General features: G+C 50.5%; 1 protein-coding gene across 1 annotated transcript; it reads left to right on the forward strand.

The window, feature by feature from the left end:
* Window positions 1–2154: 2154 nt before the first annotated feature.
* On the forward strand, window positions 2155–28797 carry FGD2 (FYVE, RhoGEF and PH domain containing 2). The gene is made up of 16 exons (XM_024248628.3): window positions 2155–2385; window positions 5322–5553; window positions 7466–7543; window positions 8199–8347; window positions 10088–10244; window positions 10441–10579; window positions 11125–11183; window positions 11371–11517; window positions 12247–12339; window positions 17185–17264; window positions 17353–17383; window positions 18158–18250; window positions 18885–19016; window positions 23732–23878; window positions 25378–25524; window positions 25866–28797. The coding sequence occupies exons 1-16, from the start codon at window positions 2318–2320 to the stop codon at window positions 26079–26081; spliced, it is 1968 nt and encodes a 655-aa protein (XP_024104396.3). The 5' UTR covers window positions 2155–2317; the 3' UTR covers window positions 26082–28797.
* The last annotated feature ends 42186 nt before the right edge of the window (window positions 28798–70983 follow it).

A 70983-nucleotide genomic window follows, 5' to 3' on the forward strand; every position in this document is an offset into this window, starting at 1 on the left:
TGAAGTATTTGCATAAAAAATCAAATGGTGATGTTTTGTAATCTCTATTATATTCCCTATTAAGGTTTCATATATTACTTTCCCATTATTCCTGAATTGGTTATTCTGTATATAAACAGAAACATGGATGAGTACAAAAATAAATAAATAAATAAATAAATAAAATAAAAATAAAAATACAAAAATTAGCTGGGTGTGGTGGCACACACCTGTAGTCCCAGCTACTCAGGAGGCTGAGGCAGGAGAATTGCTTGAACACAGGGGGGGCGAAGGTTGCAGTGATCCGAGATCGCACCACTGCACTCCAGCCTGGGCGACAGAGCAAGACTCAGTCTCACAAAAAAAAAAAAAAAAAAAAAAAAGAGAGAGAGAGTTCTTATCTTTTAGATACACACTAAAATATATTTATGGGTAATGTCATCTGACATCTGGGATTTTCTTCAAAATGACATGAGAAGGCAGAGTCGATGTGGCTGCAGCAGGGACAGGGGACTGGCTGTGAGTTGAGGTTTGTTATGGTCTGGATTAGGGGTTCATGGGATGCATTACATGATTCTGTCTAGTTTTGCATATGTTCTAAATTCTCCATAATAAAAAGTAAAAAACAAAAATGGAGGTTTGTGAGACTTAGGGTTTGGGGCAGGGGGCCCGGCATATGGTGGGAGAAACCACTCAGACGAGGCTCGGGGTGAGGGCGGTTGTTGGGCATGTTCACAGTTCACAGTTGCTGGAGCGTGAAGCTGTGCCAGGCGCCTCGCGTACCAAGAGCACCGAGGCTCAGGCCCTGCACTCCAGGACAAAGACCAGGTTCAATGGAGAGCGGGACCAGAGCCCAGTAGGAGGGCCCTGAATGGCCTGTAGGGCTTGAAGGAAGCGAACAGAGGCAGCGTCCATTTGTTCTGTAAGGGCCGGGAAACCAGGTGGTAAAGGAGGCCTCAGGCAAAGAAACCCAGTGTCCTAGGAGCAGGGAGGCCTGGGGAGGGAGCAGCAAGAACATGGTCATCCAGGCTCCCAACGAACCCTTGCTGGAACCGTATGACACCCACCTTTGCTTTGGAAATCCAACTTCTCTTGTGTTCTTCCTGGGTGACCTTGGGCAAGTTACTTAACCTCTCTGATTCTGTTTCTTCCTATGTAAAGTGGGGATAGGAATAGTACCTACCTCGTGAGGTTGTTATAGGATTAATAAGAAAATACTCATAAGCACGAAAAAGAGTGCATGTTAGCTATTATTATCCTCTGAGTTTCAGGGAGGAAACTGCCCTCTCTTGGGGCAATGAGGTGATGACAGCAACAACTAAAATGAGAGAACCCCAGTGGGGAGGTGGGAACATCACAGTACTCCCTGCCACCCTTACCAGGTTTGTGATTATTTTAAATAAAAGAAGCTGTTTCCTGGCCAGGCACAGTGGCTTACATCTGTAATCCCAGAATTTTGGGAGGCGAGGCAGGAGGATCACCTGAGGCCAGGAGTTCAAGACCAGCCTGACCAACATGGTGAAACCCCATCTCTACTAAAAATACAAATAATTAGCGGGGCGTGGTGGCAGGCCCTGTAATCCCAGCTACTCAGGAGGCTGAGGCAGGAGAATCTCTTGAACACCCAAGAGGCAGAGGGTGCAGTGAGCCGAGATCCCACCACTGCACTCTGTCTCTAAAGAATAAAAAAGACATTATTTCCTTACAGCTGTGAGCAGGGGCAGATGCAGAAAAGAAGATGCTGAGAAAGAGACCAAGTAAAAGCCACTGGACCTTCTGAAGGAGAAAGTGTTGTTGGCTAGAACCACTAGGCCAAGAAACCAGCCAAGGGTCTGGCTCCAGGTGGCCTTTTTTTTTTTTTTTTTTTTAAGAGACGGTGTCTCACTATGTTGCCCAGTTGGTCTTGAACTCCTGGGCTCAAGCAATCCTCCTGCTTCGGCCTTCCAAAGCACTGGAATTACAGATGCAAACCACTGCACCAGCCCAGACTGGGCTCCAGAAGCTACCTCTGGGCCCTGTTGCCACCTCTTAGGTGGCTTCTGGAATGGGGGTCTACAGGTGTGAAAGGTCAGCCCCCCTGAGGGAGAGGTGGGGCCTGAGCAGGCTCCTCCCACTGCAGGAGCACTGGCCTTTCCCCTGCAGGGCTGTGGCTCTGGGACCACTTCCTCTTTCTTCACTCTGAAGCCAAGAGCAGACCTGCTGAGCCCTCAAGAAAGATCAGAACAGATTCATGGGTGATTTAGCCTATCTGTCCCAGGCCAGGGTGGCTGAGTGTGCTGACTGGAGGCCTCTCTCTCTGCTTCGAGTGTAGCTGAGATCCACCCCGGAAACCGGCACGATGAAGGGCGCAAGTGAGGAGAAGCTGGCATCTGTGTCCAACCTGGTCACTGTGTTTGAGAATAGCAGGTATGGGCAGCTGGGGTGGGAGGGTCACCATGGTGGACTGGCAGCCACCCTCCAGCCTTTCTGGCAGCTCTCTCCCTGGGCCCTGCCCCGGACCCTCCTCCTGCAGGGGCAGCCCCGTGTTCCTCGGTCACAGATTCCTTGGAGCATGGGAGAGTGTCGGTGGGACACCAGGAGCCAGGCAGGGGTGAGAGTGCCAGTATGTGTTGGGAGAGTCTAGACAGGTGTGGTTACGAGCAAGCATGGGCAGATCAAAGCCTGTGTGTGGGCACAGGACCCCACCCAGTGCCCGCCAGCACCTTGCAGAAAAAGTAGCTGATACTCACCAAGCATTCACTCCCTATGATTAGGATAATCATATAATTTATCACTCAGCACACAGTTGAAACTGAAAGTAAATGCCAAATAAAATGTGGTGGTTGGTGGGGAGGCATTACAGGTAAAGCTGAGACCATATGAGGCAAACCAGGATGTATGGTCAGCCTCCTGATGGGGCACTCCCTGCTCTAAGTTCATGTCCTTACTTATTTAATTTAATCATCGAACAGCCTAACAGGGGTAGATTCTGTTTCTGTTCCCATCTTATAGATGAGGAAACGGAGACACAGAGAGGTGAGGATGCCAAGTGCTTTAAGTTAAGTATCTGGGGCAATGCTGGGGCGTCTGTCTGGAGGGAAAAGGCTGGGCCAGATGCGTGGAGTCATTGCTAGCCCTGGGAGCGTGTGTGTGTGTGTGTGTGTGTGTGTTGTGTGTTATGTGTGGCATCAATCCATTCTGCAGGCATTTCTTAAGCTCAGGACTCTGTTAGGGGCTGTCCCAGGTAGGGTTTTCTGGAAATAGACTCAGACGGAGGTTTGCCTCAGGTGGTTTATCAGGGAGAGCTTTTGGGAACAACAGCTGTGGGCGTGAGAGAAGCAGGGCCGGGCAGGGGGAGATGCTGAACTGCAGTGCGCCTGCCACAGAGGCCTCAGTCTGTCCCAGGGAACTCTGGAGCTAGGATGCCTCTCGGTTGTTCCAGCTGAGGAAGAGGGCTGGGTATTTGTATCTCCATGTGGACTGGACAAAAGACTCTGGGTGAGGCCGCTCTCTCTTCCAGAGAGTGATTCCCAGAGAGGGACTCAGCCAATAAATTACTCGTCAGCCCCCAGTACTACCAGCAGCTGGTGGGGATGGTGTGGGGAGGCCTCATTCCTGAAGGAGGGACATGGGTGGCACAGCACAGCATCCTACAGGAACTGTAGAGGATGAAGAAGGGTTTCTGTATTTGGATGCTGAGCTCATCCGATAACCAGGATGCAAGGTCATAGACAGCAGATGTCCTAGGAATGGCCCAGATGCTGTATTGAGGGCACTCATGGCAGGCAACGTTTCCTGTAGGCTTTAGGGTGGAGACGGCATAGATGTAGACCTAGAAGTCTTCAACTTCCTGAGCTGGGTGATTCTCTCCTGCCTCTCCCGGAGTCTTTGCCAAGCTCGTCCTGTTCAGCACCAAAGACAGCTCTTAGGTGCCGCCTTCCTGGCCCACCACCCCCTTGGGTGTGGGTGGATGGCACCACCTCACTCAACATGCTTGACGTGGACTAGGCACACCTGGGTGGAGCCCCTCAGCATGCTGTGCTCTGCCCAGGCAATACCCCTGGCAGGAGCGGGCAGCCCTTAGACAGGAGTTAGGTCCCAGCAGGCATCAAGAGGGTGAGAGCCACTCCTTACTGAGTGAGGGGACCCATGACAACTGCCTTGGCCTGGGCCTCCTTATGAGGTCTCCAGCACTTTAGCTGATCTGAAACTGAGGGGCAAAGAGGAAACAGAAGCTGGCCAGGAGCACTAGAACAGAAATGCAGAACCTGAAACCAAATGTAGAACAGAAAGCCTGAGAACCAGCTAAGCCCATGAGCTGCAGACCCATGGGCTGAGAAACCAGGGACTGGGGTGCCAGGGAGGGGTACGAGAGCCTGGGAGTAGCCACACAGCACTAGGTCCCAATGCTTTCGCTGCCACAAACCCAATTGTGTCACTTGGGGCAAGTCACTTTGACTTTGCGGACCTGTTTCTCCTTTACTCAAATGGGGAGGGGCAGGTTAGGGTGAAGGCTCAGGAAGCAGTCGCCTGATTTGAATCCCACCTCTGCCACTTCCGAGCCGCATGTTACTTATCCTGTCACCTCAGTTTCCTTGACTGTAAAATATGGGTAATGAAAGCCTTTGTCACGGAGTTTTGGAGATTTCGTATTTGTTTGGCCTTCCATTTCCTGGCCTGTCTTTCTCATAAGGATGCCTGCCCTGTGCTGTCATCACGAGCCCTTCCACACCGAGGGCAACGCTGGGTACCTTCAGCAAGGGTGGGCCCTGTTATCTAAGGAATTTCACTGGCTCGCAGGACCCAGTACACAGGGTAATAAAGGTGCCCTACGAAGGCCCATCCCTGGGAGAACAGAGAATCTGCTGCTGGGCTGGCTCTCCCTGCTTCTGGACGTGTGGAGGGTGTCGATCCCATTGAGAAGCCCCAGCTTTTGCAGGCCTGCTCTCACTTTATATTGTTCTGCGGCTCCTACCTTCCCTTGATGTATAGGTTACTGATGTGGAAACTGAAAACAGAGGTGAGGTCCAAAGGTGAGGATAATCCAGGGGGTACCACTTAAAAACCCCTATATACAGAAAGGATTCCTCGACACTGTGGCTTCATTTTAAACAAGGAAGTATGTAGTTCCCCAGAAAATAAAATATAGTCCACCCTGATTCATTTTGAACACTGAGTTCCCTTCAAGAATGTGTTAGGAGAGAAGTGAAAGTCTTACTTAGCATGTTCCCAAAGAAAGCCAGGCACCCAGAGGCCCCTGCACTGGGGATTTGTACCAGGCAACCCAAATCCACACCAGGGACTTGCTGCTGTTTTCCCTGTTCTCCAGGGAGGAAGCCCTCAGGTCTGTCTCTTCTCCTCAGGACCCCAGAAGCAGCACCCAGAGGCCACAGGCTAGAGGACGCGCATCACCGCCCTGAGCACAGGCCTCCCGAGTCCCCAGGACCACGGGGGAAGGTGAATGTCGGGGAGGCCGTGGGGTCTGAGCCCAGGACAGTCAGCAGGAGGTACCTGAACTCCCTGAAGAACAAGCTGTCCAGCGGAGCCTGGAGGAAACCTTGCCAGCCTGCGACCCTCTCAGGATCGGGGACGCAGGTGCCTGAGGGCTGGGGTAGAGGTGTGGGGTGCTGGGGTGGGGAGCTCTCCCTGACCTCCCCTCCACACATTCTTCCCTAGCCAGAGCCAGCAGTTCCCCAGGTGGGGGTGTTGTGTGATCAGAGGTCAGCTGGGAGCTAGATTTCCCCATGCTTAATGGCCTTTGATTCACTAACTGCCTGCTACACACCGTGCTGGATTACTTTGTGAGTCCCTCGTGTAGGAGTTTTTTGGACAAGGAAGTTGAAACACAGACAGTTTTAAGGAACTTATTCAAGGCCACACAGCTTGGAACAGTCGCCATCTTGTGAACTTGATACTCTTCTCAGGTGGGACCTCAGTTTACCCACTGGAGGAGACAACAATCTCAACATAGAAATAGAGGTCTGAGTGTGAACTGTCCTGCCCTTAGGCTAAAGCCCGGTCTGATCTCTTCTGTGGCTTGCAGTTTTCTCATCTGCAGAGTTCAAGGGTTGGCATGCAGATACTGTGCACCCAAATTCCCTGGAGTCACATCCCAGCACATCTGCTTACTAACTGTGTGTCCTTGGGCAAGTCACTTGAGTCTCTTTGTGCCAGTTTCCTCATTTGTAAAATGGGAATAGTGATTGTAGTAATGTGTCCTGGTTTTCAATCGCTGCTGAACAAACCTCTCAAAAATGTAGCGGCTGGCAGGGCGCAGTAGCTCACGCCTGTAATCCCAGCACTTTAGGAGTCCGAGGTGGGTGGATCACCTGAGGTCAGGAGTTCAAGACCAGCCTGGCCAACATAGGGAAACACTGTCTCAGCTAAAAATACAAAAATTAGTCAGGCGTGGTGGTGGGTGCCTATAATCCCAGCTACTCAGGAGGCTGAGACAGGAGAATCACTTGAATCCAGGAGGAGGAGGTTGCAGTGAGCTGAGATCACGCCACTCCACTCCAGCCTGGGTGACAGAGCAAGACTCCGTCTCAAAAAAAAAAAAAAAAGATATGTAGGGCTGAATGTAACTGTTTATTGTTTCTCACATTTTGTGAGTTGACTGGGATGCTACCGGGAGGTTTTTCTACTGGCCTCACTTGGGGGTCTGTGTGATTCTGCTTGGGCTGCTGTAACAAAATACCCCAGACTTCAACACCAGACATTTATTTTCTCACAATGCTGGGGGCTGGAAGGTCAAGTTCAAGGTGCCAGCAGCTTTGGTTTCTGGGGAGGTCTCTGTTCTTGGCTTGAAGACAGCCACTTTTTCAGTGTGTCCTTACATGGCCATTTCTTTGTCATCCCTGGTGTGTCTGCCTCTTCTGACATTAATCCTACCAGTTTAGTGCCCTACTCTTATCATCGCATTTAACCTCAATTACCTCCTCCAAGGCCTCATCTCCAAATACACTTACATTGGGGGTTAGGGCTTCAACACAGGAATTTGGTTGGCGGACACAGTTTAGTTCCCAGCAGGATCTCTCAAGTAGCTGCAGTCAGAGGATGGCTGGGGCTGGAATACCCAAGACAGCTCAGCTCACGAGTCTGGCATCTGGGCACGGACAGCCAGAAGACTGGGCTCAGCTGGGATGCTGGCAGGGCTGGGCTCTTTCTCTGTGTATTCTCCAGGCCTCTCCTCTCCACGTGGCCTGTCCATGAGGTCTCCCTGTCAGAGCTGCCAGACCCCTTGATGTAGTGGTTTACAGCTCCCAAGACAGCACAGGTGGAAGCTTCCAGGCCTCTTAAGGCTAAGGCCAAGAACTGGCACAGCCTTACTCAGCTGCATTCTGTGAAAGCCATCCCAGGGTCGGCCCAGATGCACTGCGGGAAGGCATGAATCCCGGGAGGTATGCTTCACTGCAGCAACTTTGGAGACTGAACCAAGGTCCCCATCAGAGGAGACCAAAGCTCTCTTTCTCCTTTTTCTCCTTCTCTCCCCTCCAATCCTCCGCAGGAGCCAGAGAAGAAGATCGTCCAGGAGCTGCTGGAGACAGAGCAGGCCTATGTGGCGCGCCTCCACCTGCTAGACCAGGCCAGTGGCCAGGACACCCCCCTCCAGAGCCCCAGCCCTGGATCTCCTCACCACACCCCTTCTCAGCCTTCCCACTCTGCTCACCAGAGCTGAGTCAGGACCCCTGGCTTTGACTCCAGGAAGCCTTAGCCCTTTAACCTCAACGGCTGGGGTTGGGGTAGAATCAGGAAGTCTTGTTAGCAGCACTCCCCATTCTGCCCGTGGTGCCCAGGCTGGCCCCTGTATAGCAGAGAACACACCAGCTGGCCCTTGCAGGCCTTCATAGTATCCTCATCTGTCATCTCAATGCCCACAACCTCACAACGATCTTACCTTTCATAGTTTTTAAGGAGCCCTAAGGCTAGAGAGTTACTCATCGTCGCAGGGAGCCCTAGTCTGATGAAGTCCAAGACCTCCACAAGTTGGGCCTGTTTATGGCATTCATCAGCTGCCAGCCTTTGGCCAAGTCCCTGCATCTCTAGGCTTTGCCTTGCTCATCTGTAAAGTGGCGAGAACACAACCTCCCCTGCCTTCTCTTCCCGGGGTTGCTGTGAGGATGCCGGGAGATCAGGAAGGTGGAAGCGTGCAGCAGGCTGGGTGGGACCCTAGTTCCCCCGGGCTGATGTGTGGGTGGCTCCCTGTCACTGCAGTGAGTGACCTGTGGTGGCGGCTACAGGTGTTTTTCCAGGAGCTGCTGAGGACGGCCCGCAGCAGCAAGGCCTTCCCGGAGGATGTGGTCAGAGTCATCTTCTCCAACATCTCCTCCATCTATCAGTTCCATTCTCAGTTCTTCCTCCCAGAGCTGCAGCGGCGCCTGGACGACTGGTGAGGTCCACCAGGAGCCCCTAAGGCCTCAGACCACAGCCCTGGCCAGGTGGAGGTGGGGAGCCCACAGGGCGCTAGGTTCAGCCTCCTAGGCCCAGGCCCTTGTTGTGTGGCCATGCCTCCCCGGGGCTCAGTCTGTCTGCACAGTGAAGGGCTTGGGTGAATGAGCTCTGAGAGGCTGTGTGTGTGCAGACTGCTTCCTGGTGAAAGGGGTGGATCAGGCCCTGGCCAAGCCAAGTGACCAAGTGACTTTGGGATAGTGAAAATAGCCAGTGCCAACTGAGGGCTTCCTACACGCCTGGCCTTGGGCTTTCCATCTATTAACTCACTCAATCTTCACATCAGCCTGCTGTGTGATGATGGCATCATGGTTATGCAAGAAACCCTCTTGTTTTCAGAGATGGCCACTAAAGCATTTAGCAGTGAAGTTACTTGCCTTATATAGTTTGCCACGAAGTCTAGGATGTCCTTTAAGATCTTTGGCAAAGAAGAATGTTAGTAATTGTTAAACCTAGTGATGTATTGATTGCTTAAAACATTTATAATAAACTGTTTTTTTTTTTAAAGAAAATAATAGCCAGGTTCGGTGGCTCACGCCTGTAATCTCAGCACTTTGGGAGGCCAAGGCGGGTGGATCACTTGAGCTTAAGAGTTTGAGACCACTCTGGGCAACATGGTAAAACCCCATCTCTACCAAAAATACAAAACTTAGCCGGGCGTGGTAGCAGGCACCTGTAGTCCCAGCTACTCAGGAGGCTGAGGTTGGAGGATTGCTGGAGCCCGGAAAGTAGAGGCTGCAGTGAGCCATGATCGTGCCACTGTACTTAAGCCTGGGTGACACAGAGAGACCCTGACTTTAAAAAAAAAAGAAAAGAAAAGAAAAGAAAAAGAATAACCCTATGAGATCACCTACCATCATTCCAATTTTTTTCAATGAGAAAATTCGGGTACAGAGAAGCTAAGTGACTTGCCTGGGAACACAGCTAGCATGATTTGTGCATGCCGGGAGTCGGGCTCAGGAAGCCTCACTCCCAGGCCATGGCTCCTTGCTGCTCTGCTCTAGCAGGCTCTGCCATGGGATGATCCTGGAAAAGTTCTGTGTGTGTGTGTGTGTGTATATATATATATATATATATATATATATATATATATATTTTTTTTTTTTTCAGCGTAAGGGGCATGGAATGAGGTTTCATCATGCTGCTCAGGCTGGTCTTGAACTCCTGGGCTCAACCTATCTGCCTGCCTCAGGCCTCGCAGAGTACTGCAAGTACAGGTGTAAGCCACTGTGGCTGGCCAATCCTGGAGAAGTTCTTACCCCTCTGAGCCTCCACTTCCTCACCTCTAAGATGGGCTAGTGGCCACCCCCACCTGCAGGGTTGTGAGAATTACGTGGAATGAGACATGCATCATGTCCTGGGTAGTGCTTGGCAGGTGGCCCTCATTATTGTTACATAATGAAGCATTGAGCAGTTACTGAACACCTGCTGTGGGCCCAACACTGTGCTGGGCCTTGCGGATGAGGCCAACCTGGGACCAGAACAGCCTTTGGCCTCAGCAGGCTCACAGTCTAAGGAGTAGAGGGGCACATGTGAGGATGACACCCCCGTGCCCCGCCCACACCCAGAATTGCCATGGAAAGGTTGCTTTGGGGGATTCAGGAGCCTGGCCTCACCTGGCCCTACCTAGAGTCGAGAGGAGGTCTCTAGGCTGAGGGCAATCCCTGTGGCCCTCCTGCAGGACAGCTAACCCCCGCATCGGTGACGTGATCCAGAAGCTGGCCCCCTTCCTGAAGATGTACAGTGAGTATGTCAAGAACTTTGAGCGAGCGGCTGAGCTGCTGGCCACCTGGACCGACAAGTCTCCACTCTTCCAGGAGGTTCTCACTCGCATCCAGGTGAGGCTGGGGGAGGGCTGGAGTCAGCATTGCCACCCGCAGCGTGCAGTGGCTCAGGTTGCCTTGAGTGATTTCTGGCATCTCCCGGGCTCAGCTGCTTCCATAGGCCCCTGCCTACTCGTCTGGCCCTCAGGGTCAGCCTGACCCACCTCCCTTCTCTCACCCTCTCCGTGTTGCTCCCCTATCCCTCCCCAAGAGCAGCGAGGCTTCGGGCAGCCTGACCCTGCAGCACCACATGCTGGAACCAGTGCAGAGAATTCCACGCTATGAGCTGCTGCTCAAGGAGTACGTCCAGAAGCTGCCAGCCCAGGCCCCAGACCGGGCCGATGCCCAGAGTGAGGACACCCCCAGGGGTCCCAGGGGGCTGGGGAGGCCTAAGCCATTCCCATATACTTACTGAGTTCCTGCTAAAATGGTTTTGATGACCATCAGTCATCAACATCAACCACTGGCACTTCATAGACATTATCCATACCATTAGCCATTTTCCGCAGATGAGGACACTAAGGCGCAGAGAGGTTTAGTGACTTGCTCAAGGTCACACAGCCAGAAAGTAGCAGAACTGGGATTTGAACCCATGCCTATATGATGCCAAAGCCCATGCTCCTTCCATTATACCCTCTAGGTCTGGCTTCTTTTGGGGAGCAGTGAGAGTCACCAAAGCCAAACACCTAATGGCTAACGTTCAGTGGCTTCCAGTCTCTCAGCCTTGGGGGGCTCCCACCATTCAGACACCCCATGGCTGGGCTGCACAGGCAGGGCTGCTCCTGGGGGCTGTCATGGCAGGTCCTGAGGGCCCTTTGTTGAACTTCAAGGACCTCCTGCCCCAGCCTCCAGCCCTAGATTCTCAGGGAATAAACTCTGGCCCTGCCCCTTTCAGAAGCCCTGGACATGATCTTCTCAGCTGCCCAGCACTCCAATGCAGCCATCACTGAGATGGTGAGCAGCCCGCCCTCTCCTGGAGCCCTGTCCCCCTCCCTGCAGGTCTCAGCCTGGTCCCACCCATGACACCTATCCCACTGCTGCCATCACTGTCACACCCCAATCCCCGTCCCCACAAGGCAAGCCTTCCAGAAGCAGGTGAGCCCTGCCCAGACTTGGCTGAGGATGCACCCCAACCCCCTAGGAGCGGCTGCAGGACCTGTGGGAGGTGTACCAGCGCCTGGGCCTCGAGGATGACATAGTAGACCCCTCTAACACCCTGCTCCGTGAGGGCCCGGTCCTCAAGATCTCCTTCCGCCGCAACGACCCCATGGAGCGCTACCTTTTCTTGGTAGGAGGGTGCTGGGAGCTCCTCTCCACACTGGGGAGGGAAGTCCATGGGCTACTCTGGCCTGAGTCATACTGCCTGGCCTCTACCTGGCACTGCAGGGGGACAGGGAATAGACTGCTTCTCTGTCTTTTTCTGCTTTGGCAGCCAGATGGCTTTGGACAGGTCACCTGCTGCCTCCAAGCCTCAGAGATTTCCAACCCACAGGTTTCCCAGACACGTCCTAGGAAGCAACAGAGTCAGAGTTTGAACCCAGTCTGGCTCCAAAGCCTGTGGTATTAATCTGTGCTCTAGAGAGTGCATAGCAGGAGGGAGTAAGGTTAGTTACTAGGAAGAACTGCCCTGGGTTTGCACAGAAGAAGCCAGGGAATCTCCTGAGATCTGGAAAGGTGGTCCTGCCTGGAGGTCTGGGGGACAGAGCTATAACCTCTTGTAAACCCCTGCCATCCTGAGCCCCTGTTGAGAAAGGCCTTGTAGGTTTCTGAGGTCTGCTGTGGTCCCTTGTAGAGAGACCCTTCAGTAACCATCCTAGGGGAATTGGGAGCTTGACAGCCCCTTCCTCATCACCTACATCATCACCTGTGATGTCCTGTGAGCGGGCTGGCCAGAGTGTGTTCAAAGGGGAGGGGGTCCAGTGGTGCTCAGCCCATGCTCAGCCCACCTGCGGGGAAGCCCCACCTAGCCGTCCTCCCTGCCCCTGCCACAGGCCACTCACGCCTGTGTCTCCTGCAGTTCAACAACATGCTGCTCTACTGTGTGCCCAGGGTGATCCAGGTGGGCGCCCAGTTCCAGGTGAGGACCCGCATCGATGTGGCCGGGATGAAGGTAAGAGGCCCCCTAAACACCACTGAGCTCCACCTCAAGGGTAGGACTGATTACAGGGAGTAAGAGGAGGGGCCAACCAGGTTCTCAATCAGAGAACCAAACCCTTGCAGGGCCTGGGCAAATGTGGAGATGGAAGAGTGTGGGGCTCTCCCCTCTGGGCTCCTAGCCCTCCTGCCCTGTCCTTCCTAGCTTCCTACAGGTCTGGCCCTCCCTTCGCGGCACTGCATGAGCCAGCTTGGCCTTTCTCTGCTTTCCCTACTGTTTATACCACTGCTTCAAAAACTTTCATGTGTGCTCGAATCCTCTGGGCATCTTGTAAAAATGCAGGTTCTGAATCAGGAGGTCTGGGTGGGGGGTGCCTGAGATCCTGCATTTCTAACCAGCTCCCAGTTAAGATGGGCTGACAACTGACCCCACCTGCAGGATTGTGAGAATTAAATGAAATGAGACATATCCTGGGCAGTGTATGCTGATACTGTAGGAGCACAGACCAAGTTTTGAGTAGGAAAGGTCTCCAGTGTCAGCTCAGCGGCTGGCTTGTGTGTGTCCCCAGCTACCTCATCCAGAGATTATGGCAAATGAGCAGGGCCAGTAGTCCATCATGGAGCCCATTGACTGGGTGTCCCCATGGGGGGACCACCAGATCCTCCTAACAGCCCCATGATGCAGGGGCTGTTAGAATCTTCTGGATTTTTTTTTTCTTTTTTTTGAGACCGAGTCTCACTCTGTTGCCCAGGCTGGAGTGCGACGGCACAATCTCGGCTCACTGCAACCTCCACCTCCTGGGTTCGAGCAATTCTCCTGCCTCAGCCTCCCAAGTAGCTGGGACTACAGGCGCGAGCCCCCATGCCTGGCCAATTTTTGTATTTTTGGTAGGAGAGATGGGGTTTCACCATGTTGCCCAGGCTGGTCTCAAACTCCTGACCTCAAGTGATCCACCTGGCTTGGCCTCCTAAAGTGCTGGGATTACAGGCGTGAGCCACCACACCCAGTCTGTTTTTTATCTTTTAAAAATATTTTAATTTTACTACTTAAAAAATACAGATTATACACATTCTAAAGTCAAACAACATAAAAAATATATACAATGAAAGTCTCCTCCCCACTCTATCCCCTAGTTCCCCTTCCTGAAGGCAACCCTTGATTCTTGTGAGGCCTTCCAGAGGTGGTCTTCACGTAGCGAACAAATAACATATAATAGGATTGTTTCCTCATTTATACCAGAAGCAGTGGTATACTCTACACATTTTTCTGCACTTTGCTTTTTATTTTTTTAACTAACTGCAAATGCTGGAGACTGAGGTGTCCCTGTACTTGAGAGCTTCCTCATCCTTCTGCCCAGCTGCATTGCGTCCCACTGTGCAGATGCACTGGAATTTCTTCAACCAGTCTTCTGCTGAGAGACACTTAGATTGTTTTCAGTTGTCAGCAGCTGCAAATGAGGCTGCAGTGAATAGCCTGGTACAGCCTGCCTGTGTGTGAATGTATCTGCAGTTAATCCCATTTTTAAACATGAGAAAACCAAGGCCCTAGAAAACCTTTCTAACTTAAGTAACTTGCTTGAAGGTTATATCGCAAATGCTAGTTTGAGTGACCAAGCCAGGATTTAGAGGCAGGTGTAACAAAGGCTGGCGCTTCTGCGTCTAACCACCACGCTCTGCTGTCACCTATTAAGGCTTCAATCCAGAGGGTTCAAGCCTATGGTGGAATTTCTGGCATCGTGGAGGACACAGCCAGAGAAGCTTCCTGACCGCCCCTCTCTGCTGGCTCCTGAGTCCTGGTGTGTCCTGAGGGCTGGGACTGGAGGAAGCAGAGGTCTGGTCTGGCCCATCTTGTCACTCTCCTGTTCACCATCACCCCTACCCCCTTCAGCCCCAGAAGGGAGCTGCAGGCAGGAGTTGAACCAGAATGCTCTACCCTCTAGAGCCCCTGGGGCCTCCAGAGACCCCAGCAAAAGAGCCCCGCCCCTGCTCCTGACTGGGGTTGCCTGGCATCTGGAGCAATCCAGGGCCTGGGAGTGGGGTGCAGCCTGGGAATGATGAAGGCTGATGAGGAAACATGGGTTCACAGCTCACCCCTACACCTGAGCTGACTGAAGTCTTTTAGGAGTGCAGCCTCGGCCCTGGCATCTAGCTTTCCATCCTGAAGGGGCCAGAATGTCACATATACCAGGGCGTGTGCAGACTTGTATGTCTGGAGTCCTTGGTAACTGAGGCTGAGAAAGGCAGGTTTATAGAGAGCTACAGACAGAGAAATGGAGACAGGTAGCCCTGCCAAAGGACTGTCAGAGACCCAGGCATAGAGAAATAGAGATCGACAAATAGGAAGGCTAAGAAATATAGAAACCAAAATAGAGTCATAGAGAGAAAACAGAGAGAGCTGAGCCTGAGAGCATCAGATGCTTTGGGTGTGTGTTGAGAGCTCACCAGCCCTGTGTGTGCTGGGTTTCTGGAGTCTGCTAGTCTCGGCTAGCATGTCTGATACTCCAGCAGCCGCGCAGCACCCTCTCCTGGGCAGCATGGGCTTGGCAAGTGCAGAGCTGTCCACTCACCCTACTTCTGTGCAGGAACCATTTTCTGAGTCTGAGATTTGGAGGTAAAACTTGCCTTTGACCATCATGATGGTTCCTATTGGCCTATGACTCCCTGGCCTCTTCCTTCCTAGGTGTCAGGGAGGCCTAGTTCACAGCAGCTGATTCTTTCCAAGGTCTGACTTGGTCTTAGTATTTTGCCATCCCAAACAGGGCCAGCCTGGGAAGAAGGAAGGGGTGTGGACACACGTACCTAGGGGCTGCACGTACAGTTGTGCAGGTTGTACACTGCACAAGGATACCTCCTCTAAGAGGATGTCGTCTGCAGCCAACTGCAGATTAGCAGACTATGATACAATATCATAGATGGTATATTTATAGTGAGAATTGTCCGGCAGATGGCAGTCAAATGTCTTGTTCCAACAATATCTAGGTATTATGCCAGTTTGCCAACAGATGTCAGTAAAGTGTTTTGAGGAAGGCTGTCCTTTTCTAATTACTACAAAGGTACTGTATGGACTAGCAGGGAACTGAATTGACCCAGCCCTGGGGAAAGTGGTTGAGGTTCGGCTCAGCAGAGTTCTGGAAACTCCTCTTGAAACCTGCTGGGGAGCTGGAAGCCTCTGTATGAACGTCCCAGGGGCAGCCTGGACCCTCAGGTCAGGAGCCCCCCGTTCCCTTTTTTCTGTCAAAAGCATGATATTTCTTCCTGCTTCTGGACTGCAAACCTTGGATTTCTCCCTTCTTTTCCCTTTCCCCTGTCCCTGACCCAATTAGAAACCTCTTCTGTCTCTCCAGTGCACCTGGGCAGGCCAGGACCATTTATGATGTTGCTTCCTAACTGGCCTTTGGGCTACAGGTTTGTCCCATTTGGCCCGGATCCAGCCTGTCATCCCTTGCACACAAAGAGGTATTTGGCTCTTTCCCAAATACCTCTTTCCACATGACCGCCTCCCCATTGCCAAGGGCATCAAATCCAAATCACCCCTTCTAAGGCAAAGACTGGGGAGTGGGGCTGCAGACTAGGCCTAACCTGAGGAAAGATGTGCTTGTACCCAGTGCTGTCTGGGTTATGGTGAGCTGCCCTGGAAGTGTGCAAAGGCCTGGTCACCACATGGGAAACAGCAGAGGAGCTCAAGTGTTCGAGGAATTTAATGGCAGCAAAGTTCCCCCACACAGACGCTCTTGTGCTCTCGGCCTGTGTCTTAGGTTCTCTTTGCAAATCTCTCTCCACACTGTCTGAAGGAAGTGTGCTTACAGGACTCTGGGGGTAGGATGGAAATAGATGTTCTTCCATCTTACCCTTGGGGGCTGAAAACCTGGGGTGGAATTCTTCTTTTGCCTCTTAGGTGCTGTGTGACCTCAGGCAGCTCTCTTGCCCTCTCTGAGCATCCATTTCCTCATCTCCTAAATGAGGATGATAGTATCTGCTTCCCAAGATTGCTGAGAAGATTATTTTCTTCTTCTTCTTCTTCTTCTTCTTCTTCTTCTTCTTCTTCTTCTTCTTCTTCTTCTTCCTCTTCCTCTTCCTCTTCCTCTTCCTCTTCCTCTTCCTCTTCCTCTTCCTCTTCCTCTTCCTCTTCCTCTTCCTCTTCCTCTTCTTCTTCTTCTTCTTCTTCTTCTTCTTCTTCTTCTTCTTCTTCTTCTTCACAGGGTCTCCCTCTGTCACCCAGGCTGGAGTGCAGTGGCACAATCTCAGCTCACTGCAACCTCCACCTCCTAGGTTCAAGAGATTATTGTGCTTCAGCCTCTGGAGGAGTTGGGATGACAGGCATGCGCCACCATGTCCAGCTAATTTTTGTATTTTTAGAAGAGATGGGTTTCACCATATTGCGCAGGCTGTTCTCAAACTCCTGGCCTCTAGTGATCCACCCACCTTGACCTCCCAAAATGCTGGGATTACAGGCGTGAGCCACTGCACCCAGCCAAGGTTATTTTCTTTAATGTTTTATTATGAAAATTTTAAAGCCAAGAAAATGGTATAATGAACCTCATATACCCATCCAGTTTTGAAATCTAATTTCCTTTTTTGTTGAATCCAGTGTCAAAAATTGTCATCTCCACGTCACACTGGGTCAACTTAGCTGTTGCTAAAATTCCAGGAGCCATAGGTCCATTTGCTTGGAGCGAGGCCCAGTTGCAGGGGCATTTGCTTGGCTCAACGGGATTAGAGAGGTGGCGAACACGCTCTGCATCCCTGTCTCTCGAATCTGAATTGTCCCTTGGGCACAATCCACCTCCCTCCCTTCCACAGTGCTATGCCTGGGACCCGGGGTATGACGAGTCTGAACTGGTTGCCTCCCTCCTCTTGGCAGGTGCGGGAGCTGATGGATGCTGAGTTCCCCAACTCCTTCCTGGTGTCCGGGAAGCAGCGCACCCTGGAGCTGCAAGCCCGGTAAAGGAGCTGGGGTGGCGGCCCAGGGCCAGGCGGGAAAACTGGGAGGGGCTGATCTCCTCAACACCTGTGTTCACTTTCCGAGCAGGTCCCAGGAGGAAATGATTTCCTGGATGCAGGTATGGGAACGCTCGGAGGCTTCCGGGAGTCTCTTTCCTTTCTTTATTATTTTTTTTTTCTTTCACGATAATGGGCTATCTTGATGAAGCTCCTGGGATTCTCCCTAGCCTATTTGGGCTGAAGGGAAGGGAGTGGTGTGTGTATGCATGTGTGTGTGTGTGTGTGCATGTGTGTATGCATGTGTGTGCATCTGTGTGTGCATGTCTGTGTCTGTGTTTGTGTGTGTGTTTGTGTGTCTGTGTGCATGCATGTGTGTGCATGTGTACGTGTATGTGTGTGTTTGTGTATATATGTGTTTGTGTGCATGCATGTGTGTGCATGTGTTTGTGTGTATGTGTGTGTTTGTGTGTATGCATGTGTATGTACATGCTTGTGTGTATGTGTCTTTGTGTGTGTATATGTTTGTGTGTGCATGCATGTGTGTGTGTGTGCACGCTCCCACACCTGCGTGTGCCCAGCTGCTCCCTGCTCTTCCTAAGGAGCTGTTCTGTGGTAGCTTGGAGACCTGTCTGGGTTCCTATCTTGCTGCTTCTCATTGCCTAGCTGGGCAGTCCAGGGCCAGTCACTTACCCTCTCTGAGCCTCAGTTTTTACATTTGTAACCTGGGGCTGGTAGTTTCTCCTCCGATAAGGCAGCCCGCGTGTGTGCAGAATCCAGCACCTGGTACTCAGTGGGCTTTCAGCCCTTCTGTTGCATGCGCGGAAGGATGGACACAGGAGCAGCCCCTCCCTTCCACACCTCAAGCCCCGACCCTCTCCCTCCCTGCACCCCAGGCCTTCCAAGCAGCCATTGACCAAATCGAGAAGCGGAATGAAACCTTCAAGGCTGCGGCCCAGGGGCCTGAGGCAGACACCCAGGAGCAGGAGGTAAATGAAGACTTTTTCATCCCTTGCTGGAGCCACCAACCCAAACAGAGCTTGTTCCCTCTCTGTTCTGCCTATACCAGCTCGGAGGGAGAGGGAGTGTCATCTGCCAGGAGAGACTGAAGGGACCAGGGAAAGCCCTCCCAGCGCATCCCCCAACTCAGCGCCTGAGCATTCCCCTTTAGCAAAGCTTCCTTTGAGAGCCTCTCTGCACAGCTGTCTTGGGGAAGGGTTTCACGTCTCTGCAGCTCCAGCTGCAGGGGGCAGTAGGGTTTTGGGTTTGAAAGTATCTGAGAAACATAAAGTCTCAGGGAAGATGGAAGGCAAGTGGGGTGGGGGCTGGGGAGGATATCTGTGGTTTGAGTTCAGATTTGAGCTGAACTCTGGCTTGCTGGGTGACTGCTGAGTCATTTGACCTCTCTGGGCCTCAGTTTCCTCACTTATACAATAGGAATAATGGTAACTAACCTATCATAAGGTCTCGATCATGTCAGTCAGCTTCCTGTAGAAGCCCCAGGGAAGCCCAACACACAGAATCCCTGCCACAGCAGGTGGGCACAGGGCCCCAGGCCCTGGGAGGATGGGCGGAAGAGGGTCACCAAGGGCCCATTCCTGCCCAACTCCCCTTAACCCACAGCTGCAGTCTGAGGAGCTGGGCCTCCGGGCACCGCAGTGGGTCCGGGACAAGATGGTGACCATGTGCATGCGCTGCCAGGAGCCCTTCAACGCTCTGACGCGCCGTCGCCACCACTGCCGGGCCTGCGGCTATGTGAGTACTCCTGCCAGCACTCCTGCCTCCACCTGCGTCACCCAGGCCTCCACCTTTCCTACCTAGGCCTCCACTTGATCCACCTCGGCCTCCACCTGTGTCACCTCAGCCTCCACCTGTCCCACCTGGGCCTCCACCTGTGTCACCTCGGCCTCTACCTGCCCCACCTCGGCCTCCATCTGTGTCACCTCCACCTGTCCCACCTCAGCCTCCACCTGCCCCACCTCAGCCTCCACCTGTCCCACCTCGGCCTCCACCTTCCCCACCTCAGCCTCCACCTGTCCCACCTCAGCCTCCACCTGCCCCACCTCAGCCTCCACCTGTCCCACCTCAGCCTCCACCTGTCCCACCTCAGCCTCCACCTTCCCCACCTCGGCCTCCACCTGTGTCACCTCAGCCTCCACCTGTGTCACCTCCACCTGTCCCACCTCAGCCTCCACCTGCCCCACCTTAGCTTCCACCTGCCCCACCTCGGCCTCCACCTGTCCCACCTCGGCCTCCACCTGCCCCACCTCGGCCTCCACCTGCCCCACCTCGGCCTCCACCTGCGTCACCTCAGCCTCCACCTGCGTCACCTCAGCCTCCACCTGTCCCACCTCGGCCTCCACCTGTCCCACCTCGGCCTCCACCTGCGTCACCTCAGCCTCCACCCGTCCCACCTCGGCCTCCACCTGTCCCACCTCGGCCTCCACCTGCGTCACCTCGGCCTCCACCTGTCCCACCTCAGCCTCCACCTTCCCCACCTCGGCCTCCACCTGTGTCACCTCAGCCTCCACCTGTGTCACCTCCACCTGTCCCACCTCAGCCTCCACCTGCCCCACCTTAGCTTCCACCTGCCCCACCTCGGCCTCCACCTGTCCCACCTCGGCCTCCACCTGCCCCACCTCGGCCTCCACCTGCCCCACCTCGGCCTCCACCTGCGTCACCTCAGCCTCCACCTGCGTCACCTCAGCCTCCACCTGTCCCACCTCGGCCTCCACCTGTCCCACCTCGGCCTCCACCTGCGTCACCTCAGCCTCCACCCGTCCCACCTCGGCCTCCACCTGTCCCACCTCGGCCTCCACCTGCGTCACCTCGGCCTCCACCTGTCCCACCTCAGCCTCCACCTGTCCCACCTCGGCCTCCACCTGCCCCACCTCAGCCTCCACCTGTCCCACCTCGGCCTCCACCTGTCCCACCTCGGCCTCCACCTGTCCCACCTCAGCCTCCACCTGTGTCACCTCAGCCTCCACCTGTCCCACCTCAGCCTCCACCTGTCCCACCTCAGCCTCCACCTGTCCCACCTCGGCCTCCACCTGTCCCACCTCGGCCTCCACCTGCGTCACCTCGGCCTCCACCTTCCCCACCTCGGCCTCCACCTGCGTCACCTCAGCCTCCACCTGTCCCACCTCGGCCTCCACCTGTCCCACCTCGGCCTCCACCTGTGTCACCTCAGCCTCCACCTTCCCCACCTCGGCCTCCACCTGCGTCACCTCGGCCTCCACCTGTCCCACCTCAGCCTCCACCTTCCCCACCTCGGCCTCCACCTGCGTCACCTCAGCCTCCACCTGTCCCACCTCAGCCTCCACCTTCCCCACCTCAGCCTCCTCCTGTGTCACCTCAGCCTCCACCTGTGTCACCCAGGCCTCTACCTGTCCCACTTAGGCCTCCACCTGCCCTACCTGGGCCTCTACCCTCCCAGCTCAGGTCCTGCTGTCCCCATCCTGGCCACATCTGCTGGCTTCAACCAATGCAGCCCAGTGGTGTTGGGCACTAGCTCTGAGCCAGGTGTGTGTATTACTACCTCATCTGGCCCTCACAGCACACCTCAGGGGGCTGCTATTTCCCATTTTTTAGATGGGAAAATGAGACCCATTGAGGTTAAATTACTTGCTGAAGGCACCCCTGAAGCTGATCCTATGAATTTACCTGCGTTCTTATCATCATTTTCCACGACCCTGAGACCCAGAGCTAGGAAATGGTCCCCAGTTCCAGTGGAGGGGCATCTAGCCCCGCACCCCCTCAGGCCTTGCCCCACCACCTCACCAGCCCCATGCCCACTATGCACTCACCCACCCCGTCATCCTCTCTTTACCCTCTTCGGCTAACTGTCCTCTCTTCTCTGCAAGCCCTCAGCACCCTGGCACCTGATGGATTCTGTTGCTACCTCTGCCTACTGGTTCAGGCCTCAGTTTCCTTAACTCCGCCATGGGGATCATGAAACCTACCTCCAGTGTGGCAGTGAGGATTCGACCAAAAAACATTCTTTCCCTTCCCTCTCCTCTTTTTCTTTCCCCCTCCTCCATAGCTCAGGCAGGGCATCCAGTGTGGTTGAGCTACCAGCTTCTTGAGGAGGGAGCTGTGTCCACTCCAGTTCCTCCTCCTATCAACCCAGGCCCAGTTACCAGAGGCAGATCTCGCTTTGCTTTTTAAGCACCTGCTGTACTTGAGCTGTTCTCCGTTGACATCACAACCCCCTGTGTTTACTCTGCAAACAGAGAAGCCCTTTGCAACCTCAGTCTTTGATGACCTCCAGAGGACAGGAGGAGTCTAGCTGGACAGGTTGGGGCCAGTCAGGGAGGTGTCCCCAAAATGTGTTCAACTGCAATCAGGACAGAGTCAGTTTCTAGGACCTGGGAACACACCTGCCTTCAGATGTCGATGATGAGTTACATCCCGAAGCCAGATAGAAAGGATGTGGGGATTGGCTACTGTTCCTGGTGATTCACATCTGTAAATAAGAGTTGAATTGATTCACACTTGTAACTGAAAGTAGTTCTTTAAAAATTACTTAAAATAGTGAAATACAAAGAGGCACAAAGAATAACAACACCCGTGTAGCTGCCTTCTAGCTTAAGATAGAAAATATTCTGACAATTAAATTAAATGTATGATCCTTGCTTGGATTCTTTCTGGGGTAAAATAAAGCTATCAAGGTTGCTCTTGGGACCATTGGGAGAAATTTGATGATGCAACATATCTAGATAATAATATTGTATTGGCTGGGTACAGTGGCTCACACCTGTAATCCCAGCACTTTGGGAGGCCGAGGCGAGCGGATCACCTGAGGCCAGGAGTTCGAGAACAGCCTGGCCAACATGGTGAAACCATGTCTCTACTAAAAATACAAAAATTAGCCGGGTGTGGTGGTGTACACCTGTAATCCCAGCTACTCAGGAGTCTGAGGAGGGAGAATCACTTGAACCCAGGAGGTGGAGGTTGCAGTGAGCCCAGATCGCGCCACTGTACTCCAGCCCGGGCAACAAGAGCAAAACTCCATCTCAAAAAAATAAAAATAATAATATTGTATCAATAAATTTCCTGAGTGTGACTCTGACACTGTGGATAGGTAGGAGGACGCCCTTGTTCTTAGGAGACCACCAGCTACATATTTAAGGGTGAGGTGTCATGATGACTGTAATTTATCCTCAAATGGTTCAGGAAAAAATAAAATACATGCATATAGAGAGAGACAGACAGCAAATGGGGCACAAATGTTAATAATTAGTGAATCTAGTGGGTGGTATCATTGTATTATTTGTTCAATTTGTCGGTTTGAAATTTTTCAAAATTTAACGTCGGTAGAGGAAAAATATTTACTAATTATATTTAAACATTGAAATCTCTCAATAAAAAAAAAAAAAAATGCTCCTAAGGTAGCTGAAGCCCCCGTGTGGGGCTGTGCCCTGACCGTGAGTTTTCTCGTGCCCGTGCAGATCTTCGTGCCTGCTGAGCCAGTGAGTCATCCTTTCGGTGGTTTGGGTGCCAGTTTCTGTCTCCCCTGCCTGCCAGACGGGAATCCTTGTGAGGGTGGGGTAGGGCCAGGCCTTCTTCTCCAGGTCCCTGCCAGGCCACACTCTGTGCTGGGCACACAGAGGAGCTCCCTGAGGGCTGGTGCCGCCTGAAGAACTACACTCCCTCTGCCCCTTTCTCCTGCCCTCCATCTCCACGCCCACATCTGGGCTCCCCTTAACGCCAAGGCTTCCTCACAGCCACGCCTTGTGGCACCGAGTGTTCCTCTCTGAGTCTTCCCAGGCCCCTTTTACCCAGCCTCCCGACATGATCCATGTCAGCCTTTGGGGGATGTCTTCGTGGTGAGCTAAGAGTGGGCCCCGCTCCACAGAGTACCCATGTAAAAACAACCAGCCTATCATTTTTAGATGAAAACACACTTGACTCCATGATGGCGCAGAATACAAAGTCTGCCTGAATCTTAAAGCTAAACTGTGGGACTTGAAAGACACACCCTGTGTGTGGAGGGCCTGTCTGCCAGGTAACAGTGTGGCTCTCAGGGTCAGGAGAGGACAAAAGCTGGGCCCTGCTTGCCCGGTGGGGTCTTTGGGAGAGTCAGGTGAGATGGCAGAGAGAACAGCACTTGGAAAAGTGAATCAGATGCCAGCGGCCTGTCTGGGGCAAGCCCCTTGGGTTCACAGCAGCCCTCACTCGGAGGGAACCTGGAGGGGAGAGAAGTTACGGCCCTCGCGATTGGGAGCTGGGTCTTGAACCCTCAGCCTAAGAGCCCCGAGCCCGAGTTCCCCCATGCATCGCAGCCTCCAGGCAGTTGGGCCTCACCAGCATCGGGGAGTGTCCCCGCTCTCCCTCTATTCCTCCCTTGAAGCTTTCTTTTCCTCCCCCAGTCCCTGGTTGCTCTCATGCCCCCATCTGCCCGCCAAGGCAGGAGCCCAGCCCTCCGGTGCCTGGTCTCAGCCCCATGCCCCGCTATGTGTCCTCCACAGGTGGTGTGTGCCAGGTGCTCCGACTACCGGGCCGAGCTGAAATACGACGACAACAGGCCCAACCGAGTCTGCCTCCACTGCTACGCATTCCTCACCGGAAACGTGCTGCCTGAGGCCAAGGAGGACAAGAGGCGGGGCATCCTGGAGGTGAGGGCCACTGTCCCTGTGCTCACCATCCATCCTCTGTTCAGGGAATGTGTGCCCGGCAACCACGCTGGGCTGACACTGTCCAATGCTGAGGAAGAAGCCAGCCGTGGTCATACCCTCTCCCCTCTCCCTCCTCCTCTCTCTGCCCACAGACCCCAGGCCTCTCCCCACAGCCCAGGCAGTGTGGAGCCTGTCACCAAATGGAGGCACCCTTTGGCTGCAGGCTGTTGTCCACATTCTTCTGCACTTCCTCTATGTCCCCATCCAATAGTATGGCCCCTCTGGACAGCTCCTGTTCACATCCCCATGTCCTGCCCCAACAGTCCCAGGGTGACAAGAGCTGGTGTCACTGATTCCATTTTACAGATGGGAACACTGACGCTCCAGGTCAGACAGATTGGAGACTCCATTCTAACTGGAAGGGACTCCAGGGGCCAGTCGGTCTTATCCCATGGAGACCCAGGACTGGAGGAGTGACTTGCCCAAGATCACACAGCAAGTTAGGAGCCAGCTCTCTGATCTCAGTCACAGATGTTCTTTCCGTTGCCCTGGGGGCCTCACTGAGCCACACTTGCCCCCACAGGTGCTCCCCTGTGGGGGTACAACAGTGCTTAGCTAGGCACCACAAATACAGTGTCAACCAGCCCAGCATTGGTACCACTGTCCACTGCCCCTCCCTCACAAAGGCCAGGTTGACATCCCACTGTCCCTGGGAGGTGGGAGAAGGTCCCAGCCTGTGCCAGCTGAGATTCACTCCCAGGTTCAAGTTGGCCTCTTTTGGCCAGGCGGGATGGCTCATGCCTGTAATCCCAGCACTTTGGGAGGCCGAGGTGGATGGATCACGTGAGGTCAGGAGTTCGAGACCAGCCTGGCCAACATGGTGAAGTCCCATCTCTACTAAAAATACAAAAAAAAAAAAAAAAAATCAGCCAGGCATGGTGGCGCATGCCTGTAATCTCAGCTACTCGAGACGCTCAGGCAGGAGAATCTTTTGAACCCGGGGGGTGGAGGTTGCAATGAGTCGAGATTGCACCATTGCACTCCAGCCTGAGCAACAAGAGAGAAACTCTGTCTGAAAAAAAGAAAAAAAGTTGGCCTTTTTCCACGGGTGTCCACCCCCTTTCCAATCCTCCCCATCCTTCCAGTCCCAGGACCCCCCTGACCACTAGGCAACACAGCCTGCCCCTGAAGATTCTCAGCCCCTTCTCAGGGCCCGATTCTGTCTCCTGGAGCAGCTCCAGGCACCCTCCCGGCACCTGCCCCTTGTGGGCACACACGCGACAGGTTCAGGCAGGCTGGGGTTTGACTGCAGCTCTGCCACTGGCCAGCTAGCTGTGTGACCACAGGCACTTGATGGGACCTCTCTGAGCCTCAAGGACCAAGGACCCCTCCATTCAGTACTGCTGTAAGGATTGGAGATAGTGATGGTCAAGCCCCCAGACCAACATCTGGCACTTGCAGCTGCTCTGCTCCCTGACAGTCCCTCATTCTGGTTTTAGAAAGGGTCCTCGGCCACGCCTGACCAGAGCCTGATGTGCAGCTTCCTGCAGCTCATCGGGGACAAGTGGGGCAAGAGCGGCCCCCGGGGCTGGTGTGTGATCCCTCGGGATGACCCCCTCGTGCTCTATGTCTACGCTGCCCCTCAGGTAAGGCCACCACCTGCCCGCCCCCTATCAGGCCCTGGCCTTCCCACAGCGTGTGTGTGAAGGGGGTCAGGGGTGATGTCAGATAGGGAAACTGAGGCCCAATGAGGATGTGGTATCCTAGAGTCTCAAGGTTGGTAGGTTTCAGAATTGGGCCCTGACTCTAGGTCACCACTGCTTTGCCCTCAGAGGCAGCCAGTTCTTCTCTCCTCTTCCTCGATGTCCTTCACCAGCCCACTCCCAACCCATGGGGGTTTAGGGTGTGAGCTGCGCGTGCATGGCTGTTGTTCTGGGGCAGTAGGACTGAGAGGGGACAGTGGCCCACTGCTCTCTCCTCCCCCCAGGACATGAGGGCTCACACCTCTATCCCCCTGCTGGGCTACCAGGTGACTGTTGGGCCCCAGGGGGACCCTCGGGTCTTCCAGCTACAGCAGTCAGGCCAGCTCTACACCTTCAAGGCCGAGACGGAGGAGCTGAAGGGCTGCTGGGTGAAGGCCATGGAGCGGGCGGCCAGTGGCTGGAGCCCCAGCTGGCCCAACGGCGGGGACCTGTCCGACTGAGCCACTGCCAGCCACTGCCAGCCACTCTCCTGCCTACCTCTCCCCACCCTGAACCCAGCTCCTGCCACAGACTGACCCTGTGGCCTCAGTGTCCCACTGCCCCAAGCGGTGCTTTCAGAGAATTGATTCAGCCATCTGCGCCCAGGCCACGTGTCCCGATCTGGGATTCAGAAAATATGGGTCCATTCCTTTCTAGAAAGGGGACAACCAAGTGTCTCAGTTTGCCTTGCGGGGAGGGGGCTCCTGGGCCATGGGACTTCCAGTGCTAAAACTGGGAAAGCCCCAGGTAACCCCGGACTGGTGGTCACCGTAGTGTGGTTTTTCATTTGTATCTCCTGGGGAGCTTTTAAAGAGTACTGGTGAAAAACACATAGTAAATTAATTTTAAAAATGTAAAAAACAATGCCTATACTGAATACCACCAACAATTTAATTGGTCTGAGATGGGGGAGGCATGGGGTCTTTTTTTTTTTTTTTTTTTTTTTTGAGACAAAGTCTTACTCTGTTGCCCAGGCTGGAGTGCACAAACATGGCTCACTACAGCCTCGATCTCCCGGGCTCCAGTGATCCTCCCACCTCAGCCTCCCAAGTAGCTGGGACTATAGGTGTGTGCCACTGTGCCAAGCTAATTTTTTTATTTTTTGTAGAGATGGGATTTCACCATGTTACTCAGGCTGGTCTCAAACTCCTGGCCTCAAGCGATGCTCCCACCTCCACCTCCCAAAGTGCTGGGATTACAGGCGTGAGCCACCATACCTGGCGCATGCATATTTTTTAAGAGTGCCCACTGGAGTCTAATATATAGCCTGGGTTACCTGGGATGAAGAATAAAGAGAGCAAACTACCGCAACCAATGGTTGAGCCCCTGTCAAATGCCAGTCACGATAGTACTACTAATAATAATAAGCATGTGTTGGGCCAGGCTCTGTGCAAGGTGTTTTATGTGGATTACATCATTTTACCATCCAGAGTTATCCCCATTTCCAGATGAAGACACCGATTCAGAGAGGTTTAGTAATTGGCTCAATTGGTCATGTAACTCGTAGATGCCAGAGCCAGGTTTTAACCCAGTGAACTAAGGTCAAAGCTCTTTCCATCATGGAGCAGAACAATAAAACAAGCAGAGAGGGGAGGAGAGTGAGGAGAAGGAAAAGAGAGGGAAAGAGAGTGAAGAAAGCTGGGAAGACAAGAGAGGAAGGTGAACGGTGGGAGGAAGGGGGATGGGAGGAGCAACCCCTGTCCCCTCATCCCCACCTCGCTGGTGGGTGAGGATGCTTTTTCATAAGAGACCACCAGGGGGTGGCAGTGGTCAGCAGGCCACATGGAGTGGCCCCAGTAGTGGCCGGAACACCCTCAGCTGCTCTCAGCAGGTCCAGCCATTGCTGGGCTCTGCCCTGAAAGGAGGAAGCATGGATGAGTCATAGGTTTTTATCCCATCACAGGCCCAGCAGCTTGCCTGCCTCCAACCTGAGGCCACTTCCCTCCTGTAGGGTGTTTGTTTACTTGAGACAGGGTTTTGCTCTGTCACCCAGGCTGGAGTGCAGTGGTGTGATCAGAGCCCACTGGAACCTTGACCTTCTGGGTTTAAGCTATCCTCCTTCCTCAGCCTCCTGAGTATCTAGAACCACAGGCGCACACCACCACGCCCAGCTAATTTTTAAAATTTTTATAGAGATGGGGTCTCACTATATTGCCCAGACTGACCTCAAACTCCTGAGCTCAAGAAATCCTCCTGCCTTGGCCTCCTATAGTGTTGGGATTATAGGCATGAGCCACCACACCTGGACAGCATCAGCATTTTATTCATTTTTTATTTTTATTTTTGAGGTGGAGTCTGTCACTCTGTCACCCAGGCTGGAGTGCAGTGACGCCATCTTGGCTCACTGCAACCTCTGCCTCCCAGGTTCAAGTGATTCTCCTACCTCAACCTTCCGAGTAGCTGGGATTACAGGTGTGCGCCACCATGCCCGGCTAATTTTTGTATTTTTAGTAGAGATGGGGTTTCACCATATTGGCCAGGCTGGTCTCAAACTCCTGACCTCAGGTGACCCGCCCGTCTCAGCCTCCCAAAGTACTGGGATTACAGGCGTGAGCTGCTGTGCCTGGCCTGCATCAGCATTTTAAAACTCGCCAGTGATGCTGAAGGCAGCTGGCTCGGTGACAGCAGAGTCAATTCTGCAGCACTGGTACCTAAGCTTTTCCAGGGGGTTAGTCTGAGTGGGAGTGTGGAGAGTGGCTTCACTGTGGAGCAAAATGAGGTAGCTGTCAGGAGAGGGAAGCGAGGGCACACAACCTTTGTGCTGTCATTGTTAGGTTAGGTTTACTGAGGTGTAATTTACAGACGGTAAAATCCACCCTTGTTGGTATATTTTCTAAGTTTTGGCAGAAGAGTACAGTCATACAGCCACTACCACAATCCCCCTATAAGTGTCCCCATGCCACCCTTTGTAGTCAACCCACACCCCTACTCCTTGCCTCTGGTAACCATTGATCTGTTTCTGACTGATAATTTTGACTTTTCCAGATGTCATTCAAATGGAACCACAACTTTTTAAGCCTGGCTTCCTTTACTCAGCATTATATATTTGAGATTTATCCATTTTGTCCTCTGTGTCAGTAGTTCATTCCCTTTTCATTGCTGAGTAGTATTCCATTGCATGGGCATACTACAGTTGTTCATCTGTTTACCAGGTTAAGTACACTTGGGTTATTTCCAGTTTGGGGCAATTATGAATAATACTCCTATGAACTATAAACATTCATGTTCAGTGTTTGTGTGAGCACACGTTTTCTTTTCTCTTAGGTAAATACCTAAAATTGGGTCACTGAGTAAGTGTCTAATTTAATCAGAAACTACCAAGCCGTTTTCCATATCGGTTGTACCATTCTGCATTCCTACCAGCAATGTATGACATTCCCCCTGCTCATGCATTTAGTATAGTTAGGTTTGAAGTTTGTTTTTTTAAAAATTAATAATTTTAGACAGTCTGGTGAGTGTATAGGGCTCATGACCTTTTAAATGTTTATGATATAAAGAAATTCATACAGGCTCACATCTGTAATCCCAGCACTTTGGGAGGTCAAGGCAGGAGGATCGCTTGAGCCCAGGAGTTTGAGGCTGTAGTGAGCCATGATTGTGCCACTGCACTCCAGCATGGGTGACAGACTGAGACCCTGTCTCAAAATGAAAAAAAAGTAAGTATTTTGTAAATGATTATTACCTACTATGTGTACCTAATATGTGCCAGGTAGTATACTACTTATACTACTTTTTCTTTTCTTTTTTCTTTGAGACGGAGTTTTGCTCTTGTTGCCCAGACTGGACTGCAGTGGCACGATCTCCGCTCACTGCAACCTCTGCCTCCCAGGTTCAAGCGATTCTCCTGCCTCAGCCTCCCAAGTAGCTGACATTACAGGTGTGCACCACCATGCCCGGCAAATTTTGTATTTTTGGTAGAGACAGGGTTTCACCATGTTGGCCAGGCTGGTCTCAAACTCCTGACCTCAGGTGACCCACCTGCCTTGGCCTCCCAAAGTGCTGGGATTACAGGTGTGAGCCACCGCGCCTGGCAAGGTAATATACTACTACTTTCCAAATCTCAGGGGCAGCTGATATCATGCAAAGGGCACCCCCTTGATAGCCTGAAAAGCTCAAATTCCAGTTCTGTGGAAGGCTTGACATAGGGTCTTGGGGATATCACCCAACCTCTTGAGCCTCCATGTATTCTTTGTAACTTGACGAGCAATGCCTCCTTGCAGGATTTGGTCTGAAAACCAAGTGATATAATTCAGGGAAAGCTCCTAGCCCACAGACGGAGCTCACTGGCTGGGAGTTGTTACTAGCTATGCTCTTCATGGATGTTTCTGCCTTCCTGGGACCATTTGTTCTGGCCACAAGCCTGGTTGCTTCTACCTTCGGGATATACTGCGAACAGAGCCCGTCCTCACACCTCACACCCGTCACATGCTGTCACTTGGCCCGGCCACTGTGATGTCTCTGGGGATGATTGCTAGAGCTTCCCACCTGCCCTCCCTGCTCCCACACTTGTCCTCTGGCGTCTTCACACAGATTCTTTCAAATCTGAGAGCTGAGCTAGTTTTCAGCTCCCAGCCCTCCAGTAGCATGGGGTTAGAGGCCCATCTAAAGCCTCCCTCCTTGTGCTCCACCAGGCCCTTTGGGATGACCCCTGGCTGCCTCTCAGAGTTCCCCCTTCCCTTGCCCCATCTCACCTCCCTCCCTTAGCACACTTCCACCTCAGGACTCTTGCACCTGCTGCTCCTTCAGCCTGGATGCTGTTCCCCCAGAAATCTGTCCAACGCCTTCCTCACTTCTCTCCAGTCTCGGCCTCATTGGCCCTCAGACAGGCTTCCCTGTCCACCTGCCTCACATAGTGCTCCTGGCAACTCTGCCCCTGACTCTGCTTCACTTAATAAAAAATAGTTTTATCTATTTTGTGTTTCTTAGATTAGTGTCCCGTCTCCATTTTTGGAGGGCAGAGAGTTTCGTTCACTGCTGTTTCCCAGTGCCTGGCCCACAGCCAGTCCTCAATAAAAATCTGGGGACTGGCTGGGAGTGGCGGCTCACGACTGTAACCCCAGCACTTTGGGAGGCCAAGGCAGGCAGATCACATGAGATCAGGAGTTTGAGACCATCCTGGGCAACATGGTGAAACCCTGTCGCTACCAAAAAATACAAAAATTAACTGGGCGTGGTGGCGTGCGCCTGTAGTACCGGCTACTTGGGAGGCTGAGGCAGGAGAATCACTTGAACCTGGGAGGAGGCGGAGGTTGCAGTGAGCCGAGATGGCACCACTGCACTCCAGCCTCGGTGACAGAGTGAGACTCTGTCTCAAACAAAACAAAACAAAACATCTGGGGACTGACAGAATGAATTGTGTGACTCAGACACGACAAGGCCATCACCTCCTACTTACTAATCATCACCACCACTACGTCGATGAGGTCATGGGACTTTCACATCTGCCCACTTCCCCAGCACGATGCTCTGTTATTTGTCTCTGTATCCCAGGGCTTAGCACATAGCAAGTGCTTGAAAAATACCCTCTGGCCTGGATTCACACCAGCTCTGCCCACCCTCCAACACGGTATGTTTTCATTTTCTTCCTTGAGGTGACTGGAGGTCAAAGAGGTAAACTGATGTGTCCAAGGTACATAGCATTCCTGTGCACTCTCTCAGGGACCAGGACGCAGGTCTCCAACCTCTGACCGTGACCCCACACCTTTGTCCTCACCTTACTGCCTGTCCTGCCCTCACGGCTTGATGCCAGGACCTGCTTCTTTTTGAAGATGGCCACAATAAGAGTATTTACACCATGGAAACTGGCAAACATGAAAATTGGCATATCAGCCCCTCTGACCTGTCATCCCCCAGCAAAGAGCTAGTTGTTCCATTTTTACCAGCACCTCACTGGACAGGGAGCCTGGCATTCTGGGGAGACTGAGGGAAGCCATCTTAGCTCACATAGCCCTGTCTCAATCTTACAACCAGACCACGAACCCCTTGAGGGTGGCCAAGATGCCTTATCCATCTCTTTTCCCCACTCCTGTCTTCACTGTCTGTCCTGGGCTGGCTGCCAGCTAGATTTGGGCCTAGGGAAACACTGAGCTTCTTCAGGTTGAAGGCCAAGGTGGGGGTGAGGGCATCTTCCTACTGGTACTGCTGGCCTGCCCTGGCCTCTGCCTGGTCACCCTATTCCTGTTCTTACTGCCTGGGGGAGCTGAGCACTGACGTGCTAGAGCCATTTCCACCTCTGAACTGTTCTTCTCACCCCCTTCTCTCTATGATTCTCAGATTTCTCATCTTTGCCATTATCATGTCTCACTTTCTTTTTTTCTAGGAATAAAAACAAAAGCTAATTTTTGATGAGCACTTACCATGTGCTTTCTTTTTATTGGCTCATGTAATCCTTATACCAGCTCCATTGTACAGAATGAGAACAGAGAGGCAAGAGAGGTTCAGCAACTTGCCCAAAATCACACAACTGGTAAACAGGGAAGCCAGAGCTCAGTCTAGATGATCTGAGACCTCTCTGGAAAGCAGCAATGAGCACATCAGACTTAGAATTGTAAAATATGGGTTTGAATACAGGCTCTGTCACCTCCTGTGACTTTGCTCTCTAGGTCTCAGCTTCCTTCCTCATTCACAAGGTGGGACGATGAACATGCACCCCATCCATTCATAGAGTGATTTCAAAGTCAAATGATGTAACAGGCGTAAAAGGATATTGAAAATGGGAAAGTGGGCTGGACGCGGTGGCTCACGCCTGTAATCTCAGCACTTTGGAAGGCTGAGGCAGGCAGATCACTTGAGGCCAGAAATTTGAGACCAGCCTGGCCAACATGGTGAAACTCCGTCTTTACTAAAAATACAAAACTTAGCTGGATGTGGTGTCCTGTGCCTGTAATCCCAGCTATTCAGGAGTCTGAGGCAGGAGAATCGCTTGAACTGGGGAGGCAGAGGTTGCAGTGAGCCCAGATCATGCCACTGCACTCCAGCCTGGGCGACAGAGCAAGACTCCATCTCAAAAATTAAAAAAAAAAAAAAAAAAAAAAGAAAAAAAGAAAAGAAAGAAAGAAAAGAAAATGGTAAAGTGCTCAGCAAATGAGTGGATTATTAGTATATGGTTCTGTTTTCCAATTTTGATTTCCTCTCTTGCCTCTCAGAAGAATTCTTTGTCTGCTTCTGTTGTACCAGCATGCACAGTGCCCAGCAAGCTCCCAGATGCAGAGGCGATCAGGCAGTGTTGACATCTCTTCCTGTGTTCTCTGCTGGGCTCTAATTTCTCTGATTTTTTTTTTTTTTTTTTTTGAGATGGAGTCTCGCTCTGTTGCCCAGGCTGGAGTGCAATGGCACAATCTCGGCTCACTGCAACCTCTGCCTCCCAGGTTCAAGTGATTCTTCCACCTCAGCCTCCCAAGTAGCTGGGATTAGAGGTGCATGCCACCATGCCCAGCTAATTTTTGTATTTTTGTAGAGACGGGGGTCTCACCATGTTGGCCAGGCTGGTCTCGAACTCCTGACCTCAGGTGATCCTCCCGCCTCGACCTCCCAAAGTGCTGGGGTTACAAGCGTGAGCCACCGCGCCCGGCTCTAATTTCTCAAGTCTTTCAAGGAGACTCAATTCACCTCTCCTTTTCTCTTTCCATCATCAAGCCCAGACTCAGAGAGTGGATGGGCTCACCCCAGCAGGCTCCTAGTGCTCAGACCAACACCAGTACTGCCACTCCTTGAATGGAGTCAGTACATGAATACATCTTAGACATCATAATGAAAGCCAGTTGGAAGTTATGCTTCACTTTCTAGAAACAGGCTTGAGTAAACTTTTTAGAAACACATTTATTTTTGTGGAGCAAGGCAATATATCCTGGTCTGACTTTATGTTTAAAATTATTTTGGGGGGTGTGGGGGTAAGGGGAGGGAGAGCATTAGGACAAATAGCTAATGCATACAGGGCTTAAAACCTAGATGACGGGTTGATAGGTGCAGCAAACCACCATGGCACATGCATACCTTTGTAACAAACCTGCACACTGCACATGTATCCCGGAACTTAAAGTAAAATAAATAAATAAATAAGTAAATAAATAAATAAAATTATTTTTAATATACAATAATCCCTTGCTATCCATGGGAGATTGGTTCTGGGACCAGCCCCCCGACCGCGGATACCAAAATATTCGGATGCTCAAGTCGCTGATATAAGATGGTATTGTATTTGCATGTAACCTATGCCCATCGTTCCATATACTTTAAATCGGAGGGGAGTCCCCAAACCCCAGACCGTGGACCAGTACCAGCCTATACCTGTCAGGAACAGAGCCACACAGCAGGAGGCAAGCATCTGGCAAGCTAGCATGACCGCATGAGCTCCCCCTCCTGTCAGATCAGCAGCGGCATTAGATTCTCAGAGGCACGCAAACCCTATTGCAAACTGAGCATTCGAGGGGTCTAGGCTGTGTGCTCTTTATGAGACTATAACGCCTGATCCTCTGATGTGGAATCAGTTTTATGCCCCTGTCCATGGAAAAATTGTCTTCCACAAAACCAGTCCCTGGTGTCAAAAAGTTTGGAGACTGCTGCTTTAAATCATCTCTAGATTACTTATAATGTCTAATATACTGTAAAAAATATGTAAATAGGCCGGGCATGGTGGCTCACACCTGTAATCACAGCATTTTGGGAGGCCGAGGTGGGCGGACCACCTGAGGTCAGGAGTTTGAGACCAGCCTGGCCAACATGGCGAAACCCCGTCTCTACTAAAAATATAAAAATTAGCTCGGTGTGGTGGTGCGCTCCTGTAATCCCAGCTACTGGGGAGGCTGAGGCAGTAGAATGGCTTGAACCCAAGAAGGGGAGGTTGCAGTGAGCCGAGATTACGCCACTGCACTCCAGGCTGGGTGACAGAGCAAGACTCCATCTAAAAAAAAAAAAAAAATTAGCCAGGTGTGGTGGCAGGCACCTGTAATCACAGCTACTCAAGAGGCCGAGGTAGGAGAATCACTCGAACCTGGGAGGCAGAGGTGGCAGTGAGCCGAGATCATGCCATTGCACTCCAGCCTGGGTGACAATAGCGAGACTCTGTCTCAAAAAAAAAAAAAAAAAAAGTATATATATACGTAAATAGTTGTTAGGCTATATTGTTTGGAGAATAATGATTTTTTTTTTTTGAGATAGGGTCTCACACCATCACCCAGGTTGAAGTGCAGTGGCCTGATCTCGGCTCACTGCAGTCTCCATCTCCCAGGGTCAAGTAATCCTCCCACCTTGGTCTCCCGGGTAGCTGGGACTACAGGCACATGCCATCACACTCAGCTAATTTTTTGTATTTTTGGTAGAGATGGGGTTTCGCCATGTTCCTCAGGCTGGAAGAATAATGATTCTTTTTAAAGTCTATATGTATTCAGTACAGATGCAAACATCCATTTTAAAAAATATTTTTGATTCATGGTTGGTTAAATCCGTGAATATGGAACCCACAGATATGGAGGGCTGACTGTATTTTATGTCATTAAAATACATCACTTTTTTTGAAGCATAATTTAAAATAAAGTGCATAGAACTTAAGTGTATGGATTGATGACTTTTCATGTGTGTTCACCCACGTAACCATCAAGATCCAGAACGAAGGCTCAGAAGATGTCCAGGGCCCTGGAGGGCTCCCTTGTGCCCCCTCCCAGTCAGTACCCACCCCACAGTAGTGATTTAATTTTGGATAGGCAATACATTTACATGGTATAATTCAAAAAGCACAAAAGGTAAACTAGAAAATCTCCCTCCCATCCTGCTACCAGAGACCCATTTTTTGGAGGGGTGGAGGAGAGACAGGGTCTTGCCCTGTCACCCAAGCTGGAGTGCAGTGACATAATCTCAGCTCACTACAGCCTTAACCTCCCAGGCTCAAGTGATCCTCCCACCTCAACCTCCTGAGTAGCTGGAACTACAGGCGCACTCGGCTGTACCTGGCTAATTGTTTGTATTTTTTGTAGATACAGAGTCTCACCATGTTGTCCAGGCTAGTCTCGAACTCCTGGGCTCAACCCATCTGCCCAACTCAGCCTCCCAAAGTGTTGGGATTACAGATGTGAGCCACTGCGTCCAGCCTCAGACACGCATTTTTTCTCCCATGAGAAAATATTACTGGTTTCTTGCAGACACTTCCAAAGAAAGGAGATACACACACTTTATATATTATATCATATCATATTATACTATATTAATTTTCTCACCTTTGTACACAAAAGATACGTAACTAGTCAATTGTGTACCTTTTTTTACTTAACAATACTAGAATCATTTCAATAATTAGCAAATTAATACATTTACCAAAAAGTGCCGCTTACAAAAGAGTTGGTTTATAAAAATTCAAACCTTCATTACCAAACACTTCAATGATGCTTGGCTTTACAGCCCTCTGAAGGTCCTTAGGCAGCAAGCCCTGCTGCTACATCAGAAAATGCAATTCAATTAGGAAGACGTGATTCATGTTAACTTTTCGGCAGCCCTCCCAATAAACCGTGCTGTGAGATTCTGCCGTCTTGGTATTACCTCTTCCTTTATAGCTCTTATCAATAATAACCGCACAGATTTATATTAGCAATAACTCATGAGCTCTAAAGAACATGTGTAAGACACACACAAAATGTGACTGAAATTTGAAGCATAAATTGTGGAATTTCTCAAAGGCCTGAATTATTGGAGCTTATTAGGTTGAGGTGAATCAAAGTGGAAAGAACTATTTTGCCCTTTTAGATGTATTAAGCAGTTTTCCTGGGAAATTGGTCAAGAGAACCCACTGGTGTTGTGTGAACTTCTTGGGAAGAGCAGGTCTGGCCCTGCTAGAAGGCAGCTGAGAGAGTTGGGCTGGGCTGAGTTCCAGGAAACAGAGTAGGGGCTAGTCAGCAGTGGGAAGCCTAGCAGGATGATGCAAATTCAAATCCCCAGGTACATCAGCAAGGCCAGAGAGTATAAACAGAGCCCCAAACCAGAGCCACAGCCAGTGGGCAGGGCTCTGGAGCTGGATCGGCTGAGAATGGGCTTAGGTGCAAGTTGGGAGACACTGGATCATCGCCAAGAATAAGGGCAAAGTCTGGCCGGGCGCGGTGGCTCACACCTGTAATCCTAGCACTTTGGGAGGCCAAGGCAGGCAGATCACGAGGGCAGGAGTTCAAGACCAGCCTGGCCAATATGGTGAAACCTCGTCTCTACTAAAAATACAAAAATTAGCCGGGCGTGGTGGCACGTGCCTGTAGTCCCAGCTACTCAGGAGGCTGAGGCAGTAGAATTGCTTGAACCCAGGAGGCGGAGGTTGCAGGGAGCCGAGAATGCACCACTGCACCCCAGCCTGGGCGACAGAGCGAGACTCCATCTCAAAAAAAAAAAAAAAAAAAAGAATAAGGGCAGGGCAAAGTCCACTAGTCTCTGGGAGAGTGTGTGGGGCATGCTGACTCAGTATGGGGACAGATACATATGGGCTTTGCAAAGGGTCCCCATGGAGAATTGTAACAATAATAGCCCCAAACAGAATCAAGTTCCCTGTGTCCATGCTCTTTTGCAATGTAACTTTGTTGCTTCCACTACCACAAGGTGGAATCTATTTCACCACCCCTTGAATCTGAGTTGGCCTTGTGACTTGCTGTGACCAATAGGATGTGGCAGAAGTGATGCTGAGCAGGCCAGGCATGGTGGCTAATGCCTGAAATCCCAGCACTTTGGGAGGCAGAGGTGGGTGGATCGCTTGAGGCCAAGAGTTTGAGATCAGCCTGGGCAATGGTAAAACCCAGTCTCTACAAAAAAATTTTTTTTAAATTTAACCAGGCATGGTGGTATGCACCTGTAGTTCCAGCTACTCTGGAGGCTGAGGTGGGAGGATCACTTGAGCCCAGGGGGCCAAGGTTGCAGTGAGCTATGATCACGCCATTGCACTCCAGCCTTGGCGACAGAGTGAGACTCCATCTCAAAAAAAAAAAAAAAAAAAAAAAAAAAGTGATGCTGGGCAGCTTCTGAGGCTGGGCTTCTGCTTTTATGTTTTTGGAGTGCTTTCACAATTACGTGAGGAACCTGGCCTGAAAGACCACAGGAAGAGAGAGGCACAGGCACCCCAGCCAGTCTAGACCACCTAACCCAGCGAAGCCATTAGCAGACTGTTGCTGTGTGAATGAAAACAGCAGAGGAACCATCTAGCCAACCCACAGAATTGCAAGAATAATAAACAGCTGTTCTAAGTCACTAAGTTTAGGGATGGTTTGTTACACAGCATTACATAACTGATACATCCATCTACACTATCAGCGTACCACTCAGGTCAACAAAGGGTATCTCATGTTGTGCAAACTCAGAATTGAGACCTAAATTGTAAGCATTTTATGTGTTAATAATTATATTCTCCAGAACCCTTTCACATGTTCCTTTTATTTTTTTGAGAAAGGGTCTTGCTCTGTAGCCCAGGCTGGAGTATAGTGGCATGATCGTGGCTCACTGAAGCCTTGACCCTCTGGGATCAAGTAATCCTTCCACCTCAGTCTCCTGAGTAGCTGGGACCACAGAAACATGCCACCATGCCTGGCTAATTTTTTTTTTTTTTGAGATGGAGTCTCTTTCTTTCGCCCAGGCTGGAGTGCAATGGCATGATCTCGGCTCACTGCAAGCTCCGCCTCCCGGGTTCATGCCATTCTCCTGCCTCAGCCTCCCGAGTAGCTGGGACTACAGGTGCCCACCGCTGCGCCCGGCTAATTTTTTTTTTTTGTATTTTTTTTAGTAGAGGTGGGGTTTCACCATGTTAGCCAGGATGGTCTCGATCTCCTGACCTCGTGATCCACCTTCCTCGGCCTCCCAAAGTGCTGGGATTACAGGCGTGAGCCACCGCACCCAGCCATGCCTGGCTAATTTTGCAAATTTTTTGTAGAGATGGGATTGCACCATGTTGCCCAGGCTATTCTCAAATTCCTGGACTCAAGCAATCCGCCTGCCTCGGCCTTGAAAAGTGCTAGGATTACAGGCATGAGCCACCACACTCAGCTCCACAGGTTCTATCTAATTTGTCATGACAACCCATTGAGAAAGAGGAAAAGGAAATGTGGTATCTCTCCATTAAACAGATAAGAAAACTGAGGCTCAGAGAGACGTGTGGCTGTCCCAAGATTACTCAGCAAATCAGTAAAGGTGCTGTTATAGACTGAACTGTGTCCCCCCAAAATTTATATGGTGAAGCCCTAGTCCCCAGTGTGATTATATTTGGAGATAGGACCTTTAAAGAGGTAATTAAGATTAAAGGAGGTCATAAGGGCCTTAATCCAACATGACTGGTATCATAAATGAAAGAAGAGACAGGCCGGGTACGGTGGCTCACACCTGTAATCCCAGCACTTTGGGAGGCTGAGGCAGGAGGATTGCCTGAGGTCAGGAGTTTGTGACCAGACTGGCCAACATGGTGAAACCCTGTCTCTACTAAAAATACAAGAATTAGCTGGGCGTGGTGGTGGGCACCTGTAATCCCAGCTACTCGGGAGGCTGAGGCAGGAGAATCGCTTGAACCCAGGAAGTGGAGGTTGCAGTGAGCTGAGATCGCGCCACTGCACTCCAGCCTGGGCAACAAGAGTGAAACTCTGCCTAAAAAAAAAAAAAAGAAAAAGAAAAGAAAAAGAAGAGACATCAGGGGTGCGTGTGCAGAGGAAAGGCAGCAGTGAGAAGGCGGCCGTCTGCAAGTCAAGGAAAGAGGCCTCAGGAGAAAACAACCTGTGACACTTTGATCTTAGACTTGCAGCCTCCAGAACTATGCAACAATAAATTTCTGTTGTTTAAGCGACCCAATTTGTGGTATTTTCTTATGGCAGAAACTAATATAGCAACTAAACTAGCAAACTACTATAGATACCACTACTCAAATTTAGCTCTTATGCTTTCTTAGAAGGAATTTTCTTAAAACAATGACATACCATTTCTTGCATGTCAAATTGGCAGAGATTTTTAATTAAAAGATAAATTTAGTGCTAGTAAGGATATGGAGAAATTGACTTTCTCAATCACCAGGGGTTGGAATCTAAATTAGTACAACTTTCTAAAGGAGATTTGGCAATACATATAGAAAGTCTTTAAAGGCTGGGCGCGGTGGCTCACGCCTGTAATCCCAGCACTTTGGGAGGCCGAGGTGGGCGGATCACGAGGTCAAGAGATCAAGACCATCCTGGCTAACACGGTGAAACCCCGTCTCTACTAAAAATAGAAAAAAAAAAATTAGGCGGGCGTGGTGGCGGGCGCCTATAGTCCCAGCTACTCAGGAGGCTGAGACAGGAGAATGGCCTGAACCCAGGAGGCGGAGCTTGCAGTGAGCCGAGATCCTGCCACTGCACTCCAGCCTGGGTGATGGAGCCAGACTCCGTCTCAAAAAAAAAAAAAAAAAAAGAAAGTCTTTAAAATTTACTTACTAACATATGGTAATAGCAAAATATAGGAAATAACCTATGGCAGACTGTATTTTCTAAAGATGGAAGCACTGATATATCCCATTTCCCATGCTCTTCTTATAATGTGATGTTAGCATCCTCCTTTGAGAGGTAGGGTCAATTCCCTCTGCTTAAACCTGGGCAAACCTTTGTAGTTGCCATAACCAATAGAATGTGGTGGAAGCAAAGGTGTGTGGCTTCCAAGGCTCGGTTATAAAAGGCATCACAGCTTCTGCCTCAGCTTCCTGGTCAGCTTCCAGAGGACACTCAAGTAGCTCTGTGGAGAGATCCATGTAGAGAGGAACTGAGGCCCCCCACCTACAGCCAGCACCAGCTCTCCAGCTGTATGAGTAACTCTAGACATAGATTTTCTTGAGCCCGGTATGGTGGCTCGTGCCTGTAATCCCAGCACTTTGAGAGGCCAAGGTAGGGGATTGCTTGAGCCCAGGAGTTTGAGACCAGCCTGAGAAAAACAGTGAGACTCCTATTGCTACAAAAAATTGAAAAATTAGCCAGGCCTGGTGGCACACACCTGTGGTCCCAGCTACTCAGGAGGCTGAGGTGGGAGGATCACTTGAGCCCAGTTTGAGACTAGCCTGAGCAACATACTGAGACCTCATCTCCAAAAACAGTAATAATAAATTGTTTTAGAAAGAAAGAAGTAGATCTTCTAGTCCCAGCTGAGCCTTCAGATACCTTCAGCCTCAATTTGCATCTGACTACAGCCACATGAAAGACCCCAAGTGAGCACTGCCCAGATGAATCCTTCTCAAATTTCTGACCGGCAAAAAACTGTACAAGAAAATAATTTTTTATTGTTTTTCTAAGCCACTGAACTTCTGGATAATATGTTATACAGTCATATATAACTAATACATAACCATCAGTAAGGGACTACATCTAGCCAACAGGGCACTACTTAAATATATTATGGTAGATGCATATAATAAAATATTACGTAGTACTGACTTGGAAAACTCTACAAGATAATTTCTTAAGTGAAAAAATGCAAAGTGCAGAATAGTACAGAGGATACTGCTGTCTTAGTTCATTTTGTGTTGCTATAACAGAATACCACAGACTGGGTAATTTATAAAGAAAATACATGTATTTGGCTCATAGTTCTGGAGGCTGGGAAATCCAAGAGCATGATGGTGGCATCTGGTGACGGCCTTTGTGCTGCATCATCCCACGGCAGAAAGTGGAAGGGCAAGAGAGGGCAAGAGCAGGAGAGCAAAAGGGGGCCAGACGCACTTTTTTTCTTTCTTTTTTGGGACAGAGTCTCGCTCTGTCACCCAGGCTGGAGTGCAGTGGTGCAATCTCAGCTCACTGCAACCTCCACCTCCCGGGTTCTAGCAATTCTCCTGCCTCAGCCTCCTGAGTAGCTGGGATTACAGGCACGTACCAACACGCCCAGCTAAATTTTTTTTTGTATTTTTAGTAGAGATGGGGTTTCACTGTGTTAGCCAGGATGGTCTTGATCTCCTGACCTCGTGATCCGCCCGCCTCGACCTCCCAAAGTGCTGAGATTACAGGCATGATCCACTGCACCCGGCCCCAGACTCACTTTTGTAATAAGCCCATTCTTAAAATAACTAACCCATTCCCACAATAATTGCATTATCCTGGCTCTGCCCTCATGACCTAATCACCTCTTATTAGGCCTCACTTCCCAACACTGTTGCATTGGAGATTAAGTTTCCAACACATGAACTTTGGGGGACACATTCAAACCATAGCAACTACCATTTGTGGAAAAAAAAAATAGCTGGGCACAGTGGCTTATGCCTGTAATCCCAGCATTTGGGGAGGCTGAAGCAGGAGGATCACTTGAGGCTAAGAGTTCGAAATCAGCCTGGGAAACATAGCAAGACCTCATCTCTATGAAAAATACAAAAATTAACTGGATGTTGTGGCATGTGTGCCTGTAGTCACAGCTGCTGGGGAGGCTGAGGCAGGAGAATCACTGGACCCCAGGAGTTCAAGGTTGCAGTGAGCTATGATCACATCACTGCATTCCAGCCTGGGCAACATAGAGAGACCTTGTTTCTAATAAAAATTAAAACAAAACAAAACAAACAAAGCAGCTTGTCATAGTGGCATATGCCTATAGTCCCAGCTACTTGGGAGACTGAGGCAGGGGGCTCACTGAAGCCCAGGAGTTCAAATTGCAGTGAGCTACAATTGCACCACTGCACTCCAGCCTGGGTGACAGAACAACACCCTGTCTCTGAAAATATATATATATATATATATATATATATATATATATATATACACACACACACGCGCACATAGAGAGAGAGGTATATATGTACATATGCATAGAGATAATACACATATAGTTTGTAATGTGTATATATACACCATATATATTATCTATTCAAAAGTAAATAAAGTTGAACATTTTAAAATAATGCTTTGTCTTTAACTCAGAAGTTTTGCTTCTACAAATTTATCCTTAGTAAATGATCATGGCAAAGATTTAGCTTAAAGGATGTTATCACAGCTTCATTTGATATTGCTAAAAAGGTAAAACAACCCAATTATTCAACAATAGGAAATTTGTTGAATAGCTTATGCCATTCTCGTACTCGGCCACCGTCTTAAATGGCCTCTTAGAAAATGATCCCATGCCCTGCGAAGTGATCATGATATACTAATTGATAAGAAGTTATGATATGGCACCGTGTAATCTTATCTTTCAAGTCAATTTAATTATATAAGCGTAGATTGAGATGTAAATTAAAACACAGAGAGAGATGAAGATAGATAGAGAAACCAAAATGTTAACACTGATCTCTGGGAGGTCCAATTACTGTTGATTTTGTTTTCTTCTTTTTCACCTGTGTTTTTCAACAATAAATGTGCTACTTTGTAAAAACACAAATGCCACAAATTTGTCTCCTTTTTTTGTGAAGGATTCCTAGATGATTCTATAAATAGCAGCTCCAGATAGAGAATTTGAAACTTTGTTTTTAAAGAGAACAGAGTTTTCAAAGTCAAAGATTACCAGACATACATCGTTTGTTAGAGAGAGCTGCCGGGCCTGTTCTAAGAAGTCCTATCATGTTGGTGACAACACTGACCCCCTCCCAGTCCAGCTGGCCAGTGGTGGCCATGTCCAGAGGGGACATCCTGAGTGCAGGCTGTGTCCCTAAACTACCTCTAATCAAAACTAGTAGGCATGGGAGGCACCAGAATTTCCACAGGATGGTCTTGGGACCAGTATCCAATCTGCACTTCCAAAGCCAGCCCACTGTTTGTACTTACATCATAGCTTAAAAAGTGGGCTGGGGCCAACTGGGTGCAGTGGCTCACACCTGTAATCTCAGCACTTTGGAAGGCTGAGGCAGGAGGATCACTTGAGGACAGGAGGATTACTTGAGGTTAGGAATTCGAGATCAGCCTGGGCAATATAGTGAGACCCCCTCTCTAACACATTCTTTTTAAGCTAGCCAGGTGTGGTGGCTTGTGCCTGTACTCTCAACTACTCCGGAGGCTGAGGTGGGAGGATGGTTTGAGCCCAGGAGTTTGAGGCTGCAGTGAGCTATGATGGTGCCACTGCACTCCAGCCTGGACAACAGAGCAAGACCCCATCTCAAAAAAAAAAAAATCATAAGTGTTACAAGTTTAATTCTATGCCCCGCAAACTCCTATGTTGAAGTCCTCACACCAAGTACCTCAGAATGTGATTGCATTTAAAGACAGGATCTTTAAAGAGGTAATTCAGGTAAAATAAGGTCATGAGGATGGGCCCTGATCCAATCAGAAGAGGAAATGAGGAGAGACATGTGCAGAGGAAAGAACACATGAAGAGAAAGAGAGAAGACGGCTCCCAGCCAAAAAGAGAGGCTGCAGAAACCAGCCCTGATGACACTGTGCTCCTGGACTTCCAGCTTTCAGAACTGTGAGAAAATAAACTTCTGTATTTAAACCACCCAGTCTATGATACTTTGTTATGAAGACATCATGTTTACTGAAGATATTTTTTTTTTTTTGAGACGGAGTCTCGCTCTGTTGCCCAAGGTGGAGTGCAGTGGCATGATCTCGGCTAACTGCAACCTCCATCTCCCAGGTTCAAGCAATTCTCCTGCCTCAGCCTCCTGAGTAGCTGGGACTACAGGGCGCACACTTCCACGCCCAGCTAATTTTTTGTATTTTAGTAGAGACAAGGTTTCACCGTGTTGCCCAGGCTGGTCTCGAACTCCTGAGCTCAGGCAATAAGCCTGCCTTGGCCTCCCAAAGTGCTAGGATTACAGGTGTGAGCCCACCATGCCTGGCCCTGAAGACATTTTTTTTTTCTTTTTTGAGACGGAGTCTCGCTCTGTCGCCCAGGCTGGAGTGCAGTGGTGCCATCTCGGCTCGGCTCACTGCAAGCTCCGCCTCTCATGTTCACGCCATTCTCCTGCTTCAGCCTCCCGAGTAGCTGGGACTACAGGCGCCAGCCACCATGCCCGGCTAATTTTTTGTATTTTTAGTAGAGACAGAGTTTCACCATGTCAGCCAGGATGGTCTCGATCTCCTGACCTCGTGATCCACCCGCCTCGGCCTCCCAAAGTGCTGGGATTACAGGTGTGAGCCACCACACCCAGCCTGAAGACGCTTTTTAATGTATACTTCATATAAGACTGAGAAAATGTCCATTGTCCAAAACAAAGGGTATTGTCTTCTGGTGGTGCCTCTGAGGTATAGAGCTGATGGCAATTATGGGGACTTTGGGCACCTCCAAGCCCCCAGGCACTTCCACTGCAGGCTGCAGATTTGCACCCCGGCCTTCCCAGCAGGCAGAGGTCTAGAAGCAATCCCACCACCCCACAAGCCTGGAGAGCCCGGGTCTCAGCTCCTGGTGGGGCCCCAGGTCCTTGCGTAGAACTGCAGCCTGGCCCTGAGGCCCTGTCTGGTCTCACCAGTCACCTCTGCAGGGACCTTTTGGGACCTGCTTTGGTCTGTCTGACACGCCTATCAGAGGGGTCTTCCTCCCTCCCAGACCGGACCCCATCTCTATCCCCAGAGGTTCTAGCTCACTCCCTCACCACCACCCTGCTGCTACTAGACCCAGGGATGTGGTTTCTGGCCTGCAGGAAATTCACTGTCTCCATATCCCTAGCCTGTCTTCCAAGGGCCCTAGAGGCCCAGGCATTCTTATTCTCGAGGCCACATGCTTCCCCGTGTCAAATATATTCAAATGCACCCACATGCATCACATATAATTTACATAAACCACAGGAGTTAAGTTGCAAATGTCTAGTTAACATTTTGTAGTCATTTAATAATTTCACTCTTAACAGTTTACTTCTCTACTTTTGAAGCTAACGATGGTCCCCTCCCTGCTCTGACTGAGGTGTTGCCATGGGCCTTTGCCACTGCTCATGGCTGGGGCACCTCAGTCATGGATCCAGCTGTGGGCCATGCCCAGGGTCCCTTCTAAGGAAGTCCAGGCGTGCACTGGTGTGCCTGACCCAGGGGAGCCCTCCAAACTATCCAACATCCAGGTACAATGGCCCAGTCTCCGTGCAGTGCCGTAGGGCAAAAGGGGCAGCCCATTTCCAAGCCAAGATGGCCTCCTCCTCCTCTCTACACTTGCTCCTTGGCTAGCTCACTCATACCTTCACTTGCTTCCAGCAGATTTTCCACTATGCAAGAAAAGCTAAGGGCTAAGAGGGTCACTTGCCATCATAGAATCCAAAAGTCCTTCCCATTACAGAGATAAGAAAACTGAGGCCCCGAGAATGAAGCGGTGACCTTCAGGTGCATCCTTGCATTTTGTGGAATTTGAATGTGGAACTCTGCCCTGGGCTGAGGTTGAGATTTTGCAGTTGCTCAAGGGGAACCCTGGAAGCAAAGTGTATCCAGCCTCCTCAGACCACTGAGACCCTCAGGTTTGTCTTCATCCCAGGTCAGTGGACTTGTGCCAGGTTTTGTTGTCTTCTCTCGGCAACACCCTGCTGAAGGTAGGGGGAAGGCTGGAGCTTTGTCCTGGGTGCTGAGTATCTAGGGTTATAAGATAAAATGCAGGATGCCCAGTTACAATTGAATTTTAGATAAATAACAAATAAGTTGTTTAGCATGAAGGTGTCCTAAATGTTGCTGTTTATCTGAAATTCAAATATAACTGGGCATCCTGCATTTTTATTTACTAAACCTGGCCACCCTGTAAGTATCCCATTTCGTTTGGGCCAGGCCCCTCCCTGCTGCAGCTGTGAGTTTTCCTGCCACCCAACAGCATGAGTCACACAGCTGTGGACCTCCAGGCAAATATTTTTGAACAGAACAGCATCACGGTTTAGGGGAATCCCCTCGCTGTCCCCATAACACATGCTTCAGCAAAGCAAAAATCTTAAAACAACATCTCTGGGAGGAAAAGAAAGAAGGCACCAAGAGTTCCCAATGACTTAGGGAAGGCCCCAGCCATGGCCACATTAGTGCAGCCAAGATGGCCACGACTAGATGGCTGGCTCTTCACCTCTGGGAGAGGCACAGCTGGCTTTGACAATCGTGGGAAATTGGAGACCAGACCTTCCCAGCCAACTCCTGTCAAGGTCTGATACTCGTCCTTCCCCACCTTTCTGAGAAGAGGCCTACGAGGAAGAATGGGCTCATGGGCTATGTGAGCCGAGCAGGTTACTTGACTGTGGGATCATGATTGTATCTTTGTCATGGCATCACTGTGGGGATTATAGGAGGAAATTAATGTAAAATGCTTGGCCCAGTACTTGGTGCACAATAAGCACTTACAATCAATGGTGGCTATTGTTATAAGAACATCAGGACATGCACTTGGCCATCAAGCCAGTGGGTCTTCTGAAGAGGGTGAGCTTGGAATTCTCTGGGTGCCTATGGTTTGTTGCCCCTCAGAAAGCTGTGGGCCTCTAATATGGGCATATCCCCTGGACTGGAACCTGCATTAAGCCAGTGTCATCTGTCAGCTCTTTGTTTGGGTTAGTTGTGTTTTTGTTTTGTTTTGTTTGAGACAGAGTCTTGCTCTGTTGCCCAGGCTGGAGTGCAGTGGTGCGATCACAGCTCACTGCAGCGTCGACTTGCCGGGCTCTAGCAATTCTCCCACCACGCCCTAGTAGCTGGGACTATAGACGCGCACCACCACGCCCGGCTAATTTTTAAAATTTTTTTTTTTAAGAGACAAGGTCTCACTGTGTTGTCCAGGCTGGTCTTGAACTCCTGGGCTCAAGTGATCCTCCCGCCTTGGTTTCTTAAAGTGCTGGGATTATAGACGTGGGCCACCGTGGCCAGCCCTGGGTTAGATTTTTAGTCACTCAGCAGGGTCCTGAGGAAGCCGGACTCAGAAGAGTTCAGCTTTGAAGGTGGAAGAAGCAAGTTTTCTATGGGATGCCCCCAAGGGTAGCAGGCCATACTTCCTAAGTGTGTGTGTTGGCGGGGAGGGGGGGTATCAAGGAGTGTGTCCCTGGAGGAGGGAGAAAGGAGGGGGCGTGGGAAGGGGCCTGTGGAACGCACGTGTCTCATTTCCTCTTTCGGAATGTCCACTATGGGCCCCAACAAAGGAGCTTCGGTTGGAACTGGGGTGAGGAAGCCCCCGAAGGTCAACCTCTCTTCCTTTAACATTTGGCTCTGCTGAGGGCCCTGGAGTTGGAACACCCACCTTCTTAGAAAGAAACTGAAAGGCCTTAGGAGAAACTCCGCCACTTCCCCTTCCTCGGTAAGAGGAACTTGGCGTTGCCCTGACAGGAAAGTCTTGGTGGGGCTTCTCGGAAGCCGCCACCGCTGCACTGCTGAGCAAAACCACAGGTCAGGGGCCAGGCCAGGGGCCAGGCTAGTGAGGACTGGCCATTGATAAAGTCACAGGCTCCATCTAAGCCCATGGGCAGAACTGGGGAGCTGCCAACATTTCCTCTTCCAGCACCACCTGCCAACTCCTGTTTGGGAGCCACCAACCCCTCAGCTCTGCCAATGGGTCCCTCCCCACCCCCACCAGCCCTCCAACCAGGATCGTCCTGTGTCTGCGTTCTGGACCCCGAGCTATGCCCACCACCCAGCAAAGCTCATCCATCCAGCTCCCATCCCCCAGAGAGGCACTGACTCTCCCGTGGGGTCCTGGGGGACCTCATGGGCACGCAGAGCTGTGTTTTGGAATAGGTCACACCCTGTGAGCTGCTTCGGATGGCCTAGTAGAAAACTGGTCTTTTGCTGGGCACACAGGAATGCTTGACTTAACGGTGACTGCTATCTACTGCGTCCATTCGGAGACCAGAAACAGGCTTCTCTTTGGGACTGGGGATGCCTCTCCTCATCCCTGATATATCCAAGGGTCGCTGCTGTGGCAAGGGGGACAGTGCACAGGTACAAATCACACCTCAGGCCAGCCCCAAAGGGGCCGAGAGTCCCTTGGGTCCTAAAGGGTCCCAAAGCTTATTTGTATAAGCTTATTTGTACTAAGCTTTAATATAAACATGTCAGGATGGTGTGGCACCAGAGCCTAGCCACCACTGTGGGGACAGGGTCCAGCCTGCACGGCCTTGCACAAGACCTGTGCCAGGGACCCCTGTGCTCCATTCCAGCTCCTCCTCCAGGCTTTGCTGTGACGAGCCTCTGTCTCCTTCACCCAGCCCTCTCTTGCCCACCCTGTGAGACCGAGCCCCAGTCCAGATGGGTAGGGGCTGCCTGCATGACCTCACTGAGTATATCCCCCAGGGACCCTTGTCCGCATCACTTGGTGGTTGCTCTGACCAACACCCGGCTGGCCTGTAGGCTCCCGGATAACAGCAACAGTGGGCTTGGCATCTCTGGATGAACATTTGATGAGGTAATAAGTAAATGGGTGAATTTAGTGCTATCTACCAGGCCTTGTGGTTGAGAGCCCCACGTGCCCACATGCTCAGACATCCACGTGTGGGCAAGTGCACCCGCGTGCAGCAGGAGGAGACACGTGCACGCCTGCCATGGTGTCCCTGAGATGTGTGTCTGTGGATCCCTGCGTTTGTCCCCAGCATCACCCATGATGCCAGCCAGCAGGTGGCGGTGCGCCCCTCCTCTGCGGGTTCGTTGGTCCAAACCGCCGGCAGCTGTCAAGACTGAAGGGGCCTCAGCAGGCACATGGAGCCCACCTCCCTCCTCCCACAGGGGGTCAGGGCTGCTTGGGTCTTGTGGGGAATCAGCCTGGTCTTCCGACCCAGGAGCCAAAACCCTAGTCCAACCCATGTGAGTGGGGCCATCTGTGTGCCCAGCACAGAGCTGGACCCTGACCCCGCAGAAGGGACTGGCATCCAGGCAGCTGCAGAGCTGCGGAGTGGGGAAGTAAAGGCATGGGCTGGCACTCCCAGCCCTGTCTCTGCTGGCTGTGTGACCTCGGGCAAGTTCCTTAACCTCTCTGAGCTCGTTTCCTTGTCTGTTAAGTAGGCATCATGGCAATCTGTAAAATGACTTAGTCAGTGTAAAACATGGGCCACAGTGGGGCCCTACCATAAGGCAGCAGTTCTCACACTTTAGGTCTGGAGGGCTTTTGAAAACACAGAGGCCCCGCCTCCAGAGTGGCAGATTCACTAGGTCTGGGGAGAGGCCTGTGACTCTGCATTTCTAAAGAGTTACCAGGTGGTCCTGATGCTTTGGGCCTGGGGACTACACCGTGAGGACCAGTGTATACAGGATGCTTGGTGTCAGTCAGGAGAGACCCACAGGGTTACACACAAGGCAGGAAGCATCAGCCTCCAGTGAAGACATAGAGGGGCAAACTCCAAGGGCTGCAGGGGGCCCAAGGGGGGACACACCCCCATGATGGGGGTGGCCGGAGGGGGAGAAGGAGGGGCCTCTGGACCTGGCTGTCCCCACCACAACTATCAACATAATCCCCATCCTGACTGCACCTGCCGGCCCTGCCCGAAGGAAGTGGACACTGGAGCCCTGGAAAGGATGGGTTATTTGGCTCTCAGTTCCTGGCTTGGCCAACACTGTGCTCCAGTTTCTGGGAACTCATATTTTCTTTCTCCTTCTTTTTTTTTTTTTTGAGACAGGATCTCACTTTGCTACCCAGGCTGGAGTGCAGTGGCTTGATCATAGCTCACTGCAGTCCAAATCTCCCTGACTCAAGCAATTCTCCCGCTTCAGCCTCCCAAGTAGCTGGAACCACAGGCGTGCACCAGCGCAACTGGCTAATTCTTTAATTTTTTGCAGAGACAGGGGTCTCACTCTGTTGCCCAGGCTGGTCTCGAACTCCTGGACTCAATCAATCCTCCCATCTTGGCCTCCCAAAGTACTGGGATTACAGGTGTGAGCCACCACGCCTGGCCCCTTTTTTAAATATTAGTTTTAGAAAGGTAATGCATGTCCATCTTAGAAGATTAGTACAATGCAGAAAACTATAAAGAGGAAAATGAAAATAGTAATCCAAACTTCAGTCAATCAGAGCTAATCAGTATGAGTCTATTTCTTTTTCTTGTCTATGTGTCTGCCTCATGCATACCGTGGTATCCACTTGACATTGTAGCATAAGCGTTGTCCTTTGATGTTAAAACTCTCAGAAACATGAATTTAAGGACAGCACAACAATCCAGTACAAGGTGCCAGACTATATCTGCTTGACTTAAACACTCCCTACTGTTGGACATGCAGGCTGTGTATGTATTTATTTGGCAATTCTAAATAATCCCCTGTGAAGGGCTTGATGCATCAGTGCTGCCTGCATTTTAGATGGCTTCCCCAGCAGAACTTCCTTGAAAGGGATTCACTGGGTCAAAGGGCATGAAAGTTTAAAACTCTTGATACATATGGACAAAATACTTTCCAAAAATATGCCTGCTGACGGTCCCACCTAGGGTGGGAGGGAGATGACAGCCTGCTCAGCTCAACTCACGTGAAACCCTGCTTAGCCCAATTCCTGACATCTGAGATTAAACAAGGTGGCCCAAGCACCCCAGCAGGGAAGAAGGGCCCAACACTGTCCAAACTCCACACTGGTCAACCTGCGGAGTGCCATGTCCCACGTCACACTCCAGGTAGAAGATGTGGCACCTCAGGCCAAGCATGACCTGGGCAGAGCTGCCCTCCTCCTCTTGGAGCCAGGATTGTTCTTCAGCCCTCACTTTCTTTCATACCTCATGTCCAGGATGTCTGCAAGTACCGTTGGGGCTACCTTCAAAACATCCCCAGCTGGGCATGGTGGTGCACACCTGTAGTCCCAGCTACTCAGGAGGCTGAGGAGGGAGGATCGCTTGAACCCAGGAGTTCAAGGCTGCAGTGAGCTATGATCACGCACTGCACTCCAACCTGGGCAACGGAGTGAGACTTCACCTGTAAAAAATGAATTAATTTAAAAAACCCCACATCCTGAATTGCTGAATGTGACCACAGCTCCCCACTCCACCACTATTGTGGTCCACCTCTCACCTGGTTATCTCAGTAGCCCCCTCTTTGACTCTCTGCCTCCCCGTCACTTGCCCCCTTAGAGTCTGTTCTCCGTAGCAGCCAGAGAGATCCTTTCAAAACCTAGGTTACATCAGGTCAGCCCTGAGCTCACAACCCTCCAGTGGCTCGTTCAGGTGGGGTAAAAGCAAAGTCCTCACTATGACCCGCAAAGGCTTTAGGACCTGTGCCTCCCGCACTCCCATCACCTCCCTCACCTAACGTCCTGCCACTCCCCTGCACCCACTCAGCTCCCTGGTGCTCCTCAGAACGCCTCCAAGTGCATTCCTGCCTCAGGGCCTTTGCACATGCCGTTACTCCTGCCTGGCATATTTCCTCGGGTATCCACAGGGCTCCTCTGCTCAACTGTCATCTCAAAACAATCATAAGCAAACAGGACCTGCTTTGGGAAGGCCCTCCCTGATCAGCCCGTCTGAAGAAGCGCCCTGGCCCTTCTCTCTTCCCTCACCCTGCGTCGTGCTCCCTCACTCTGTGATTATTCTTTGCCCTCTCTAGTAGAAGAAAGCCTCCACAGGGCCACACTCTGTCTGTCTCGTTCACTGCTGCAACCCTGGCACCTGCTGTGCCGCCTGGCTCCCAGTCGGTGTTCCACTGTACATCTGCTGAATGTTGATTTGGATGGGAGATTGCACTGTCTGGGTATGTGCGTGTGGCTTCCCCTGCCTGGGTGATACCTTACTGTCTCTAAGGTCCCCAGCTTGCAGATACTGCCTGGCATTTAGTAAGTAGCCAGGTCGGATTCTCTGTTCAAATGGACACATGAAGAGAGGAAGGAACTCACAGCAGGGCAGGAGAGACCACTCCATGGGGGTCAAGAAACTGGAATTCCAGATAAACCCCTGCCACTCACCATCATTAGGCCTTGGGCAAGTCACTTCACCTCTTTGAACCTTAGTTTTTCACCCATAACATGGGCATGGTGACCCCTGTGCTGTTGGCCTCACAGGGCTGTTGTGAGGATTACATGACAAAGGCAGGTCAGCAAGGCACAGGGACAACCCTGCTCAAGCTGCACCTCTCCCATGAGGCTCCACCTGACACCTCACCTTGCCAGGCCAACCACTCCTTTCTCTGAGCCCCTGAGGAGCCCCTCCAGCGCCTCATAGATTGTGTGTGTGTGTGTGTGTGTGGGTGTGTGTGTGTCAGGGCCCTGCTGGTGTTTTCACGAAAGCTATATTTTTATGACTACCCTCCCCAAACTGTGCACCCCTTAAGATGGGGCCCTGCCCCACCATCTTTGCATCCATTGGTCTTACCCTGTGCCTGGCAGCTAGGAGTGCTCCTGGGACATCTGATGACGGACCAAGTACATTTGTTGAAAGTTATGGATGTATGAGTATGATGTGAGTAACTACAGGTGGCGACTTTAGGCCTGCACAGATGGCAGGGGTGAGGCAATTCAGCAAGGGGCTATTTGGGTTCTGGGGCAGGAGTGCCAGGTGGGGCCTCAAGTGCCCCTCCCGCCCCCCCGCTGAGAGGAAGGGAGGGGGGTGGTGCTGGACTGGCCAAGTTCACTGTGGGCCAAGGGCTGGACAGCTTCCTCACCAGACATGGGCCACATCGCCACATCTTCTGAGCTGCGGGGTGGAGGCCTGGCTGCCCGCCTGCATTCCTCACTGTGTGTACCCATGATGTCATCCCGGCCCTCAGCCACCCACAGGGCAGGAGGCTTCGCCCCATTGTGCAGATGAGACAGCCACGCCCTGCCCTGGGATGGTCATTTGGCCTGGGCTCAGGGCACTCTAGTGGGCCCCAGGCTCCGGCGTGGTGAGTGGAATGTGGTCACAGAGGCCGCCCCACGCTGTCTTGTTGGGTTTAATGAGCCCCATTGGTCTGTCCATACCCTGAATAAGCTCTGGTCTACCGACCCTCCTATGGGCTGCTGGGGTTGGGGATGTCCCAGGGTTTTCCAGATTCAGCTGTCCTCCCTCTGCAGTCTCAGGGACCCAGACAGGGCTGGCTGACAAACAGGTCCTTCCCGGGAGGGGCGTGGGGCTGAGCGAGCGAAACTCCTTTTAGGAAGGAAATCTCGGCCAGGTTGAGAAACCTGCGTCTTGCCAAGGCCTGGGGGGTGGGGGAGCCCAGGTGAGCCGACTCAGTCCTCAGGAATGGGTGGGGTCTCCAGGAGAGGCGGGCACTTCCTCCACCCCAGCCCAGGGTCCTGTTCAATCCTTATTGAGGAGTTTCCTGGCGACAGGCAGTGACCTGTCGGCCGCCTGTGTGGGAAGCTGCTTGGCGTGGCCCTCCCCATCTCATTAGTGGTGATTCATCTGGACTCACCTGGCTGTCAGGGACCTGTCCCACTGCCCGCTGGAACCAGCTCAGCCGGCACCCTCGGAGGGGCAGAGACCTCCCTCGTTCCTTCAGCTCTCCGTCCTCCATGGTGTCCAGGGCAGAGCGTGCCAGGCACACAGTCAGAGCTCAGAATTCATTCGACTAACAAATATTTACTGAGCACCTACTGTATGCCAGGCACTGGGTGAGGTGCTGGGGCTACAGAGTGAACCAGGCAGACCCAAATCCCTGCCCTCTTGGAACTCACATTCTTGTGGGAAAAGTCAGACAGTAAACAAATAAATAAGTGAATCACATAAGCTGCAGAAGATGGTGAGTGCTGTGGAGAAAAATAAGGCCAGGAATAGTGTGAGATGGGGGCCATGCCTTTAAATAGGGTGTTCAGGGTGGGCCTTTCTGAGAATGTGGTATTTGAGCAAAATCTGATGAAGGTGGAGGTAAAGAAGGGAGCTGTGCAAATAAGGGAGAAATAAACTGTACCAGGAAACAGTGAGTGCAAAGGCCCTGGGGTGGGAGTGGGAGTCGGGGTGGCTTCAGGAACAGCCAGGAGACGCGTAGCTGAAGCAAGCTGGCAACAGGACAGATAGTGGAAGGTGGGGTCAGAGAGGTGGAGGCGGTGCAGACTTGTGGGGTCTTATATGCCTTTGTAGGAACTTTGGCTTTTTCTCAGTTGATTTCTGTCAAAATGCTCCCAAATCCCCCAGTTGAACCTGAGACCAGCGCCTGTCTTCTTCTGCCCGGCTTGGAGCTTGGAGAGATAACTCAAGGGTCAGGGGTGTTTTCACTGGGAGGCTACCTTCTAGCAGGGTCTGGGTGGATAAGTTTGCTGGGCAGGGGTAAGGTGCCCGTGGAGCACATGTGAAGAGGAGGAAGACTGTTCAGGACACAAGTACTTGCTGCAGGGGGATTTGGTGGGAAGAGGAGTAGAAAGGAGCTGAGCTGAAAGAGCAGGTGAGGCCCGTTCTGTAGGAGCCAGCCTCACTCAACTGTCCTTCCAGGCTCAGCTGGGATTGTGCCCCAGCTGACACTCCATGCTCCGACCTCTCTCTTTAGTCTGGGCCTTTGCACTGCTCTTCCTTCTGCCTGGAAATCCTCACTGTCCTTTGCCTGGTAAATTCACATGCATCCTGGCGGTCTTGGCTTAGATATTACGAAGTGGTCCCTGAGGTCCCAGAGCAAGGGCTCCTCCCATGGGCCCAGCACGCCCCCCACTGAGGCATATTTCACATCGTATCATAACTGCCCACTGTGGGGTCTAGCTTCTCTGTGAGACCATGGCCTCCACAAGGGCTTGGACCATGTTGGGGTTTGCCTAGAACAGAGACTGCCACAGGTGCGAGCAAATGCGCACTAGGATTTGGATGCCTCAGATGCTTCCAAGCAGAGTAACAAGATCAGACTCACATTTTAGGAAGATGACGCTGACTCCAGTGTCTATGTTGGGGAGGGGGTGGGGCTGGAGGTGGGCAACAGCTTAGAGGCTACTGCAATAGTCCAAGCAGATGCAACGAAGGACAAAACCAGCGAGTCAGCTGCTGGGAGCAAGAGGAGGAGCACAATCTGGGAGAAGTTTTTGGAAGAGACATCAACAGGACCTGGTGACTACTGGCCCTGGGGATAGTGAGAAGGGAGTGGAGGGTGGGTCCAGCTTTCCCTCTGTTATTTTGTGTCCTTCCTCCTGTCTTGCCGGGTGAACAGATATGACTTCCTTAGGCACAATATAGTGCAGCGGTTATGAGCACAGGCTTTGGAGCCCAGCTCTGGGTTCAGCTGTCATCTCCACTACATACTTGCTGGGTAAGATTGGGACAGATTTACTCAACCTCTCTGTCCCTCAGTTTACCCGTCTGTAAGGCAAGGATGGTAACTGAGATTTAATTGCTGCATTTCATGGATTCTAAGATGATTAAAATTGATCTCCATTTTAACATTTCTGAAATCAGGGTGAGTCTGAAAATCAGTGGCATGTCAAGGATTAATCGGCAGCATTGTTTAGTGGTACACAAATAACGCAATGTCTAATGATTGACGGAACTGTAGATTTGATGAAACACAAAAATACACGGAGAGACCGGTACCTGGCATGTCGTAAGGGGTGAATAAACATTAGCTGTTATTATTATTGTCATAATTTGTTTTCTGGAGAATTGTTTGCATACAAGGTAACAAATGCCCAATCAGATTAAGAGACAAATATAATTAGGAGCTAAAAGAGAAAAGAAAGCCGGGTGCGGTGGCTCACGCCTATAATCCCAACACTTTGGGAAGCCAAGGTGGGTTGATCACTTGAGGCCAGGAGTTTGAGACCAGCCTGGGCAACATGGTGAAACCTTTGCTCTACCAAAAATTAAAAAATTAGCCAGTCTCATAACCTGGTCTCAAAATAAATAAATAAATAAATAAATAGATTAAAAATTTTAAAAAGAGAGAAAAGAAGCTAATTCATAAATAGATACAAAGCCTTAAAATTTTTAGTATCTCCCCCCCAAAAAAATTCCCAAAGCCTAATGCTTCCCCTGAAAGGTCCTATAGAATTCTGCCAAAGTTCCAGAGAAAACTTTAGAAATTCCTCCTTTACGAAGGGGACCAGAACTTCTGGCTCCCCGACCGGCAGGGGGAACCAGGGCATGTCCCTGGATGACTTTGGGGGTGTTCCCTGTGTCCTTGTGAATTTCCCTGAGTCACCATTACTCACTGCCCACAATCAGGGCTCTGCTACCTTCCAACCAGGAGAGCAACAACACCCGGGGATCAAGGGCCATCCTCAAACAAAAGTGTGATTATAACGCGTTCCGCACGGGCTATAAACCGTCCCCAGCTCCGGAGAGCAGGGTGACCCTCACCAGCGTCTTATTTCTGGCCTCCTGGGTTGTGTTCCTGCCTACTGACTTGGCAAATCCTAGGCGACTCGCCTTGTTTTCTCTCCTCACTTAAATACATGTCTGGAAAAAGCCTCCACCCCCACAGACCCTGCTGTGTGTGGAGAGGGTGGCAGGCCCGGAGGAGGAGAGACAGGGCGGCTGACTCGCAGAGCCTCCTGCTCCCTGTGGAGAAGACTTGGCCCAGGCAGGCGCCCCTAGGCCCAGCTACTGGGGGAAGCAACACTTCCTAGTTCCTGCGCTCCTTTGGGCTCAACCAGGACCCTCAGCACAGCTCTTATTCTCTCCTGCTGTTGTCTGCATTGACAGGGGACCGTCTTGGCTACCCCCACCCTGTCAGGCTCACACACCAGGGCCTGGTGACAGGGGCAGCCTCAACCTCCCAGGCTCAAGGGACCCTCTCACCTCAGCCTGGGACCACAGGTGCACATGGCCACGCCCGGTAAATTTTTGTATTCTTTATAGAGACCGGGTTTCACCATGTGGGCCAAGCTGATCTCAAACTTCTGGGCTCAAACATTCCTCCTGCCTTGGCGTCCCCAAGTGCTGGGATTATAGGCGGCCATCACCATTTCCTTTTCACAGCTGAGGAAACTAGGCCCAGTGATAGAAACTGATTTACAAGAGTCGGAGTGCTCCCTCTCATTGACAGAAAGGAAATGGGCTTTCAATGTGAGTGCTCCATTTCCTCAAATTGAGCATAAGTTCCTTGGCAACAAGCCATACTCATCTTACATTTCTTGACTTGCTGGAAGCATTAAGCACAATGCTGGGCACAGGCAGTTAGTGGGTATCAAACACTTAAGAACTAGTTGATTTGAAGTAAATAAATAGGCCATAAATAGGTCAGGCGAGGTGGCTCATGCCTGTAATCCCAGCACTTTGGGAGGCCAAGGCAGGCAGACCTCCTGAGGTCAGGAGTTCAAGACCAGCCTGGCCAATATGGTGAAATCCTGTCTCCACTAAAAATACAAAAAATTAGCCGGGCGAGTTGGCAGGTGCCTGTAGTCCCAGCTATTCGGGAGAATTGCTTGAACCTGGGAGTCGGAGGTTGCAGTGAGCCGAGATCATGCCATTGCACTCCAGCCTGGGCAACAAGAGCGAAACTCTGTCTCAAATAAATAAATAAATAAATAAATAAATAAATAAATATTAATTTAAAATAAATAAATAAATATTAATTTAAAATAAATAAATAAAACAACTTTTCAAATAACCGTGATGAATTTTCACAGAAAATACCATTTAAGCACTTTCAGCTCATAAAGCATTTTCACATACATTAGCCTATGTGCTCCTGATGGAGTAACTGGATAAAAGAGATCATTATCGGCCGGTGAGGTGGCTCATGCCTGTAATCCTAGCACTGTGGGAGGCCTAGCACTGAGGTTGGGAGTTTGAAACCAGCCTGAACAACATGGAGAAACCCCTTCTCTACTAAAAATAAAAAAATAGCCGGGCATGGTGGCGCGTGCCTGTAATCCCAGCTATTCAGGAGGCTGAGGCAGGAGAACCGCTTGAACCCAGGAGGCGGAATCTGCAGTGAGCCAATTGCACTGCAGCCTGGGCAACAAGAATGAAACTCCGTCTCAAAAAAAAAAAAAGATCATTATCATATCTATTTTACAGATGGGGAAGCACAGCACAGAGGGATGTGTTTAAGGTCATGCAGCAGGGATTACAATTCCTGTAGGCACGACTTACCAGGTGTCTCAGGACACCAAAGCCTGTGTTGCCTTTGCAGGTGGCCTGGTAAATTGGGGCTCGGCACCCTATCTCGCTCTTGGTTCTCTGTTAATCTTGTGCTGTGTTCACCTGCTGCTGAGACGGCAAGGCTCGATCATCGCAGCCAAATAAACTCCAGACGTTCCTGAAGGCTGCATGCGCCTTTCTTAAGATTGCAGTTGCTGCAATGAATACTCAGCCAAACACCATGTGCCAGTGAGTGTCACGTGGGGGCATTTCCAGCCCCAGGAAAGGGCTGGTCAGGAGGGTCAGGCCAGAGTCCAGCTAAGCAGAAAGGCCTGGCAGCTGGCACCACGCAGGGAGGCACAGACAGGGTCAGGCTGGGGGGCACAGGGCCATGCTGTCTACAGGAGCAGACCAGGTCTGCTGTCCAGGGGGTTAGAGATGCATTAGGCCAGAGGGGCTAGAGTGTTCCAGGCAGGAGACCAAGGCTGCTTGGTCTCTCTGCCCTGTTACTCACCCTTGCCCAAGTGGGCCTGAGGATTCTGGCCAAGAGTGAAGGTGGTCAGTGGCCTGCAGACAGCACAGCAGGATGACCCAACCACATCTCTTTGGCCCTTTCATTATGACATTTTTACCCCTGATTACAAAATTATCTTGTGTTCATAACAGACAAACTGAGGACTACCAAAAAACCCCACATATGCACGAAATAAAAATCACCCATAGTGCTGTCTTTTTTTATTTTCCGCCCCCGAGATGAAGTTTCACACTGTTGCCTGGGCTGGAGTGCAATAGCGTGATCTTGGCTCACTGCAACCTCTGCCTCCTGGGTTCAAGCAATTCTCCTGCCTCAGCCTCCTGAGTAGTTGAGATTACAGACGTGCACCACCACGCCTGGCTAATTTTTGTATTTTTAGGAGAGATGGGGGAGTTTCACCATGTTGGCCAGGACGGTCTCGAACTCTTGACCTCGTGATCCGCCCGCCTTGGCCTCCCAAAGTGCTGGGATTACAGGCGTGAGCCACCGCGCCCAGCCTAGGGCTGTCTCTTTTTAACTGTATAAAGTACAAAAATTGAAAAACAAATGCTCCTGTCTCCTCCCTCTTCATCTCTTCCCTCCCCATCCAAGGTCATAACGGTAGCAGTTACTAAGATGCCTTCTCTCTTCTTCTCTTCCCTTTGGAAGGAGTGGTTCAGGGTTTTCCCAAGAGGGGAAACAAAAACTCAGTCACTGTTTTGATTGAAAACATAAATGTCCATTTCACTCTCATTCTTTTTAAGTATGAAATATGTTGGTGACAAGGCACTCTGGGGGGTTTCCTGGCTCCACCCACTCGGGACACTTTTACTGGCTCCACCTCTGGCCACCCTTACAATCTCCCTCCAGCGGGACCAGAGAAGGAAGCCTCTGGGGTTTGATTTCAAAGCAACCAGGAGGCTTCGCCACCCTCTAGCCACCTTTTCATCACCTTTGGGTATTTGGGAATACCCAAAATTCCACCATTAGACATAATTACTTCAACAGAAAACTTCGTTTTCCCTGAAAATACATGGAAATTGTGAATCCTTTAAGATTATGGGAAGTCAGGTGCAGTGGCTCACATGTGTAATCCCAGCACTTTGGTAGGCTGAGGTGGGCGGAACACCTGAGGTCAGGAGTTCGAGACCAGCCTGACCAACAGAGTGAAACTCCATTTCTACTAAAAACACAAAATTAGCTGAGCGTGGTGGCGATGTCTGTAATCCCAGCTACTCGGGAGGCTGAGGCAGGAGAATCCCTTGAAGCTAGGAGGCAGAGGTTGCAGCGAGCCAAGATCATGCCATTGCACTCCAGCCTGGGTGACAAGAACAAAATTCCATCTCAAAAAAAAAAAAAAAAAAAAGAGTATGGAATAGTAAAAAAATAAGTTGTAATTTTCTTTCCTGAGGACATGGTTTGGATTTTTTAAAAGATTATGATATTTATGGGTATTGTTTTCCTGATTATAAAAGTAACACATTTCTTGTAGAAAATGTGGAAAAAAGAGAAAAGCATAAATAAAAAAACAAAAATAATACTTGCTTATAAAATATCACCCAGAAGACAGGTATGGTGGTGTACACCTGTAGTCCCAACTACTCAGGAGGCTGAAGCAGGAGGATTACTTGAGCCCAAGAGTTCGAGGCCAGCCTGGGCAATATAGCAAGACATTATCTCTACAAGAAAAAAGTGTTAAGAATATATTCATTAATTTTTAGTAGAGACGAGGTCTCACTATGTTGCCCAGGCTGGTCTCAAACTCCTAGCCTCAAACAATCCTCCCACTTAAACCACCCAAAGTGCTGCAATTATAGGCGTGTGCCCCCACACCTAGCCAAAAAAATCTTTTACTTTATTTATTTATTTATTTTGAGACGGAGTTTCGCTCTTGTTGCCCAGGCTGGAGTGCAATGACGCGATCTCAGCTCACCGCAACCTCTGACTCCCGGGTTCAAGCGATTCTCCTGCCTCAGCCTCCCAAGTAGCTGAGATTACAGGCCCGTGCCACCATGCCCGGCTAATTTAGTATTTTTAGTAGAGACGGGGTTTCTCCATGTTGGTCAGGCTGGTCTCAAACTCCCAACCTCAGGTGATCCACCCGCCTCGGCCTCCCAAAATGCTGGGATTATAGGCATGAGCCACCACGCCTGGCCCAGAAAAAATTTTTAATTAAAAAAAAAATCACCCAGAGATAACCACAACTATCATATTGATATAAAAATTTCCAGTCTTTTTCTATGTAAATTATGTACAGCGTATAAATGTAGGTACACAGACACATTCCTATTTACACATATTAATGATGCCAAAATGACGCTTTCCTTTATTATTATACCATGTCATTAAATGTTCTTTGCTCATATAGTTTTAATGTATACAAGAGGTCTTCAAAAAGTTCATAAAAAATGTGTATTATGAAAAAACTTGCATGAATTTCAATTTTTCTTTTGCACCAAAATAAAGTCATACTAAAGTTATAACATGGCCAAAGAATATCTAGTTTTAGGCAGCAGGGCACAGTGGCTCACACCCATAATCCCAACACTTTGGGAGGCCAAGGAGGGTGGGTCACTTAAGCCCAGGAGTTCGAGACCAGTCTGGGCAATATAAGGAGACCCACCTTTCTACATAAAATTTAAAAATTAGCCAAGCACGGTGGTGTTCACCTGTGGTCCCAGCTACTTGGAAGGCTGAGGTGGGAGGATCACTTGAGTCCAGGAGGTCGAAGCTGCAGTGAGCCGTGATCGTGCCACTGCACTACAGCCTGGGTGACAGAGTGAGACCCTGTCTCAAAAACGGAAGAACAGAAACAAAAACAAAAACTAGTTTTAGGCACTAAGAAAGATAAGATCTCAGTTTGAAAAGAGCTCCTTTCAGAGCAACATGAATTCCGCTAAAATTGAAGCAAGAACACATGTCACATTTATGGTAAAGTTTGGGTGGAAGAATGGTGAAATCACTGATGCTTTACAAGAAGTATATGGGGGAAATGCCCCCCAAAATCAGCAGTTTATTATACAAGTGGATAATTTCTTTTTCTTTCTTTTTTTCTTTTTTTGAGATGGAGTCTCGCTCTGTCACCCAGGCTGGAGTGCAATGGCGCAATCTCGGCTCACTGCAACCTCTGCCTCCCAGGTTCAAGTGATTCTCCTGCCTCAGCCTCCCAAGTAGCTGGGATTACAGTCGCCCACTACCACACCCAGCTAATTTTTTATTTTTAATAGAGACGGGATTTCTTTCTTTCTTTTTTTTTTTTTGAGATGGAGTCTCACTCTGTCACCCAGGCTGGAGTGCAGTGGCGCGGTCTTGGCTCACTGCAAACTCTGCCTCCTGGGTTCACGCCATTCTCCTGCCTCAGCCTCCCAAGTAGCTGGGACTACAGGCTCACGTCACCACGCCCGGCTAATTTTTTGTATTTTTAGTAGAGATGGGGTTTCACCGTGTTAGCCAGGCTGGTCTCGATCTCCTGACCTCGCGATCCACCCGCCTCGGCCTCCCAAAGTGCTGGGATTATAGGCGTGAGCCACCGCGCCAGGCATTTTTTTTTTTTTTGAGATGGAGTCTCGCTCTGTCGCCCAGGCTGGAGTGCAATGGCATGATCTTGGCTCACTGCAACCTCCTCCTCCCAGGTTCAAGCGATTCTCCTGCCTCAGCCTCCCAAGTAGCTGGGGCTACAGGAACGCGCCAGCAGGTCTGGCTAATTTTTGCATTTTTAGTAGAGACGAGGTTTCACCATGTTGGCCAGGTTGGTCTTGAACTCCTGACCTTGAGATCCACCCACCTCGGCCTCCCAAAGTGCTGGGATTACAGGCATAAGCCATAGCCACCTTGTCCAGCCTAGAAACGGGGTTTTACCAGGTTGGCTAGGCTGGTCTCAAACTCCTGACCTGAGGTGATCCACCTGCCTCAGCCTCCCAAAGTGCTGGGATTACAGGTATGAGCCACCGTGCCTGGCCAACTCATTTTAATAAGGGACAAAACAAGGTTGAGGGAACCTGCAGCGGTAGGCCATCCACAGCAATTTGTGAAGAATTAATCTTGTACACACCCTAATTGAAAAGAACCAGTGATTTACAGCAGAAACAACCAACACCATAGACATCTCAACTGGTTCACCTTACACAGTTCTAACTGAAAAATTAAAGTTGAACAAACTTTCTACTCCGAAGTTTGTGCCCAGAAGCCATTGTGCCCGGATCAGCTACAGACAACAGCAGGGCTTTCAATGGAAATTTCAAACAAGTGGGATCAAGATCCTGAAGCCGCCAGGCGCGGTGGCTCATGCCTGTAATCCCAGCACTTTGGGAGGCGGAGGCGGGCGGATCACTTGAGGTCAGGAGTTTGAGACCAACCTGGCCAACATAGTGAAACTCCGTCTCTACTAAAAGTACAAAAATTACCCAGGCTTGGTGGTGCATGCCTGTAATCCCAGCTACTTGGGAAGCTGAGGCAAGAGAATCACTTGAACCCAGGAGGCGGAGGTTGCAGTGAGCTGAGATCATGCTACTGCATTCCAGCCTGGGTGACACAGCGAGACTCCATCTCAGAAAAAAAAAAAAAAAAAAAAAAGATCCTGAAGCATTTCTTCAAATAACTGTAACAGGAACAGGACATGAAACAGGGCTTTTACCAGTGCGATCCTGAAGACAAAGCACAATTAAAGCAATGGCTACCAAGAGGTGAAAGTCAGAGCAAAAGTGGACCAGTCGAGTGAAGATCAGCTGTGGGCGGTGGCTCATGCATTTTTAATCCCAGAACTCTGGGAGGCCAAGGTGGGTGGATCGCTTGAGCTCAGGGGTTCGAGACCAGCCTGGGCAACATGGCGAAACCCCATCTCTACAAAGAATACAAAAATTAGCCAGGCATGGTGGCATGTGCCTGTAGTCCCAGCTACTCGGGAGGCTGAGGTGACAGGATCACTTGAGCCTGGGAAGTCAAGGCTACAGTGAACCATGTTCGTGCCACTGCACTCCAACCTAGGTGACAAAGTGAGACACTGTCTGAAAAAATAAAAATATAAAAGCAGCCAGGCGCGGTGGCTCATGCCTGTAATCCCAGCACTTTGGGAGGCTGAGGTGGGCAGATCACCTGAGGTCAGGAGTTCGAGACCAGCCTGGCCAACATACTGAAACCCCCGTCTCTACTAAAAATACAAAAATTAGCCAGGCGTGGTGGCAGGCACCTGTAATCCCAGCTACTTGGGAGGCTGAGGCAGGAGAATCGCTTGAACCTGGGAGGTGGAAGTTGCAGTGAGCTGAGATCGCACCGGTGCACTCTAGCCTGGGTGACAAGAGCAAGACTTCGTCTCAAAAAACAAATAAATAAAAAAAATAAAAGAGCAAAGATCATGGCAACTGTTTTCTGAGATGCTCCAGGCATTTTGCCTGCTGACTTTCTGGAGGGCCAAATCACAATAATATCTGCTAATTATGAGAGTGTTTTGAAAAAGTTCACCAAAGCTTTTGCAGACAAATACCTGGGAAAGCCTCACCAAGGAGTCCTTCTCCACCACAACCACGCTCCTGCTCATTCCTCTCATCACACAACGGCAATTTTGCAAGCATTTCAATCGGAGATCATTAGACATCTCAGTGTGGCTCCTTATAACTTCTTTTTGTTTCCTTTTTTTTTTTTCTGGAGACAGTTTCGCCCTGTAGCCCAGGTTGGAGTGTAGCAGCACAATCTCAGCTCACTGCAACCTCTGCCTCCCGGGTTCAAACGATTCTCCTGCCTCAGCCTCCTGAGTAGCTAGGATTACAGGCGCCCTCCATTACACCCAGCTAATTTTTTGTATTTTTAGTAGAGACTGGGACTGGGTTTCATGTTGACCAGCCTGGTCTCAAACTCCTGGCCTCAGGTGATCTGCCGGCCTCGGCCTCCCAAAGTGCTCACGCCTGTAATACCAGCACTTTGGGAGGCTGAGGCAGGCAGATCACTTGAGGTTAGGAGTTTGAGACCAGCCTGGCCTATGTGATGAAACTCCATCCCCACTAAAAATACAAAAATTAGCTGGGCATGGTGGCAGTTTCCTGTAATCCCAGCTACTAGGGAAGCTGAGGCACGAGAATAGCTTGAACCTGGGAGGCGGAGGTTGCAGTGAGCTGAGATCACTCCACTGCACTCCAGCCTGGGCAACAGAGTGAGACTCTGTCTCAAACAAATAAATAAAATAAATTTTAAAATATTTAAAGGGGAGCCATTTTTCTTCAGTTAATAATATTAAAAAGACTGCATTGACACACTTAAATTCCCAGGAAGCTCAGGGATGGACTACATGGCTTGTATCATCTCTTACAGAAGTATTTTGAACTTAATGGAGCTTATGTTAAGAAATAAGTTTATATTTTTTATTTGTATCTTTTAATTCCATTTTTTCACAGACTTTATGAAGTCCCCTCATACATGCACATTCACAGAAATATACATAATCATAGGTAGCCACTCCCCTCACTCTGGACATGTAAGCTGGTCCTAATCTTTCTCTACTGTGTCCAGTGCTGCAGTGAACATCCTCTATAGAAATGCTGAGGGCAGGTTTTAGTCACGGGATTGGGGAGCACACACAGGAATGCCAGTGTCTAGGGGCAGAGGGGCAGTGAGAAGAGAATGTCATCCACCAGGGAAACTCGAAGAACGAGGAGACCAAGGGCACCACAACCTTCCAGGATTGTACAACGTGGCCCGCAGCTGGCCCTCACTGAGTGGCACGTGAGATGTGACAGGCTGGTGCTGTTTGCTGGGCAGATTAACTGCGTTAGTTCCATCTTCCCTCTATAAAAATCGCTCACATTCTGCGACGGATCGACAGCCTGCACTGCTGTCTCTGAGAGTGAGCTGTGCCCACAGCCCCCACAGGCGCTCCTGTGCACCGCTGGGGCATAAAAGCCCACACTCTGGCCACAACTGCCCGGGCAAATGTTTGGCCTGACACAAAGGCGGCCACTTATGGACTAGATATGCGGGAGAGGTAGCCCAGCAAAAAGACTGCCCAGTGGAGACCTTCTACACTAGACAGTGACTTACCAAGCCCATCAGACTGTCTCTCACGGAACTGCCTGAAAACCAGAGGACCACAAAGTGGGCCGTAGGCGAGGGCTACATAGGAGAAGGTAGTGGGCAGCGGCCAGGAGGTGGAAGCCAGGAGGTAGCAGAAGACATCAGGCAGAAAGGATCCATAATTGGCCTTGGCCTGAGCCTCCAAGGACTCCAGAAAGAGGTTCTTCTCCTCCAAGAGGGCTGCTCTTTGTCTGCTGAGGCCCTCCCCGGCTTCCCACCCTGCTGCTTAGCTTTACAATAAAGCCTCATCACTGGAGTAACCAGAGTGGGTCTGTGCTCCCTGCAGCCTGCAGGACCCTCACTGCACATGTGCAGACAGCACTTCACAGTTTACACGGTGCTTTCCCAGGCATTCTCTCATCACAACAGACGTGGGAGGGAGAACACATTATCCCCACGTTATAGATGAAGAAACTGATGTTCAGAGAGGATACGAGTCCATTAGCAGGTAGATTAGGGAGGAGAAACTCAGAACCAGGTTTGCTGACCTCATGTCCAGGCTGTTTTCATCACACCGAGTGGTCTCTCTTTCCTCCCAGAAGATGCCTTCACTGTGCTGTGCTACCACTGCCGCTAGCCTTCTCTGTTTGAAGGTGAACTGGCCTTAGCTGCTTCATGTGTTTCAACTTGTCTACTGCAACTCAAATGTTGTAATGTATGCGGGCTGGGTAGTAACATAATGCATGACGGCTGCATAGGTTTTCTGTCCATAGTGTCCAGCACTCGTGAGCATACAGTAGGTGCTCAATAAGTGCTAATGGTTCCAAATGCAGTTTTGCAAAATGTAGAGGTCCAAATCCCACCCTCCGAGTGTGGATTAGGATTCTCTGCAGATTTGAAAAGCTCCCCTAGGAGTCTGATCACATTCCAGTTTGAAAATCGCAGATAGAAAGGATGCTTATCCAGCCCCCTCAACTCTCAAAAACATACCCATGAACCGGGAAATTAGCAAGGATATGTAAATGAGCAACCAAACCGAACCTCATAAATTCCATGCATAAAAGCTGAAGCATGCTTGTCTTCAAGAAACTGCTGTTCCCTCTCTCTGTACCTATAAACCTTTACTTTATATGTAATTCTAAGGAGCTTGGTCAGTTGGTTTCTCAGTCCACAGTTCACTGGAAGTGTGCTTAGAAACAGCCATGAGAAACTGCAAGCTGAGGCCTGGCACGGTGGCTCAAACCTGTAATCCCAGCACTTTGGGAGGCCGAGGTGGGTGGATTACCTGAGTTCAGGAGTTCAAGACCAGCCTGGCCAACATGGTGAAACCTTGTCTCTACTAAAAATACAAAAATTAGCTGGGCGTAGTGGCACGTGCCTGTAATCCCAGCTACTTGGGAGGCCGAGGCACAAGAATCGCTTGAACCTGGGAGGCGGAGGTTGCAGTGAGCTGAGATGGCACCACTGCACTCCAGCCTGGGCAACAGAGCAAGCTCCATGTCAAAAAGAAAAAAGAAAAAAAGAAAATTAACTGTGTTGCAAAAAGGAGCCCAGCCGTCCCCTCAGTGCTCTGGCATCGGCAGCTGTGCTTGCAGTGATTGCTTCATCACACTCCACGGACAGGGTCCAACCCTCCAACCTGTGTGCTGCATAGTAGTTAACAGCACAGATTTTGGAGCCAGGCTTGCTGGGTTCATATCCTGGCTCTGCCACCACTGAGTTGTGTTTGTTATTCAATTCTGTATGCTATCAGGGTGTGGTGGCTCACATCTGTAATCCCAGCACTTTGGGAGGCTGGGGTAGGAGGACTGTTGGAGGCCAGGAGTTTGAGACTACCCTAGGCAACATAGTGAGACCCTGTCTCTACAAAAAATATAACAATTAGCCAGCTACGATGGCACGTGCCTGTAGTCCCAGCTTCTCAGGAAGCTGAGGTGGGAGGATCCCTTGAGCCTGGGAGGTCAAGGCTGCAGTGAGCCATGACTGCACCACTGCCCTCCAGCCTGGGCAACAGAGTGAGACCCTGACTCAAAACAAAAACAAGGCTGGGCACGGTGGCTCACGCCTGTAATCCCAGCACTTTGGGAGGCCGAGGTGGGCAGATCACGAGGCCAGAAGTTCGAGACCAGCCTGACCCACATGGTGAAACCCCGTCTCTACTAAAAATGCAAAAATTAGCCGGGTGTGGAGGTGTGCGCCTGTAATCCCAGCTACTCGGGAGACCGGGGCAGGAGAATCGCTTGAACCCGGGAGGCGGAGGTTGCAGTGAGTGGAGGTCGCGCCACTGCACAACAGCCTGGGCAACAGAGAGACTCCGTCTCAAAAAAACAAAAACAAAACAAAAACTCTGTATGCTTACCTGTTCCCTTACCCCTTATTCCCCAAAGTGGGGTCCAACAGGACCTGGAAGCTTATTAGGGAGGCAGAATGTCAGACCCAGAGCAGGTGAATTAGGATCAGTACTGTAAGATGTTTATGTGCACATTGGAGCGTGAGAAGCCCGCAATAAATAATGTTAAATGAATGAAATTGGGCATTCTAATACATGAAAGTCCCAAGAGCATCAACAGGATAGAGAAGGGGGTGGGAGCAGAGGGCTGGCCCCTGAGGGAAGGAGAGGAGCTTGATATAAAGAAAAGAGAAAGTGCGGGAGGCTGGGCACTCAGAAGGACTTGGCTCAGCCACTTTCCCAGCTGGATTCCTTGGGATTCAGTGTCCTCACTGGTGCAATGGAGTGGCTGATGCCCACCTTACAGAGCTGTGAATAGGAGGGGAGATAAGTACAGAAGGCGCTGCACAGGAAGGGCCCTAAGGCTGTCACAGTGGCAGGCTCACGCTCTCACCCAAAGCCCTGGGGCCAGAGCTTTGCGGTTTCAGAAAGTTCACCTGATGCACGTGCTGACACTACATAATACTCCATAACACTCCAGCAGGGTCTGGGCAGTGCCCTTAATTAAACCCAGCAAATTTCTGCAGGAAAATATCTGAGCAGTGAGAGACAACGTAAAGACTTTTAAATAACCTCGCCCCAGGTCAGGTCAGATTTGTGGCCAAATGAGTTTATATCAAACTTGTGGGGGGAAAAAAAGTCTGCTTTTGTAGAGCTTTTGGTTTTTAGAATTGCAGATCAGGGAGTGTGAAGCTGGATGACAAAGGAGGAGGGGCAGCCTTCGATGGGGATGGTGAGGAGATCCCACCAAGTTTGGCATGGGGTGCGGGAAGGGCTGAGTGGTTTGCCTGCAGGGGCAAGTCCACATGCAGAAGGAGGGGGCAGAAAGCATGCCATCAGCAGGCCAGGCGCGGTGGCTCACGCCTGTAATCCCAGCAGTTTGGGAGGCCAAGGCGGGCAGATCACCTGAGGTCAGGAGTTCGAGACCAGCCTGACCAACATGGAGAAACCCCATCTCTACTAAAAATATAAAATTAGCCAGGCGTGGTGGCTCATGCCTGTAATCCCAGCCACTCAGGAGGCTGAGGCAGGAGAATCACTTGAACCCAGCAGGCAGCGGTTGCAGTGACCAAGATCACGCCACTGTACTCCAGCCTGGGCAATAAGAGCGAAACTCAGTCTGAAAAAAAAGGGAAGGAAGGAAGGAAGGCCATCAGAGGCCTTTGAGACAGGAGGGACCCTGCCACATGAACAGTAGGAAGTCACCAAGGCTAGGGTCTGAACAGGAGTATGACCTAATCAAAGACAGAGAGCAACAGATTTGTCAGGCTTGCAAACAAACAGGAAGAGGGCATCCTAGAGTTACCCCGTCCCCCTGGCCCTACTTGAATTTCCGAGCTTGGGAGGAAGAGTGGATGCACCACACACACACACACACACACACACACACACACACGGCCCTCACCAAAAACACACATGAAAAAGGCTCTCATATTCTATCAGACTGTCAGGGGCAGCCCATAGGGCCTTATCTATGACATAGGCACATGTAAAATTATAATATATTATAGCAAAAGATTAACATAATTCAAATTTTGTGTGCCAGATGCCATGAACATGTTCTTTTTTTTTTTTTTTTTTTCTGGTCTCTAATTCTTACAGCAGCCCTGTGAGGTATAAATCCTTGTTCTATTTTACAGAGGAGGACGTGAAGGCTCAGGTTGCCTGAGAAAGTCCAGGGTCACATGGTTGATTCATCTAAGGCCAGTGCCTGAGTGCCCTCCATCGAACCACACTGCTAGGCCAGAAGTCACTGAGGATGACTGAGGCCAAGACAAGAAAGGGACAAGTCAGAGGTCTGAGATCTGGAAGAGAGAGTGTGTCCTGCAGCCTCAAAAACCCCTGATTCACACTTCAGCTCTCCCCTCAACCTTCCTGTACCCTTAGGCTTTGGGTGTATCTCTCGTAAACCCCAGAGTTGGGATTTGTTCTTTATCCATTCTGACAATCTTTATCTTTTAATAGGAGCATTTAGTCCATTTATATTTAATGTAATTACAGATATATATGGGATGAAATCTACTCTGTGCTTGCTATTGATTTCACCTGTTCTATGTTCGTTTTTCTCTCCTTTTTTCCCCTTCTTTTGGTATTAGGGTTTTTTGTTGTTGTTTTTTATGTTTTTCTTTTTGCTATTGAATTTTTCCCTGTATTAGTTGGGAGGTTATATGTCTTTTTCTGTTTGACTTTGCCCTCAACTCAATTTTTTGAGAATTAAGTGAGTGTGTGTGTGTAAAGTGTTTTGTACCACTAGTCCTACAGCTTAGGATGGTGTTAGGCAGGCCTGGGTTAGAACCCTGACTCTGGCACGTTCTAGCTGTGTGTTCCTTTTAGCTGCTTTCCCCTAAGCCTCGGTTTCCATATCTGTTAAACATGGAGGATGGAACCCAATACACAGCTTATTGTGACACTTTAGTGAGCTTACAGGATACCAAGAGCACAGAAAAGGGGCTCAACAAATGCTTGTCCCCTTCCCCTCTCCAGACTTTGCCTTTCTATGTCCAGGAAGAAATGGCCCTGGATGGAAGCTGCCCCAGAGCCTAGCTGCATAGCTTGGCTTGACCGTAGGAAACCTTCCCAGAAGAAATCTCTCTGGAATGAGATGTTCCCAGGGTACAAATGGTCTGTAGCATCATCAGTGGACAGCACAGCCTCAGTCTGGGAAGTGGGAGGTTGCTGGGAAATTCTGCTGAAATGGAGGAGGGATGGAGTGTAATGATTGGT

This window comes from Pongo abelii, chromosome 5 (assembly GCF_028885655.2).
Source record: "Pongo abelii isolate AG06213 chromosome 5, NHGRI_mPonAbe1-v2.0_pri, whole genome shotgun sequence".
Classification (NCBI taxonomy): domain Eukaryota; kingdom Metazoa; phylum Chordata; class Mammalia; order Primates; family Hominidae; genus Pongo; species Pongo abelii.

Bases quoted from the DNA above. Each gene is read 5' to 3' on its own strand.
- FGD2 (XM_024248628.3), top strand. From the start codon at position 2,318: ATGAAGGGCGCAAGTGAGGAGAAGCTGGCATCTGTGTCCAACCTGGTC. The intron at 2,386-5,321 runs GTATGGGCAGCT...TCTTCTCCTCAG, and splicing joins ACTGTGTTTGAGAATAGCAG to GACCCCAGAAGCAGCACCCA. The intron at 10,245-10,440 runs GTGAGGCTGGGG...TCCCTCCCCAAG, and splicing joins AGGTTCTCACTCGCATCCAG to AGCAGCGAGGCTTCGGGCAG.